Source organism: Oncorhynchus kisutch, unplaced genomic scaffold (assembly GCF_002021735.2).
Source record: "Oncorhynchus kisutch isolate 150728-3 unplaced genomic scaffold, Okis_V2 scaffold3444, whole genome shotgun sequence".
Classification (NCBI taxonomy): Eukaryota; Metazoa; Chordata; class Actinopteri; order Salmoniformes; family Salmonidae; genus Oncorhynchus; species Oncorhynchus kisutch.
In genome coordinates this window covers 228,294-300,382 of record NW_022265389.1, presented here as the reverse complement: position 1 = coordinate 300,382, position 72,089 = coordinate 228,294, and the positions used below count along the sequence as shown (strand labels likewise).

General features: G+C 45.3%; 2 protein-coding genes across 2 annotated transcripts; both read left to right on the top strand.

Annotated features, from left to right (window-relative positions):
* Positions 1 to 16,517: 16,517 nt before the first annotated feature.
* Positions 16,518 to 41,406, top strand: LOC116371609 (collectin-10). The gene is made up of 7 exons (XM_031820514.1): positions 16,518 to 16,692; positions 18,517 to 18,588; positions 28,240 to 28,311; positions 37,457 to 37,510; positions 39,293 to 39,388; positions 39,611 to 39,931; positions 40,412 to 41,406. Exons 1-7 carry the CDS (start codon positions 16,578 to 16,580, stop codon positions 40,498 to 40,500), a joined length of 819 nt encoding a protein of 272 aa, XP_031676374.1. The 5' UTR covers positions 16,518 to 16,577; the 3' UTR covers positions 40,501 to 41,406.
* Positions 41,407 to 41,950: 544 nt separating this feature from the next.
* Positions 41,951 to 49,149, top strand: LOC116371610 (protein MAL2). Its single transcript, XM_031820515.1, has 4 exons — positions 41,951 to 42,532; positions 43,884 to 44,054; positions 46,316 to 46,504; positions 48,579 to 49,149. Exons 1-4 carry the CDS (start codon positions 42,416 to 42,418, stop codon positions 48,648 to 48,650), a joined length of 549 nt encoding a protein of 182 aa, XP_031676375.1. The 5' UTR covers positions 41,951 to 42,415; the 3' UTR covers positions 48,651 to 49,149.
* Positions 49,150 to 72,089: the final 22,940 nt, after the last annotated feature.

Genomic DNA, 72,089 nt, shown 5'->3' with positions numbered 1-72,089 from the left:
CTGCTGAGAGGAGAACGGCTCATAATAACACCCGGAACGGAGCCACCGGAATGACATCACATGACGCTGCTGAGAGGAGAACGGCTCATAATAACACCCGGAACGGAGCCACCGGAATGACATCACATGAGGCTGCTGAGAGGAGAACGGCTCATAATAACACCCGGAACGGAGCCACCGGAATGACATCACATGACGCTGCTGAGAGGAGAACGGCTCATAATAACACCCGGAACGGAGCCACCGGAATGACATCACATGAGGCTGCTGAGAGGAGAACGGCTCATAATAACACCCGGAACGGAGCCACCGGAATGACAGCAAACACCTGGAAACCATGTGTATGATGGGTTTGATACCGTTCCACCAACTCCGCTCCAGGCAGTACCACGAGCCCGTTGTCCCCAATGAAGGTGCCACCAACCTCCTCTTCCAGTGCATTAAAGACTGTGCATCTAATTCTACTAGATGAAGAGCTGAGACGAGTGGAACATCCTGGCATTTAAACCATACTTCATTTTTTTAAAATTCACCCACTATAAAACATTCCATTTTGGCGTAATGAGAATGCGTCATGCGTGTTGCGTTGTTTCCCGCTATTCGTTGTTGTCACGCCCTGACCTGTGTAGTCTTTGTTTTCTTTATATATTTTGGTTAGGTCAGGGTGTGACGAGGGTGGTATGGGTGTTTTTGTCTCATCTAGGGTGTTTGTGCTGTCTAGGGTTTTTTGTAGATTTATGGGGTTGTTTATCATCTAGGTGTTTATGTAGGTCTATGGTTGCCTAGATTGGTTCTCAATTAGAGACCGGTGTTTATCGTTGTCTCTGATTGGGAACAATATTTAGGCAGCCATCTTCTTTGGGTATTTTGTGGGTTATTGTCTATGTTATACGTTAGCACAGTGTTCATTTAAAAAATATATATATATTATTTTTATACCTTTATTTAACTAGGCAAGTCAGTTAAGAACAAATTCTTATTTTCAATGACGGCCTAGGAACAGTGGGTTAACTGCCTGTTCAGGGGCAGAACGACAGATATGTACCTTGTCAGCTCTGGGGTTTGAACTTGCAACCTTCCGGTTACTAGTCCAACGCTCTAACCACTAGGCTACCCTACCGCCCCTCATTAGCAGTCACGTTCGGCTTATCGTTTTGTTGTTTAAGTGTTCTTCCTGAAATAAAGAAGAATGTATTCTAACCACGCTGCGCTTTGGTCTCCTCCATACGACGATCGTGACAGTTGTTTTCGGTAGCTCATCCCAATTGATCAGCTGTTGTCAAAGGTGAAATTAGTATTACATCCGGGCATTTAAAGTATCCTAGCTTTTTCAAAAATGTTGCATACTATTAAACATTTTTTCTCCCCGCATACTCAAACGGCCTACAATTTAGGACGCAAGTATGGGTATTGGGACACGGCCATTGACTGTGATGGATTTTTCTACAGAGTTAGTTTACACAAAGGTGAGTCCTGGCCATATAAAAACCCGGATGAATAACGTCTACTCATTCGTTAATGTTGCGTTCGTGCTAAATCTAACCCCCTGTTGTCAAAGGCCCTCAGTCTTAGGTTTGTGTGCCAAATGGCACCCTATTCCCAAAACCCTAGTTTACTACTTTTGACCAGAGCCATGTGGGCCTTGGTCAAATGTAGTGCACTAAATGGGAACTAGGGTGCCATTTGGGTCACAGGAGTCCTACCACTCAATACATTGATGGGCTGTGTGTGGTGGAATGTAGCAGTCACTCTCCATGGGCACAGCTTGCTACAAACAGCCCTTAACTGCCAGACAGAAACAGAGGGAAGCGGGAACTATACGGGGATAGAACTGGTGTTTCACAATGTGTTCCAAGGTAGGTGGGGATTTTTCTTTCCCAAAAAAATAGCTTAATTTGGTTTGGTCACGATGACGGATCTTCGTTAAAAAAAGACCATTACAGGTTCCCCCTCCCTGGGGAACCTCCCTGGCTTTTATTCTCAGTAAATGCCTTTGGACCACACAGACTGTATGTCCTACTGAACAAGGCGGACATGACTGCACTCTAAATGACTTGACTGGAATAGAGAATAAACTGTACAGAGCAGATACAGGGCCTTCGGAAAGAATTCAGACCCCTTGAATTTTTCTACATGTTGTTGCATTACAGCCTTATTCTAAAATTGATTAAATTGTTCCCCCCCCCCTCATCAATCTACACACGATACCCCATAATGACAAAGCGAAAACAATTGTATATTTGTATTTATTTATTTTTCTCCCCAATATCATGATTACAATCTTGTCTCATCACTGCAACTCCCCAACGGGCTCGGGAGAGGCGAAGATCGAGTCATGCGTCCTCCAATGACGTGCCGGCTTAACCCAGAAGCCAGCTGCACCAGTGTGTTGGAAGAAACACCGTTCAACTGACGACCGAAGTCAGCCTGCAGTTGCCCGGCCCGCCACAAGGAGGCGCTAGAGCGCGATGAGCCAAGTAAAACCCCCTGGCCAAACCCTCCTCTAACCCGGACGACACTGTGCCAAACCCTCCCCTAACCCGGACGACACTGGGCCAAACCCTCCCATAACCCAGACGACACTGGGCCAAACCCTCCCCTAACACGGACGACACTGGGCCAAACCCTTCCCTAACCCGGACGACACTGGGCCAAACCCTCCCATAACCCGGACGACACTGGGCCAAACCCTCCCCTAACCCGGACGACACTAGGCCAAACCCTCCCCTAACCCGGACGACACTGGGCCAAACCCTCCCATAACCCAGACGACACTGGGCCAAACCCTCCCATAACCCGGACGACACTGGGCCAAACCCTCCCCTAACCCGGACGACACTGGGCCAAACCCTCCCCTAACCCGGTCACGGCCAGTTGTGGGCCGCTTTATGGGACTCCTGGTCACGGCCAGTTGTGGGCCGCTTTATGGGACTCCCGGTCACGGCCAGTTGTGGGCCGCTCTATGGGGACTCCCGGTCACGGCCAGTTGTGGGCCATGATCGGAACCCCAGGCTGTAGTGACGCAGCAACACCGCGGTGCCTTAGACCGCTGTTCCACTCGGGAGGCCTCTCAAAAACATTATACTTTTTTTGTTTGTTGCAAATGCTCTGTTCCTTGTCAATTCCCTTGGACCACACTTACGTACACTGCTAAACCATGGCCCTAACTGCACTAAAACTAAATGGTCTGACTGGAAGGAACATAAAGGCTTTGTCAGAAAAAAACACCTTGGTTTTCGTAACCGAGACTTTTAGGTGGAGTCCTGATAAACCGAGGTAGACCAGGCCTACTCTTCAGTCTTCACCATGACGCTTGAAGAGATCTGTGCTTTTAAACACCCTCCTGAGTCATATTGCTTGGCTGTTGCTTCTGAAGTAGTTCTGCTTAATCCCACATTTCATCGACAGTGAGGAAGACACTTAATGGTGGACAAGCCTAAAATCCTAAAGCTTTTGGGAGTTTAACACTGGCACATCATCAGATAGTGTCTGTGTCAGAGGCCATTGGAAATATTACCACATTTCCAAACAAAATCATTCAAGAAGTGTCAAGTGAAATCCTTTTGAACTGTTTTTATTGCATGGCTTAATTTAGGATTTTGGCAACAACAGAAACAATTAATAACCAAGTCTTTGCATAGTGATGTAGTAAGTGCTGGCATACCAGTGTATATGGACAGTCTCTCAGTGAAACAATTGCGTGCTGCTTTGTCAAACCCTAACCCCAGTCCTCCTAACACAGGACTAAACATTAAAACAAACACTTCATTGCACCTCAGCTACCAAGCAAACGACTGCACAGCTTCTGAGTGAAAGGCTTGTGCATGTCTCAGTCAAAGCCTTTTTAGTGTTGCTGTTGTCAAAGATCTCGTCAGATGGTTGAGTGAGTCTCAGTCTGAGCTCAGTACTGCCAGGTCCTGCTGTGAAGATGGTCCAGGGAGGCCTGGGAGAGACAGACAGACTGTCTGAGTTTCCATGGAGTACTGATGCCTCCTGCCATCTTCCTCCTCGGCTCCTCCGAAGGCCATAACGTGCCGAAACGCACAGCTCTGAGTTTCCATGGAGTACTGATGCCTCCTGCCATCTTCCTCCTCGGCTCCTCCGAAGGCCATAACGTGCCGAAACGCACAGCTCTGAGTTTCCATGGAGTACTGATGCCTCCTGCCATCTTCCTCCTCGGCTCCTCCGAAGGCCATAACGTGCCGAAACGCACAGCTCTGAGTTTCCATGGAGTACTGATGCCTCCTGCCATCTTCCTCCTCGGCTCCTCCGAAGGCCATAACGTGCCGAAACGCACAGCTCTGAGTTTCCATGGAGTACTGATGCCTCCTGCCATCTTCCTCCTCGGCTCCTCCTCGGCTCCTAACGTGCGAAAAGCACAGCTCTGAGTTTCCATGGAGTACTGATGCCTCCTGCCATCTTCCTCCTCGGCTCCTCCTCGGCTCCTAACGTGCGAAAAGCACAGCTCTGAGTTTTCAGATCAACTGTCTAACTACGCATGAAATCAATGAGCTGCATAGAATATTAAGGTGAAACGAACGTGACATTAGGTCCATTTCAGTTAAATGTTAAATGTTAAATGTTAAATGTTAAATGTTAAATGTTAAATGTTAAATGTTAAATGTTAAATGTTAAATGTTTTATTTATTGTTATGACATTTATATGAATAATGACTAAATGATGTATACATTTAACTTAGAACTATAACTAAACAGAATACTACCCTGTCACTGTATGATTGTATGAATCATAACACTAAATAATGTGTTTAGTTTTAGTCAAGAATTAGAACAAGGACTTTCTGTTCCTTGTTAGAAACAAATGGAGCTATCGTCAGACCGGCTGGAATACTGTGTTCCTTACAGGACATTCTGTCCCCACCCAGGGAGGGGAGAGACCTGGGGCTTGTAGTAGATTGTTTAACAGGTGGCAGACAAGGTGAGAAGACTTGTGAACTATGTTGCCATTGTATCTGAGAGGAGGAGGGACATTTACGACGAAATGTGAGGTATATAAACCAATGTACATGGCATTATGATCAGAGCTCTCGAGAATAAACACTATTGGTTAATGTTGATGACTGGTCTCTGTCTATTTTATGTAAATAAGAACCTTACAAATTCTTATAAACGGACAGAGTGTTTTAATTGAATTGGTTAATGAACACATAAGAACTAAATGATTTAACCAGGGAAGTCAGTTAAGAACAAATTCTTATTTTCAATGGCGGCCTAGGAACAGTGGGTTAACTGCCTTGTTCAGGGGCAGAACAACAGATTTGTACCTTCAGGTCTAGTCAACTGTGATGTGTGGGGTATGTTGCTTCCTGTAAGTCTACCTCAGGTCTAGTCAACTGTGATATGTGGGGTATGTTGCTTCCTGTAAGTCTACCTCAGGTCTAGTCAACTGTGATGTGTGGGGTATGTTGCTTCCTGTAAGTCTACCTCAGGTCTAGTCAACTGTGATGTGTGGGGTATGTTGAGGTAAGTCTACCTCAGGTCTAGTCAACTGTGATGTGTGGGGTATGTTGCTTCCTGTAAGTCTACCTCAGGTCTAGTCAACTGTGATGTGTGGGGTATGTTGCTTCCTGTAAGTCTACCTCAGGTCTAGTCAACTGTGATATGTGGGGTATGTTGCTTCCTGTAAGTCTACCTCAGGTCTAGTCTACTGTGATGTGTGGGGTATGTTGCTTCCTGTAAGTCTACCTCAGGTCTAGTCAACTGTGATGTGTTGCTATATGTTGCTCCTTTTCCTCCAGATTTTCATATGGTGGCATTTGATCAAAATCTACATTGGACAGTTTTGTTTGCCTCCAGTGACCTTCCATTGATATGCCCTGAAGGACCAACGTGTAAACAGAATGCTGTAAACTGAATGTAAACTGAATGTAAACTGAATGTAAACTGAATGTAAACTGAATGTAAACTGAATGTAAACTGAATGCTGAAATATTTTGATACATAACCAAACATCCCTCAAAAAGGCCCTTCTTGTCTCCCCTGACAGCATAGCCTAGTGGTTAGAGCGTTGGACTAATAACCACAAAGGTTGCAAGTTCAAATCCCCGAGCTGACTAGACCTGATGTAGCCACACATCACAGTTGACTAGACCTGAGCTAGACTTACAGGAAACAACATGCAGTGGGGCAAAAAAGTATTTAGTCAGCCACCAATTGTGCAAGTTTTCCTACTTAAAAAGATGAGAGAGGCCTGCAATTTTCATCATAGGTACACTTCAACTATGACAGACAAAATGAGAAAAAAAATCCAGAAAATCACATTGTAGGATTTTTTATGAATTTATTTGCAAATTATGGTGGAAAATAAGTATTTGGTCACCTACAAACAAGCAACATTTCTGGCTCTCACAGACCTGTAACTTCTTCTTTAAGAGGCTCCTCTGTCCTCCACTCGATACCTGTATTAATGGCACCTGTTTGAACTTGTTATCAGTATAAAAGACACCTGTCCACAACCTCAAACAGTCACACTCCAAACTCCACTATGGCCAAGACCAAAGAGCTGTCAAGGGACACCAGAAACAAAATTGTAGACCTGCAGCAGGCTGGGAAGACTGAATCTGCAATAGGTAAGCAGCTTGGTTTGAAGAAATCAACTGTGGGAGCAATTATTAGGAAATGGAAGACATACAAGACCACTGATAATCTCCCTCGATCTGGGGCTCCACGCAAGATCTCACCCCGTGGGGTCAAAATGATCACAAGAACGGTGAGCAAAAATCCCAGAACCACACGGGGGGACCTAGTGAATGACCTGCAGAGGGCTGGGACCAAAGTAACAAAGCCTACCATCGGGAACACACTACGCCGCCAGGGACTCAAATCCTGCAGTGCCAGACGTGTCCCCCTGCTTAAGCCAGTACATTTCCAGGCCCGTCTGAAGTTTGCTAGAGAGCATTTGGATGATCCAGAAGAAGATTGGGAGAATGTCATATGGTCAGATGAAACCGAAATATAACTTTTTGGTAAAAACTCAACTCGTCGTGTTTGGAGGACAAAGAATGCTGAGTTGCATCCAAAGAACACCATACCTACTGTGAAGCAAGGGGGTGGAAACATCATGCTTTGGGGCTGTTTTTCTGCAAAGGGACCAGGACGACTGATCCGTGTAAAGGAAAGAATGAATGGGGCCATGTATTGTGGGATTTTGAGTGAAAACCACCTTCCATCAGCAAGGGCATTGAAGATGAAAAGTGGCTGGGTCTTTCATCATGACAATGATCCCAAACACACCGCCCGGGCAACGAAGGAGTGGCTTCGTAAGAAGCATTTCAAGTTCCTGGAGTGGCCTAGCCAGTCTCCAGATCTCAACCCCATACATCTTTGGAGGGAGTTGAAAGTCCGTGTTGCCCAGCAACAGCCCCAAAACATCACTGCTCTAGAAGAGATCTGCATGGAGGAATGGGCCAAAATACCAGCAACAGTGTGTGAAAACCTTGTGAAGACTTACAGAAAACGTTTGACCTCTGTCATTGCCAACAAAGGGTATATAACAAAGTATTGAGATAAACTTTTTGTTTAATGACCAAATACTTATTTTCCACCATAATTTGCAAATAAATTCATTCAAAATCCTACAATGTGATTTTCTGGATTTTTTTCCTATAATTTTGTCTGTCATAGTTGAAGTGTACCTATGATGAACATTACAGGCCTCTCTCATCTTTTTAAGTGGGAGAACTTGCACAATTGGTGGCTGACTAAATACTTTTTTGCCCCACTGTACCCCACAGTTGACTAGACCTGAGGTAGACTTACAGGAAACAACATATTTTTTTAAACCTTTATTTAACCAGGCAAGTCAGTTAAGAACACATTCTTATTTTCAATGACGGCCTGGGAACAGTGGGTTAACTGCCTGTTCAGGGGCAGAACGACAGATTTGTACCTTGTCAGCTCAGGGGTTTGAACTCACAACCTTCCAGTTACTAGTCCAACGCTCTAACCACTAGGCTACCCTGCCGCCCCGACATCACAGTTGACTAGACCTGAGATAGACTTACAGGAAGCAACATACCCCACACATCACAGTTGACTAGACCTGAGATAGACTTACAGGAAGCAACATACCCCACACATCACAGTTGGTATAAACTGTTCCCCAGAATATGAGTTTCTGGTGGAGACTGGAAAAAGACAGTTGTGTTTCAGCAGTGATGTCATCAACACCAACGTCCAGAGAGGTGATGGATCAGATTATAACCAAATTGTGACAGGAAGTCCTATATTTAGACACACAGCAAGGCTGCATCCCAAATGGCACCCTATTCCCTATAAAGTAAAGTTGACCAGGACCCACAGGGCTCTTGTTCAAAAGTAGTGCCTCTATATAGGTCAAATGGAGTGCTGTATGCTCCAAACTGACTGACACAACTGAGGACAGCTACAATGCTGGTCTAACAATCAGGGCAAAGACAACACACAGAATCCCTCTTGATTCATATCATTGGTCGCCCAAAACAAGCCCTGCTGGAAAAGCAGGCAAGTCATCGTAGCTCCAACAGTACACGTCACATGGTACAGCGTGTCATAATGGTGTCCAAGTAGCTCAACTGTTCTAAACTTGACACCAGCTGTTATGACTGTCTGGGATCTATTGTGTCATGCTTATGAAAAGATTTATAATACATGGTTAATGGACATAGTAGAGTAGGACCATGTAACCACCACCCATTGACAACACAGCCACAAAGACATGTTAATGGACATAGTAGAGTAGGACCATGTAACCACCACCCATTGACAACACAGCCACAAAGACATGTTAATGGACATAGTAGAGTAGGACCATGTAACCACCACCCATTGACAACACAGCCACAAAGACATGTTAATGGACATAGTAGACATAGTAGAGTAGGACCATGTAACCACCACCCATTGACAACACAGCCACAAAGACATGTTAATGGACATAGTAGAGTAGGACCATGTAACCACCACCCATTGACAACACAGCCACAAAGACATGTTAATGGACATAGTAGAGTAGGACCATGTAACCACCACCCATTGACAACACAGCCACAAAGACATGTTAATGGACATAGTAGACATAGTAGAGTAGGACCATGTAACCACCACCCATTGACAACACAGCCACAAAGACATGTTAATGGACATAGTAGACATAGTAGAGTAGGACCATGTAACCACCACCCATTGACAACACAGCCACAAAGACATGTTAATGGACATAGTAGACATAGTAGAGTAGGACCATGTAACCACCACCCATTGACAACACAGCCACAAAGACATGTTAATGGACATAGTAGACATAGTAGAGTAGGACCATGTAACCACCACCCATTGACAACACAGCCACAAAGACATGTTAATGGACATAGTAGAGTAGGACCATGTAACCACCACCCATTGACAACACAGCCACAAAGACATGTTAATGGACATAGTAGACATAGTAGAGTAGGACCATGTAACCACCACCCATTGACAACACAGCCACAAAGACATGTTATCTCTGCTCATTTGAATAGCTGGTTACTATTTTATGATATTGACATTTAGCTCACCGGAACATCTGAATAAAAAACAAAGAGGGTAACATTTGTTTACAAGGACTCACGGAATGGATTTGGAGCTGCCGAGTGGCGCAGCGGTCTAAGGCACTGCATCTCAGTGCTAGAGGCGTCACTACAGACCCTGGTTCGATTCCAGGCTGTATCACAACCGGATGTATTTGGGGGTCCTATAGGGCAGCGCACAATTGGCCCAGTGTCGTCCTGGATAGGGTTTGGCCGGGGGTAGGCCGTCATTTGTAAATAAGAATTTGTTCTGAACTGACTTGCCTAGTTAAATAAAGGTTAAATGAATCCCATGTAATAATTTGGAATATGACGGCATTGAGATGCTATATTCCACACACACACACACACACACACACACTAGCAAGAAGTCTGACCACAATATTACATGTTTCTCTAATATCCAAACTCTTCTTGACAGAGAGACATTTCTCTGAAAGTGAAATCCTAAAACCAGACGACCAATAACAGTGTGAATGTGGTCATCGTCATGCTGCAGGCCTCTCAGCTCTCCAATAGCTGAGAGATCAGTTGCATGGATTTCCCAAAACAGTCATTATGAAAACCAACCTTGCAAAGCAGTCGGTCGGTCATTGTTCCTGTGAATAATCTGTGGTACAGCATTGCTCACCAACAACGTAAACCTCGTTGGTCCAGAAGTGTGAATCACACTAAATAAAGGGGCTCCATTGACCCACATGTCAACAATGAGCCCTTATAGTAATATGCCTGTCAGTACTATTTATGCTGATGTAGCAGGATGGATGATGGGTGAAGAGGAGGGAAGAGGCACTTTCTCAGACCCCGGAGAGGAAATCTTTTAAGAGAGCGAGACAGAGAAAGAATCCATATACAGTATGCCAGTAAAGGGCCTTTGAATTTCATTTATTTGAGAGAGAGCAAGAGAGGGAGAGAGGGAGGGAGAGAGAGCAGAGAGGGAGAGAGGGAGGGAGAGAGAGAGGGAGAGAGAGCAGAGAGCAAGAGAGGGAGGGAGGGAGGGAGAGAGAGCAAGAGAGGGAGAGAGGTAGAGAGAGAGAGCAAGAGAGGGAGAGACGGAGGGAGAGAGGGAGAGAGAGAGAGAGCTAGAGAGGGAGAGAGGGAGAGAGGGAGGGAGAGAGAGCAGAGAGGGAGAGAGGGAGGGAGAGAGAGAGAGCAGAGAGCAAGAGAGGGAGGGAGGGAGGGAGGGAGGGAGGGAGGGAGGGAGGGAGGGAGGGAGGGAGGGAGGGAGGGAGGGAGGGAGGGAGGGAGGGAGGGAGGGAGGGAGGGAGGGAGGGAGGGCAAGAGATGGAGAGAGGGAGGGAGAGAGAGCAAGAGAGGGAGAGACGGAGGGAGAGAGAGAGAGAGGGTGAGAGCTAGAGAGGGAGAGAGGGAGAGAGAGAGAGCAAGAGAGGGAGAGAGGGAGGGAGAGAGGGAGAGAGAGCAAGAGAGGGAGAGAGAGAGGGAGAGAGGGAGGGAGAGAGAGCAAGAGAGGGAGAGAGGGAGAGAGGGAGGGAGAGCAAGAGATGGAGAGAGGGAGGGAGAGAGAGCAAGAGAGGGAGAGACGGAGGGAGAGAGAGAGAGAGGGTGAGAGCTAGAGAGGGAGAGAGGGAGAGAGAGAGAGCAAGAGAGGGAGAGAGGGAGGGAGAGAGGGAGAGAGAGCAAGAGAGGGAGAGAGAGAGGGAGAGAGGGAGGGAGAGAGAGCAAGAGAGGGAGAGAGGGAGAGAGGGAGGCAGAGAGAGCAGAGAGCAAGAGAAGGAGGGAGAGAGGGAGAGAGAGCAAGAGAGGGAGAGAGGGAGGGAGAGAGAGCAAGAGAGGGAGAGAGGGAGGGAGAGAGGGAGAGAGAGCAAGAGAGGGAGAGGAGGGAGGGGGAGAGGGAGAGAGAGCAAGAGAGGGAGATAGAGAGGGAGAGAGGAAGGGAGAGAGAGCAAGAGAGGGAGAGAGGGAGGGAGAGAGGGAGAGAGAGCAAGAGAGGGAGAGAGGGAGGGAGAGAGGGAGAGAGAGCAAGAGAGGGAGATAGAGAGGGAGAGAGGAAGGGAGAGAGAGCAAGAGAGGGAGAGCGGGAGAGAAGGATTTGCTTTGGCAATGTAAACACATGTTTCCCATGCCAATAAAGCCCTTAAATTGAAATTGAAATTGAAAATTGAATTGAGAGGGAGAGAGTGGAGTGAGAGAGGGTGAGACAGAGAGAGAGAGGAAGAGAGGGTGAGATGGCGAGAGAGAGTGAGAGACGGAGAGAGGGAGAGGGAGAGAGGAAGGGAGAGAGGAAGGGAGAGAGTGAAGGAGGGAGAGAGGGTGAGACGGGAGAGAGAGAAAGAAAAGTGTAAGGAAGAGAGAACAAGAGTGTCACACCTTGATTAGGGTTTCATCAAATCAAATTGTACTGATCACAATCAAATATTTAGCAGATGTTATTGTGAAATGCTTGTGTTCCTAGTTCAAACAGTGTCTCTCTACATTATGTCTTTCTTCAGATTAGAGGCTCTTGGAAAGAAAATATGCTCCCTCCCTCTTCCCCTTTAAAGATTAGATGTCCCTGGCTTCTCTCCTCCCCTTTAAAGATGAAAGGCCCCTGGAAAGAAAAGAGGCTCCCTCGCCCTTCCCCTTTAAAGATTTTGAGGCCCATGGAAAGAAAAGATGCTCCCTCCCTCCGCCCCTTTAAAAATGAGATGCCCCTGGCCTCTCTCCTCCCCTTTAAAGATTAGATGCCCCTGGCCTCTCTCCTCCCCTTGAAAGTTTAGAGGCCCCTGACCTCTCTCCTCCCCTTTAAAGATTAGATGCCCCTGGCCTCTCTCCTCCCCTTTAAAGATTAGATACCCCTGGCCTCTCTCCTCCCCTTTAAAGATTAGACGCCCCTGGCCTCTCTCCTCCCCTTTAAATATTAGAGGCCCCTGGCCTCTCTCCTTCCCTTTAAATATTAGAGGCCCCTGGCCTCCCTCCTCCCCTCTAAAATTAGAGGCCCCTGGCCTCTCTCCTTCCCTTTAAAGTTTAGAGGCCTCTGTCCTCTCTCCTCGCCTTTAAAGATTAGAGGCCCCTGGGTCTCTCTCCTCCCCTTTAAAGATTAGAGGCCCCTGGACTCTCTCCTCCCCTTTAAAGGTTAGAGGCCCCTGTCCTCTCTCCTCCCCTCTAAAGATTAGAGGCCCCTGGCCTCTCTCCTCCCCTTTAAAGGTTAGAGGCCCCTGGCCTCTCTCCTCCCCTTTAAAGATTAGGAGGGGCAACTCCACAACTGGTTTGATATTGATGAAGAGCTAAAAGTACTGGAGGAAACACAAATCTACGAGGAAACGGCTCTAGCCAAGACATGTGGTTCAGTGCAGACAGCTTTCCTCTCAGAGGGAATTCCATTCCTCCAAACCCCACTGTAATCTATGCATTTTTCATCACATGGTGTCAAATGAGGTGGGCGCAATTATGAGAGAATGTCTCGAGGGGAAACAGGGTTTGTGGTTGATCATTGAGAGGGAGGGAGCACCCTATTCCCTATGTGGCCTGGTCAAAAGCAGTGCACTAGAATGTAATAGGGGGGCATCTGGGACGCAGCCTTCTCGCCGGTCACGCCTGCAGGGATGAGCTGCTGGAACCAGGCTGGAACACACAGACACACCAATCCTCCTCCCACTCCAACTGCCGTGTCTGACTCTGTGGTCAACAGGGTGGAGAGGAAGAAGAGAGAGGGAGAGGAGAAGAGAGGAGAGGAGAAGAGAGGAGAAGAGAGGAGAGGAGAGGAGAGGAGAGGAGAGGAGAGGAGAGGAGAGGAGAGGAGAGGAGAGGAGAGGAGAGGAGAGGAGAGGAGAGGAGAGGAGAGGAGAGGAGAGGAGAGGAGAGGAGAGGAGAGGAGAGGAGAGGAGAGGAGAGGAGAGGAGAGGAGAGGAGAGGAGAGGAGAGGGAGAGGGAAGAGAAGAGGGGAAGTATTCCCTTGGTATTGATAAGACTGTCACACCCTCTGATTCAAGCAGTGTTGATACCATACTGACTAGAACGTTGTAACATTTCCATCTGTAGGCCAAGACCTGATGATTAAATCAAATCAAATGTATTTATATGGCCCTTCTTACATCAGCTGATGTCTCAAAGTGCTGTACAGAAACCCAGCCTAAAACCCTAAAACAGCAAGCAATGCAGGTATAGAAGCACGGTGGCTGGGAAAAACTCCCTAGAAAGGCCAGAACCTAGCAAGAAACCTAGAGAGGAACCAGGCTATGAGGGGTGGCCAGTCCTCTTCTGGCTGTGCCGCGTGGAGAACAGAACATGGCCAAGATGTTAAAATGTTCATAAATGACCAGCATGGTCAAATAATAATCACAGTAGTTGTCGATGGTGCAGCAAGTCAGCACCTCAGGAGTAAATGTCAGTTGACTTTTCATAGCCGATCATTAAGAGTATCTCTACCGCTCCTGCTGTCTCTAGAGAGTTGAAAACCGCAGGTCTGGGACAGGTAGCACGTCCGGTGAACAGGTCTGGGTTCCATAGCCGCAGGCAGAACAGTTGATGACCCGTAGATTGAACTGGTATGTAGACCAGATGTTTTATGGACCTAATGATGACCTGTAGATTGAACTGGTATGTAGACCAGATGTATTATGGACCTAATGATGACCTGTAGATTTAACTGGTATGTAGACCAGATGTATTATGGACCTAATGATGACCTGTAGATTTCACTGGCAGGTAGACCAGATGTTTTATGGAGCATCATTTTGTCAGTTCAGTAACAACTCTCTCATTCCACTTAAGATGCTTCTACTGCCCCTATACCTGGACACACAACCTCATACTGTCAGAGCCACTCCTAATGGACACTACATAAACGACATAGTGTCAGAGACACTCCTAATGGACACTACATAGACTACATACTGTCAGAGACACTACTAATGGACACTACATAGACTACATACTGTCAGAGACACTACATAAACTACATACTGTCAAAGACACTCCTAATGGACACTACATAACTACATACTGTCAGAGACACTCCTAATGGACACTACATAAACTACATACTGTCAGAGACACTCCTAATGGACACTACATAACTACATACTGTCAGAGACACTACATAGACTACATACTGTCAGAGACACTACATAACTACATACTGTCAGAGACACTACATAACTACATACTGTCAGAGACACTCCTAATGGACACTACATAACTACATACTGTCAGAGACACTCCTAATGGACACTACATAACTACATACTGTCAGAGACACTCCTAATGGACACTACATAACTACATACTGTCAGAGACACTCCTAATGGACACTACATAACTACATACTGTCAGAGACACTCCTAATGGACACTACATAAACTACATACTGTCAGAGACACTCCTAATGGACACTACATAAACTACATACTGTCAGAGACACTCCTAATGGACACTACATAAACTAAAACACAAGCAATAACAGTAGTAATATATAATATATAACAGTAGTAATATATAATATATAACAGTAGTAATATATAATATATAACAGTAGTAATATATAACAGTAGTAATATATAATATATAACAGTAGTAATATATAATATATAACAGTAGTAATATATAATATATAACAGTAGTAATATATAATATATAACAGTAGTAATATATAATATATAACAGTAGTAATATATAATATATAACAGTAGTAATATATAACAGTAGTAATATATAATATATAACAGTAGTAATATATAACAGTAGTAATATATATTATATAACAGTAGTAATATATAACAGTAGTAATATATAATATATAACAGTAGTAATATATAATATATAACAGTAGTAATATATAATATATAACAGTAGTAATATATAATATATAACAGTAGTAATATATAACAGTAGTAATATATAATATATAACAGTAGTAATATATATTATATAACAGTAGTAATATATAATATATAACAGTAGTAATATATAATATATAACAGTAGTAATATATAACAGTAGTAATATATAATATATAACAGTAGTAATATATAACAGTAGTAATATATAATATATAACAGTAGTAATATATAATATATAACAGTAGTAATATATAATATATAACAGTAGTAATATATAACAGTAGTAATATATATTATATAACAGTAGTAATATATAATATATAACAGTAGTAATATATAATATATAACAGTAGTAATATATAATATATAACAGTAGTAATATGTAATATATAACAGTAGTAATATATAATATATAACCGTAGTAATAATATAACAGTAGTAATATATAATATATAACAGTAGTAATATATAATATATAACAGTAGTAATATATAATATATAACAGTAGTAATATATAACAGTAGTAATATAATATATAACAGTAGTAATATATAACAGTAGTAATATATAATATATAACAGTAGTAATATATAATATATAACAGTAGTAATATATATTATATAACAGTAGTAATATATAATATATAACAGTAGTAATATATAACATATAACAGTAGTAATATATAACAGTAGTAATATATAATATATAACAGTAGTAATATATAATATATAACAGTAGTAATATATAATATATAACAGTAGTAATATATAATATATAACAGTAGTAATATATAATATATAACAGTAGTAATATATAATATATAACAGTAGTAATATATAATATATAACAGTAGTAATATATAATATATAACAGTAGTAATATATAATATATAACAGTAGTAATATATAATATATAACAGTAGTAATATATAATATATAACAGTAGTAATATAATATATAACAGTAGTAATAATACATTGATATAACATATTCCTGGTGCAAATACAACATTACAAAGATAGTCACATTCCAGATACAAGAGTGAGTAAACATGTATCCCCTAACCTACCCTGGCTAATGACCTAGCCTGGCTAATGACCTAGCCTGGATACTGTTGTCTGACAGCATGACAGAGAAGTGATAACGTTTGGTAAACAAAGATAGACCCCAGCTCTGCGTCTAAAACATGCTGTATGGTCCTTGTGCTGTATTGAATCCTCATACTAAAGGACATGAAACATCACGACTTCAGCAGGAGGCTACTGGTGCTCTCTGTCCTTTCAACCATCTTTGATTCTCTTAATGCGGTCGAAGTCTGTTCCAACACTATTCTGCCAGGATCTAAAGGTGATGTTTTTCAACCTTCCATCTGCAAGCTCTCTAAAGGATTCTAGAACTATCTGGTGTGTCTCCACAGTAGTGCAATCTGTCTGATGCTATGTAAGAGCTTGGGGATTGTCAGGGCTCGAAAAAATATGAATTTGTAAATCTCATCGTAGATATTGACATTTGCCGTTTAATAGATATGTTATGCAAATTCAAATCCTTTTAAATGTTAAGCAAACAAATTATGATCTAAATCCTGTCTGCACTGTGTTAAACCAGATGGTTATAATGGAGATAGCATGATCTGTCTGCACCGTGTTAAACCAGGTGGTTATAATGGAGATAGCATGATCTGTCTGCACCGTGTTAAACCAGGTGGTTATAATGGAGATAGCATGATCTGTCTGCACTGTGTTAAACCAGGCGGTTATAATGGAGATAGCATGATCTGTCTGCACCGTGTTAAACCAGACGGTTATAATGGAGATAGCATGATCTGTCTGCACCGTGTTAAACCATGTGGTTATAATGGAGATAGCATGATCTGTCTGCACCGTGTTAAACCAGGTGGTTATAATGGAGATAGCATGATCTGTCTGCACCGTGTTAAACCAGGTGGTTATAATGGAGATAGCATGATCTGTCTGCACTGTGTTAAACCAGGCGGTTATAATGGAGATAGCATGATCTGTCTGCACCGTGTTAAACCAGACGGTTATAATGGAGATAGCATGATCTGTCTGCACCGTGTTAAACCATGTGGTTATAATGGAGATAGCATGATCTGTCTGCACCGTGTTAAACCAGGCGGTTATAATGGAGATAGCATGATCTGTCTGCACTGTGTTAAACCAGGCGGTTATAATGGAGATAGCATGATCTGTCTGCACTGTGTTAAACCAGGCGGTTATAATGGAGATAGCATGATCTGTCTGCACCGTGTTAAACCATGTGGTTATAATGGAGATAGCATGATCTGTCTGCACCGTGTTAAACCAGGTGGTTATAATGGAGATAACATGATCTGCCTCGGTTGCTGTTTTGTTGTTTCACTACAACAGTAGCTTGTTTCCTACAGAGACCCTGCTGGTATTAAACAATAACCATGTGTTGAAATAGTAGCGTCACTTCCATCTCCTTTATTGGGGCAACAGCCTTAAGACATGGTTGGTATGAGAGGCTGCTACTGTTGTAGTGTTGTGCAGTATTAACACGGTGTTGGCTGTGTAGGTTGGACTATAACTAACACCCTTAGACAGTAGAGGTAATACTTATTTGGGGATTTTAGGAGGCGTATATACTGTATGTCATGAGTAATTTATACACAAGGAAATGTTTCATTTTGTTTTGCGTGCTATTGCTAGCGCCAGAGAAGTGGCCACTATGACTGTCTGGCTGACTGTCTGTATTGAAACAGCTGCTTCACAATAGAGGGGTTTATTTAGATAAGACCCATCCCAAACAGCAGTGTCTATATGGACTGAGAAAGAACGTCTACGGTTTGTCTTGAAGTCAGTGAACCTGTAAACCAGACACAGAAAAGCCAAGGAGACCTACTGAGTCAGGCTTCCTCAGGTCAAATGGGAGCCTTTCAGTCCACTGAACAAACCTCTGTCTCTATCTCTTTTTCTTCTCCTCGTTGTGATTGGTCCCTGAGTTCATAGGAGGCCATTTTGAAATGTATAAAAGCATCAACGTTATTTTATTAGAATTTTTTCTTTTTAACCTTGAAGGCCAAAAGCCTTGGTTTTACGTGCAACAATAAAGAAGCATTTTTAAAGTGACTTCCGTTGGCCTCCCAAGAGTTGCTGAATCTCATCTTAACGTTTCTTCCTCTCCTAACAGGAGACCTGGGTGAAGGGGGAGGCGAGGGAGACCAGGGACGGCTGGGAAAGACCGGCCCACCAGGACTACTAGGTTCCTCCTTTATATATCTTTTATTGGTTTAATATTCAAATACATGAATCATTGAGGAATTAAAAGGAAGTGGTATAAAAGCCAGAGAGTTGATTCAACTTTCCGGAATGTTCTACTGATCCTTTTTTAAATTGTTTTTAAATTGTTGTCTTGACGGTTTTAAACAGAGTATCCAAACAGAGTTTGTTAAGTGTCTAAGTGAGCTGAGGTGTTTTGTATACTCCCACGCGTAGTGGTTTAAAGTACTGAAGTAAAAATACTTTAAAGTACTACTTATGTTGTTTTGGGGGGTATCTGTACTTTACTATTTATAATTTTGACAACTTTAACTTTTATTTCACTCACTTCCTGAAGAAAATTTAACTCCATACATTTTCCCTGACACCCAAAAGTACTCGTTACATTTTTTATGCTTAGCAGGACAGGAAAATGGTCCAATTCACACACTTATCAAGAAAATATCCGTAGTCATTCCCACTTCCTCTGATCTGGCAGACTCACTAAAGACAAATGCTTTGTTTTTCTATTAAGGTATCTTTACTTTTACTCAAGTATGACACATTTTCCACCACTGCCCACCGCAGAGTAAGTCCTCAGAGTTCAAGGTATGTAAAACCTCCTCAGTTGAAGGTACATGGCTATATAAGCACTCAATACTCTAGACTCAAAAGCAGAACAGACTAGCTAATCCCCCCAGTCTTTCTAGATTCAGAAGCAGCACGGTGTCTGACTCTGCGGTGAGTGAGGTCTGATTGGCACCGGCAGTGAGCTGAGTTACAATGGAGTAGCCTGGGCCAGACCAGCCAGCCTCCGTGAGCCTGACTCTCTGCTTTTCCTTGAAGGAAGTCACATCAGAGCAGACGTGTTAATTGCTGCTGCAGTATGGCGGCCAGCGGTCGGCGGGAGCACCATATATGTTCTGTGGGAGGTGGACGTAGGAGACAGGGAGGCAGGCACAGGCGCTAAATGAACTTCTGGCTGGCCTCTTTCACAAACACACACCTCTATCATCGGACCAACAGACAGAGACAAATGCCAGCCAGGACCGTTGGGAGTCATTTCCCCCCCACAAAGAAAGAACACATCAAACTTGTTGACTTGTTTTTTCAACTTCACCCCACAGTGGATAACAAAACTAACAATGTTGGTTTCCTGTATAGGTTTGTTGTTCGGTTGGATTTGATGTATGTTCACCATAACGTAATGATTTATAAATCCATTACATGACATTACAGTAAATACCCAGCTTGATCAAAGTTTCCTTTACAGGTAATTTACTAAGAGATGTTAGAGTAACTTTAACATGTAAATGGGGCTTAAAGAGGGTTACTAACCATCAAAGTGAGTTTAAAATATCCACTGCACATACTACTGTCGTTGATTAAGCTAAGACTGACTGAAGCCAAATTTGTAATTGCCTTTAATTTGACATTGCATGAAAGGGTCACTAAACTAAAATGCATCACAAGTGGTGCCACATTTTCCATAAATAATACAGTACTTTTGACCAGGACCCATAAGGCTCTGGTCAACAGCAGTGCACTGTGTAGGTATTTGGGAATAGGGTGTCATTTGTGCCACTAAACTAAAGTTTTCTCTGAACCTTTCCTGAGCATCAGCTGCTGGTGCCTTCAGCACCTGGGAGAAGGAGAGTCATTAGACACCGGTTGGCCTTTGAAAAGGGGGAAGTGAAATGAGAGAATGACATCTTGAACTTCTGACTGCTGGTTAAACTTAGCAATATCAGTGAGAAAATGTCAATAATCAGACCTGTATCGGTAGTGGATAATTAATCAATAATCAGACCTGTATCGGTAGTGGATAATTAATCAATAATCAGACCTGTATCGGTAGTGGATAATTAATCAATAATCAGACCTGTATCGGTAGTGGATAATTAATCAATAATCAGACCTGTATCGGTAGTGGATAATTAATCAATAATCAGACCTGTATCGGTAGTGGATAATTAATCAATAAGATGCAAGAGGCAGTGCAATATGACGACTACAGTCACAGTAGGTAAATGGTATTGTTCGGCTCGATGCGATAAACCACTGCCTTGTGTGCCTTATTGCTTTTAGACAATTCTTACCAACATATTTAAAATAACAATGGTTACATATTTTCATTAAAAAACGTTATTTGGATAAGTCATTACATAGAATTGAATGATTCCACCAGAATAATCTGGGTGTTAGTTATTTTGGTCATGTTGCTACAGACGTGACCCAGTTGTAAATTATTTTTGCATAGTTGCTATGCAACAGGACTGGTCATCCGTTCTCGTTACTTGCTCTAGATAGCTAACCAACTTCAGCTAACTCAGTCACGTCAAAACATTGAACCTTTAATAACAGTACACAAACTGCATTTTCGTTTGTTTGAGCTTCTTTTTTTTCTATTGGCATTTACTTGGATATGTCCATGATACTGACGTTGATGTGTGATTTCGACTGTCTCAGAAAAAGTTGTCTGGTCTCGTCTGGGCACCGTTCACCGTATGGTACTAAATTCAAAAGTTTAACACTGTTTCCCGAGGTCTTACAGGCAGACAGCTAGGCTTATATTATCCCCCGCTGTACCAAACTAAATGCTAGGCTGGAAGCAAGGGGAAATCATGTGCGAGTTGGGATAAATACAAGAAATGATTCGGCCAGCAACACGATCATCATAGTCTTATGGAGGCGCAGGGATACTTTTCAGAGGGAAGCGTTATCAGGCATAGGTGTGTCTGTGACCGCCAATACAAGACGGCTCGTCCAATCAGCATCCAGGATCCAAACAACCAGTTTTATAATGACCGTTCCTGACTAAATCAAACAATCTCTTCACGTTCAGCCTATCATTTGAAATGTCCCACCTGCTAGAATATGAAAGTAGACACCATAATGATGATGTTCCATGTTGAGAAATGTTTCCGTGTGTTAGGAAATTGTCCTTTAAAACATTCAGTCAGCTGAAATTATGCTAAAATGTGATGATGACTAAAATACTTGAGCTGTACATATGCTAGGTTGAACAAAACCCCAAAGTAGGTCTAATTTGGAAAAACACCATGAGATCTCACAATCTGGAGAAAAAAAACAACGCTTTATACAATCTGTGAAGATACTAAATAATTACAATTCAATCCAACTGGACATGGCTGAAATACATTGTGAAAAACAATATTGACTGGTGCTAGACGGTTCATGTGTGGTACAGGCTTTTGGGAAGGGGGTCCTGCATCAGTTATTATTTCAACTACTGAGTATTTCCTGAGGAAATACTCATTTTGATCCTGGCAGAGCGGCTCTGGCATAAAAAGCAGATGTCCCAATCCGTCTCTCTCAATTCAATTCAAGGGCTTTTATTGGCACGGGACAAATATGTTAACATTGCCAAAGCAAGTGAAGTAGAATATAAAGTGAAATAAACAATCAAAATGAACAGTAAACATTACACATACAAAAGTTCCAAAAGAATAAAGACATTTCAAATGTCATATTATGTCTATATACAGTGTTGTAATGATGTGCAAATAGTTAGTACAAAAGTGAAAATAAATAAACATAAATATGGGTTGTATTTACCATGGTGTTTGTTCTTCACTGGTTGCCCTTTTCTTGTGGCAACAGGTCACAAATCTTGCTGCTGTGATGGCACACTGTGGTATTTCACCCAGTAGATATGGGAGTTTATCAAAATTGGGTTTGTTTTTCAAATTCTTTGTGGATCTGTGTAATCTGAGGGAAATATGTGTCTCTAAAATGGTTATACATTTGGCAGGAGGTTAGGAAGTGCAGCTCAGTTTCTACCTCATTTTGTGGGCAGTGAGCACATAGCCTGTCTTCTCTTGAGAGCCAGGTCTGTCTACGGCGGCCTGTTTCAATAGCAAGGCTATGCTCACTGAGTCTGTACATAGTCAAAGCTTTCCTTAAATTTGGGTCAGTCACGGTGGTCAAGTATTCTGCCACTGTGAACTCTCTGTTTAGGGCCAAATAGCATTCTAGTCTCTCTCTCTAGTTTGCACTGTTTATTTCCATGTGTCAAGTAATTATCTTTTTGTTTTCTCACAATTTTGTTGGGTCTAATTTGGTTGGGTCTCTCTCTCCCCCTAGCTCTCTCTCTCTCTCCCCCCTCTTCCTCTCCCCCTCTTTCTCTTTCTCCACCCTCTCACTCTCCCCTCACTCCCCCTTTCTCCCCCCTCTCAGTCCCCCCCTCTCTCTCTCCACCTTCTCTATCTCTCCTCCCATTTTTCTCCACCCTCTCTCCTTCCCCCCTCCCTCTCCCCCCTCTCACTCTCCCCCTCCTTCTCTCTCCCCCTCTCCCTCCCCTCTCTCTCTCTCTCTGGCCTTTAGTTTCTCTCTCCCTCTTTCTCTCTCCCCCTCTCTCCCCCTCTCCCTCCCCTCCCTCTCGCTCTCTGGCCTTTAGTTTCTCTCTCCCCCTCTCCCTCCCCTCTCTCTCTCTCTGGCCTTTAGTTTCTCTCTCCCCCTTTCTCTCTCCCCCTCTCCCTCCCCTCTCTCTCTCTCTTTCTGGCCTTTAGTTTCTCTCTCCCCTTTCTCTCTCCCCCTCCCTCCCCTCCATCTCTGGCCTTTAGTTTCTCTCTCCCCCTCTCCCTCCCCCCTCTCTCTCTCTCTGGCCTTTAGTTTCTCTCTCCCCCTTTCTCTCTCCCTCTCCCTCTCTCTCTGGCCTTTAGTTTCTCTCTCCCCCTTTCTCTCTCCCTCTCCCTCCCCTCTCTCTCTCTCTGGCCTTTAGTTTCTCTCTCCCCCTTTCTCTCTCCCCCTCTCCCTCCCCTCTCTCTCTCTCTCTGGCCTTTAGTTTCTCTCTCCCCCTTTCTCTCTCCCCCTCTCCCTCCCCTCTCTCTCTCTCTCTCTGGCCTTTAGTTTCTCTCTCCCCCTCTCCCTCCCCTCTCTCTCCCCTCTCTCTCTCTCTCTCTGGCCTTTAGTTTCTCTCTCCCTCTCTCTCTGGCCTTTAGTTTCTCTCTCCCCCTTTCTCTTTCCCCCTCTCTGCCCCTCTCCCTCCCCTCTCTCTCTCTGGCCTTTAGTTTCTCTCTCCCCTTTCTCTCCTCCCCCTCTCCCTCCCCTCTCTCTCTCTCTCTCTCTCTGGCCTTTAGTTTCTCTCTCCCCCTCTCCCCTCCCTCTCTCTCTCTCTCTCTCTGGCCTTTAGTTTCTCTCTCCCCTCTCTCCCTCCCCTCTCTCTCTCTCTCTCTCTGGCCTTTAGTTTCTCTCTCCCCTTTCTCTCTCCCCCTCTCCCTCCCCTCTCTCTCTCTCTCTCTGGCCTTTAGTTTCTCTCTCCCCCTCTCCCTCCCCTCTCTCTCTCTCTCTGTCCTTTAGTTTCTCTCTCCCCCTTTCTCTCTCCCCCTCTCCCTCCCCACTCTCTTCTCTCTGGCCTTTAGTTTCCCTCTCCCCCTTTCTCTCTCCCCCTCTCCCTCCCCTCTCTCTCTCTCTCTCTGGCCTTTAGTTTCTCTCTCCCCCTCTCCCTCCCCTCTCTCTCTCTCTCTCTGGCCTTTAGTTTTCTCTCCCTCTTTCTCTCTCCCCCTCTCTGCCCCTCTCCCTCCCCTCTCTCTCTCTCTCTCTGGCCTTTAGTTTCTCTCTCCCCCTCTCCCTCCCCCCCCTCTCTCTCTCTCTCTCTCTCTCTCTCTGGCCTTTAGTTTCTCTCTCCCCCTCTCTGCCCCTCTCCCTCCCCCCTCTCTCTCTCTCTCTGGCCTTTAGTTTCTCTCTCCCCCTCTCCCTCCCCCCTCTCTCTCTCTCTGGCCTTTAGTTTCTCTCTCCCCCTCTCTGCCCCTCTCCCTCCCCCCTCTCTCTCTCTCTGGCCTTTAGTTTCTCTCTTGAAATTCCATCAGTAGTCTAACTGCCATACAAACCATAAGAAAACAGCAATAAAGAAACAGACCTAAAAAAATAAACTCTCTCTATTTACACCAGTCTTCTCCTACCCTCTGTCTCAGGTCTGGCAGTTCACCAGTCTTCTCCTACCCTCTGTCTCAGGTCTGGCAGTTCACCAGTCTTCTCCTACCCTCTGTCTCAGGTCTGGCAGTTCACCAGTCTTCTCCTACCCTCTGTCTCAGGTCTGGCAGTTCACCAGTCTTCTCCTACCCTCTGTCTCAGGTCTGGCAGTTCACCAGTCTTCTCCTACCCTCTGTCTCAGGTCTGGCAGTTCACCAGTCTTCTCCTACCCTCTGTCTCAGGTCTGGCAGTTCACCAGTCTTCTCCTACCCTCTGTCTCAGGTCTGGCAGTTCACCAGTCTTCTCCTACCCTCTGTCTCAGGTCTGGCAGTTCACCAGTCTTCTCCTACCCTCTGTCTCAGGTCTGGCAGTTCACCAGTCTTCTCCTACCCTCTGTCTCAGGTCTGGCAGTTCACCAGTCTTCTCCTACCCTCTGTCTCAGGTCTGGCAGTTCACCAGTCTTCTCCTACCCTCTGTCTCAGGTCTGGCAGTTCACCAGTCTTCTCCTACCCTCTGTCTCAGGTCTGGCAGTTCACCAGTCTTCTCCTACCCCCTGTCTCAGGTCTGGCAGTTCACCAGTCTTCTCCTACCCTCTGTCTCAGGTCTGGCAGTTCACCAGTCTTCTCCTACCCTCTGTCTCAGGTCTGGCAGTTCACCAGTCTTCTCCTACCCTCTGTCTCAGGTCTGGCAGTTCACCAGTCTTCTCCTACCCTCTGTCTCAGGTCTGGCAGTTCACCAGTCTTCTCCTACCCTCTGTCTCAGGTCTGGCAGTTCACCAGTCTTCTCCTACCCTCTGTCTCAGGTCTGGCAGTTCACCAGTCTTCTCCTACCCTCTGTCTCAGGTCTGGCAGTTCACCAGTCTTCTCCTACCCTCTGTCTCAGGTCTGGCAGTTCACCAGTCTTCTCCTACCCTCTGTCTCAGGTCTGGCAGTTCACCAGTCTTCTCCTACCCTCTGTCTCAGGTCTGGCAGTTCACCAGTCTTCTCCTACCCTCTGTCTCAGGTCTGGCAGTTCACCAGTCTTCTCCTACCCTCTGTCTCAGGTCTGACAGTTCACCAGTCTTCTCCTACCCTCTGTCTCAGGTCTGGCAGTTCACCAGTCTTCTCCTACCCTCTGTCTCAGGTCTGGCAGTTCACCAGTCTTCTCCTACCCTCTGTCTCAGGTCTGGCAGTTCACCAGTCTTCTCCTACCCTCTGTCTCAGGTCTGGCAGTTCACCAGTCTTCTCCTACCCTCTGTCTCAGGTCTGGCAGTTCACCAGTCTTCTCCTACCCTCTGTCTCAGGTCTGGCAGTTCACCAGTCTTCTCCTACCCTCTGTCTCAGGTCTGGCAGTTCACCAGTCTTCTCCTACCCTCTGTCTCAGGTCTGGCAGTTCACCAGTCTTCTCCTACCCTCTGTCTCAGGTCTGGCAGTTCACCAGTCTTCTCCTACCCTCTGTCTCAGGTCTGGCAGTTCACCAGTCTTCTCCTACCCTCTGTCTCAGGTCTGGCAGTTCACCAGTCTTCTCCTACCCTCTGTCTCAGGTCTGGCAGTTCACCAGTCTTCTCCTACCCTCTGTCTCAGGTCTGGCAGTTCACCAGTCTTCTCCTACCCTCTGTCTCAGGTCTGGCAGTTCACCAGTCTTCTCCTACCCTCTGTCTCAGGTCTGGCAGTTCACCAGTCTTCTCCTACCCTCTGTCTCAGGTCTGACAGTTCACCAGTCTTCTCCTACCCTCTGTCTCAGGTCTGGCAGTTCACCAGTCTTCTCCTACCCTCTGTCTCAGGTCTGTCAGTTCACCAGTCTTCTCCTACCCTCTGTCTCAGGTCTGACAGTTCACCAGTCTTCTCCTACCCTCTGTCTCAGGTCTGGCAGTTCACCAGTCTTCTCCTACCCTCTGTCTCAGGTCTGGCAGTTCACCAGTCTTCTCCTACCCTCTGTCTCAGGTCTGACAGTTCACCAGTCTTCTCCTACCCTCTGTCTCAGGTCTGACAGTTCACCATTCTTCTCCTACCCTCTGTCTCAGGTCTGGCAGTTCACCAGTCTTCTCCTACCCTCTGTCTCAGGTCTGGCAGTTCACCAGTCTTCTCCTACCCTCTGTCTCAGGTCTGACAGTTCACCAGTCTTCTCCTACCCTCTGTCTCAGGTCTGGCAGTTCACCAGTCTTCTCCTACCCTCTGTCTCAGGTCTGTCAGTTCACCAGTCTTCTCCTACCCTCTGTCTCAGGTCTGACAGTTCACCAGTCTTCTCCTACCCTCTGTCTCAGGTCTGGCAGTTCACCAGTCTTCTCCTACCCTCTTCTCAGGTCTGGCAGTTCACCAGTCTTCTCCTACCCTCTGTCTCAGGTCTGGCAGTTCACCAGTCTTCTCCTACCCTCTGTCTCAGGTCTGGCAGTTCACCAGTCTTCTCCTACCCTCTGTCTCAGGTCTGGCAGTTCACCAGTCTTCTCCTACCCTCTGTCTCAGGTCTGGCAGTTCACCAGTCTTCTCCTACCCTCTGTCTCAGGTCTGGCAGTTCACCAGTCTTCTCCTACCCTCTGTCTCAGGTCTGTCAGTTCACCAGTCTTCTCCTACCCTCTGTCTCAGGTCTGGCAGTTCACCAGTCTTCTCCTACCCTCTGTCTCAGGTCTGGCAGTTCACCAGTCTTCTCCTACCCTCTGTCTCAGGTCTGGCAGTTCACCAGTCTTCTCCTACCCTCTGTCTCAGGTCTGGCAGTTCACCAGTCTTCTCCTACCCTCTGTCTCAGGTCTGGCAGTTCACCAGTCTTCTCCTACCCTCTGTCTCAGGTCTGGCAGTTCACCAGTCTTCTCCTACCCTCTGTCTCAGGTCTGGCAGTTCACCAGTCTTCTCCTACCCTCTGTCTCAGGTCTGGCAGTTCACCAGTCTTCTCCTACCCTCTGTCTCAGGTCTGGCAGTTCACCAGTCTTCTCCTACCCTCTGTCTCAGGTCTGGCAGTTCACCAGTCTTCTCCTACCCTCTGTCTCAGGTCTGTCAGTTCACCAGTCTTCTCCTACCCTCTGTCTCAGGTCTGGCAGTTCACCAGTCTTCTCCTACCCTCTGTCTCAGGTCTGGCAGTTCACCAGTCTTCTCCTACCCTCTGTCTCAGGTCTGGCAGTTCACCAGTCTTCTCCTACCCTCTGTCTCAGGTCTGGCAGTTCACCAGTCTTCTCCTACCCTCTGTCTCAGGTCTGGCAGTTCACCAGTCTTCTCCTACCCTCTGTCTCAGGTCTGGCAGTTCACCAGTCTTCTCCTACCCTCTGTCTCAGGTCTGGCAGTTCACCAGTCTTCTCCTACCCTCTGTCTCAGGTCTGGCAGTTCACCAGTCTTCTCCTACCCTCTGTCTCAGGTCTGGCAGTTCACCAGTCTTCTCCTACCCTCTGTCTCAGGTCTGGCAGTTCACCAGTCTTCTCCTACCCTCTGTCTCAGGTCTGGCAGTTCACCAGTCTTCTCCTACCCTCTGTCTCAGGTCTGGCAGTTCACCAGTCTTCTCCTACCCTCTGTCTCAGGTCTGGCAGTTCACCAGTCTTCTCCTACCCTCTGTCTCAGGTCTGGCAGTTCACCAGTCTTCTCCTACCCTCTGTCTCAGGTCTGACAGTTCACCAGTCTTCTCCTACCCTCTGTCTCAGGTCTGGCAGTTCACCAGTCTTCTCCTACCCTCTGTCTCAGGTCTGGCAGTTCACCAGTCTTCGCCTACCCTCTGTCTCAGGTCTGGCAGTTCACCAGTCTTCTCCTACCCTCTGTCTCAGGTCTGACAGGGGAGCTCGGAGATAAAGGAGAGCAGGGCCGGACGGGGAAGATGGGTCCTGCTGGAGACCAAGGTAATCATTTAGTAATCAGACTGGGAAATATTCTGCTTACGGAGAAGAAAACTGTTCTGGCTGCATCTCAGGCCAATGATACAGAGGCTGTGTCTCTACTGACACCCTATTCAGCCATAGGACTGGTTAAAAGTAGTGCACTACTACCCATAGTTCTGGTCGAAAGTAGTGCACTACTACCCATAGGGCTGGTCGAAAGTAGTGCACTACTACCCATAGTTCTGGTCGAAAGTAGTGCACTACTACCCATAGGGCTGGTCGAAAGTAGTGCACTACTACCCATAGTTCTGGTCGAAAGTAGTGCACTACTACCCATAGTTCTGGTTGAAAGTAGTGCACTACTACCCATAGGGCTGGTCGAAAGTAGTGCACTACTACCCATAGGACTGGTTAAAAGTAGTGCACTACTACCCATAGAACTGGTTAAAAGTAGTGCACTACTACCCATAGGACTGGTCGAAAGTAGTTGCACTACTACCCATAGGGCTGGTCGAAAGTAGTGCACTACTACCCATAGGGCTGGTCGAAAGTAGTGCACTACTACCCATAGGGCTGGTCGAAAGTAGTGCACTACTACCCATAGGGCTGGTCGAAAGTAGTGCACTACTACCCATAGGGCTGGTCGAAAGTAGTGCACTACTACCCATAGGGCTGGTCGAAAGTAGTGCACTACTACCCATAGGGCTGGTCGAAAGTAGTGCACTACTACCCATAGGGCTGGTCGAAAGTAGTGCACTACTACCCATAGGGCTGGTCGAAAGTAGTGCACTACTACCCACAGGACTTGTTAAAAGTAGTGCACTACTACCCATAGGGCTGGTCGAAAGTAGTGCACTACTACCCATAGGGCTGGTTAAAAGTAGTGCACTACTACCCATAGGACTGGTTAAAAGTAGTGCACTACTACCCATAGGGCTGGTCGAAAGTAGTGCACTACTACCCATAGTTCTGGTCGAAAGTAGTGCACTACTACCCATAGTTCTGGTCGAAAGTAGTGCACTACTACCCATAGTTCTGGTCGAAAGTAGTGCACTACTACCTATAGGGCTGGTTGAAAGTAGTGCACTACTACCCATAGGGCTGGTTAAAAGTAGTGCACTACTACCCATGGGGCTGGTAAAAAGTAGTGCACTACTACCCATAGGGCTGGTTGAAAGTAGTGCACTACTACCCATAAGGCTGGTCGAAAGTAGTGCACTACTACCCATGGGGCTGGTTAAAAGTAGTGCACTACTACCCATAGTTCTGGTTGAAAGTAGCGCACTACTACCCATAGGGCTGGTTAAAAGTAGTGCACTACTACCCATAGGGCTGGTCGAAAGTAGTGCACTACTACCCATAGGGCTGGTCGAAAGTAGTGCACTACTACCCATGGGGCTGGTTAAAAGTAGTGCACTACTACCCATAGGGCTGGTCGAAAGTAGTGCACTACTACCCATGGGGCTGGTTAAAAGTAGTGCACTACTACCCATAGGGCTGGTTAAAAGTAGTGCACTACTACCCATAGGGCTGGTTGAAAGTAGTGCACTACTACCCATAGGGCTGGTTAAAAGTAGTGCACTACTACCCATGGGGCTGGTTAAAAGTAGTGCACTGCTACCCATAGGGCTGGTCGAAAGTAGTGCACTACTACCCATAGGGCTGGTTAAAAGTAGTGCACTACTACCCATAGGGCTGGTTGAAAGTAGTGCACTACTACCCATAAGGCTGGTTAAAAGTAGTGCACTACTACCCATAGGGCTGGTTAAAAGTAGTGCACTACTACCCATAGGGCTGGTTAAAAGTAGTGCACTACTACCCATAAGGCTGGTTGAAAGTAGTGCACTACTACCCATAGGGCTGGTTAAAAGTAGTGCACTACTACCCATGGGGCTGGTTAAAAGTAGTGCACTGCTACCCATAGGGCTGGTCGAAAGTAGTGCACTACTACCCATAGGGCTGGTTAAAAGTAGTGCACTACTACCCATAGGACTGGTTAAAAGTAATGCACTACTACCCATAGGGCTGGTCGAAAGTAGTGCACTACTACCCATAGGGCTGGTTAAAAGTAGTGCACTACTACCCATAGGACTGGTTAAAAGTAATGCACTACTACCCATAGGACTGGTTGAAAGTAGTGCACTACTACCCATAGGGCTGGTTGAAAGTAGTGCACTATACAGGGAATAGGGTGCCATTAGGGCTTGGCCACAGAGACACACTGCCAGACCCAAACTACCTGGGAGACCTTCATCAAGCTTGTTTTACATAAACAGCTTTTTATCCAATGGATTCAGCCTCTCTTCCCATTGAACCCTTCAACTCGGGTTGTAGATGCATCTGTTAGACAGACCTGGGTTCAAATACTATTTGAAATCTTTCCATTCTTTGATCATTTGCTCTAGCCTGGCCTGCCTGTAGTATCAGACAGACAGGGGTTACAGTGCTATAGCCTGGCCTGCCTGTAGTATCAGACAGACAGGGGTTACAGTGCTATAGCCTGGCCTGCCTGTAGTATCAGACAGACAGGGGATACAGTGCTCTAGCCTGGCCTGCCTGTAGTATCAGACAGACAGGGGTTACAGTGCTCTAGCCTGGCCTGTAGTATCAGACAGACAGGGGTTACAGTGCTCTAGCCTGGCCTGTAGTATCAGACAGACAGGGGTTACAGTGCTCTAGCCTGGCCTGTAGTATCAGACAGACAGGGGTTACAGTGCTCTAGCCTGGCCTGTAGTATCAGACAGACAGGGGTTACAGTGCTCTAGCCTGGCCTGTAGTATCAGACAGACAGGGGTTACAGTGCTCTAGCCTGGCCTGTAGTATCAGACAGACAGGGGATACAGTGCTCTAGCCTGGCCTGTAGTATCAGACAGATAGGGGTTACAGTGCTCTAGCCTGGCCTGTAGTATCAGACAGACAGGGTTACAGTGCTCTAGCCTGCCTGTAGTATCAGACAGACAGGGTTACAGTGCTCTAGCCTGGCCTGTAGTATCAGACAGACAGGGGATACAGTGCTCTAGCCTGGCCTGTAGTATCAGACAGATAGGGGTTACAGTGCTCTAGCCTGGCCTGTAGTATCAGACAGACAGGGTTACAGTGCTCTAGCCTGCCTGTAGTATCAGACAGACAGGGTTACAGTGCTCTAGCCTGCCTGTAGTATCAGACAGACAGGGTTACAGTGCTCTAGCCTGGCCTGTAGTATCAGACAGACAGGGGATACAGTGCTCTAGCCTGGCCTGTAGTATCAGACAGATAGGGGTTACAGTGCTCTAGCCTGGCCTGTAGTATCAGACAGACAGGGTTACAGTGCTCTAGCCTGCCTGTAGTATCAGACAGACAGGGTTACAGTGCTCTAGCCTGGCCTGTAGTATCAGACAGACAGGGGTTACAGTGCTCTAGCCTGGCCTGTAGTATCAGACAGATAGGGGTTACAGTGCTCTAGCCTGCCTGTAGTATCAGACAGACAGGGGTACAGTGCTCTAGCCTGCCTGTAGTATCAGACAGACAGGGTTACAGTGCTCTAGCCTGGCCTGTAGTATCAGACAGACAGGGGTTACAGTGCTCTAGCCTGGCCTGCCTGTAGTATCAGACAGACAGGGGTTACAGTGCTCTAGCCTGCCTGTAGTATCAGACAGATAGGGGTTACAGTGCTCTAGCCTGGCCTGCCTGTAGTATCAGACAGACAGGGTTACAGTGCTCTAGCCTGCCTGTAGTATCAGACAGACAGGGTTACAGTGCTCTAGCCTGGCCTGTAGTATCAGACAGACAGGGTTACAGTGCTCTAGCCTGCCTGTAGTATCAGACAGACAGGGTTACAGTGCTCTAGCCTGGCCTGTAGTATCAGACAGACAGGGTTACAGTGCTCTAGCCTGACCTGTAGTATCAGACAGACAGGGGATACAGTGCTCTAGCCTGGCCTGTAGTATCAGACAGATAGGGTTACAGTGCTCTAGCCTGCCTGTAGTATCAGACAGTGTTGGGACTATTCTATCAATCAAGCACAGATAAAGGATTTGCCTAGCTGCCTTTGTGCCCTTGAGCAAAGCACTTAACCCCCCACAACAGTTCCCCAGGTGCCCAGTGTGGCACCCCCCACCCCTTCTCAAAAAAAAACGGTATGTGTGTGTGTGTGTGTGTGTCTTTCTGAGGGGTTAAATCAGAGGTCAAAATTCCGTTGGACCTCGTGTGCAATTGACCAATAAAGTAATGTTACTCTTAATAGTATTTGTCACGGCCGTTGAATGAAGAGGACCAAGGTGTAGCGTGGTGAGCGTACATATTATTTTTATTAGAAAAGACACTGAACAAAACAATAAACACTACCAAGACGCTACCATGACGCTAAAGGCTATGTGCCATAAACAAAGTCAACTTCCCACCAAGACAGGTGGGAAAAAGGGCTGCCTAAGTATGGTTCTCAATCAGAGACAACAATAGACAGCTGTCCCTGATTGAGAACCCTACCCAGCCAAAACATAGAAATACAACGATAGACAGCTGTCCCTGATTGAGAACCCTACCCAGCCAAAACATAGAAATACAACAATAGACAGCTGTCCCTGATTGAGAACCCTACCCAGCCAAAACATAGAAATACAACGATAGACAGCTGTCCCTGATTGAGAACCCTACCCAGCCAAAACATAGAAATACAACGATAGACAGCTGTCCCTGATTGAGAACCCTACCCAGCCAAAACATAGAAATACAAATCATAGAACACAGAATACCCACCCCAAATCACACCCTGACCAAACCAAAATAGATACATAAACAGGATCTCTAAGGTCAGGGCGTGACAGTATTAGTATCAAATAGTATGTGAACTCAGGTCCGCTAGTAGAGAATTATTTTCCACGGTCGTCAATGGGATCAGCTTGGAAGGGACTCATATTTAGGTGTCAGGAACATGTTTACTGAGAGCTAAACCATTATGTCCTGTGTGAAACCCTGTGTACATCCCAAATGCCGTCTATTCCCTATATAGTGCACTACTTTCTACCAGAGCCTGGTTAACAGTAGTGCACTACTTTCTATCAGAGCCTGGTTAACAGTAGTGCACTACTTTCTACCAGAGCCTGGTTAACAGTAGTGCACTACTTTCTACCAGAGCCTGGTTAACAGTAGTGCACTACTTTCTATCAGAGCCTGGTTAACACTAGTGCACTACTTTCTACTAGAGCCTGGTTAACAGTAGTGCACTACTTTCTACCAGAGCCTGGTTAACAGTAGTGCACTACTTTCTACCAGAGCCTGGTTAACACTAGTGCACTACTTTCTACCAGAGCCTGGTTAACAGTAGTGCACTACTTTCTACCAGAGCCTGGTTAACAGTAGTGCACTACTTTCTACCAGAGCCTGGTTAACAGTAGTGCACTACTTTCTATCAGAGCCTGGTTAACACTAGTGCACTACTTTCTATCAGAGCCTGGTTAACACTAGTGCACTACTTTCTATCAGAGCCTGGTTAACAGTAGTGCACTACTTTCTATCAGAGCCTGGTTAACAGTAGTGCACTACTTTCTATCAGAGCCTGGTTAACACTAGTGCACTATACAGGGAATAAGTTGTCATTTGTGATGCAGCCCCTCTCTGAAGTAACATGTATGTAAACCTCAAGGCCTCATCAAGAGTCTGGTCAATCCTGTCTGTAATGCTCTGACAGACCTACAGAAAGAGTCTGGTCAATCCTGTCTGTAATGCTCTGACAGACCTACAGAAAGAGTCTGGTCAATCCTGTCTGAAATGCTCTGACAGACCTACAGAAAGAGTCTGGTCAATCCTGTCTGAAATACTTTGACAGAGCTACAGAAAGAGTCTGGTCAATCCTGTCTGAAATGCTTTGACAGAGCTACAGAAAGAGTCTGGTCAATCCTGTCTGAAATGCTTTGACAGACCTACAGAAAGAGTCTGGTCAATCCTGTCTGAAATACTTTGACAGAGCTACAGAAAGAGTCTGGTCAATCCTGTCTGAAATGCTTTGACAGAGCTACAGAAAGAGTCTGGTCAATCCTGTCTGAAATGCTTTGACAGAGCTACAGAAAGAGTCTGGTCAATCCTGTCTGAAATACTTTGACAGACCTACAGAAAGAGTCTGGTCAATCCTGTCTGAAATACTTTGACAGAGCTACAGAAAGAGTCTGGTCAATCCTGTCTGAAATACTTTGACAGACCTACAGAAAGAGTCTGGTCAATCCTGTCTGAAATACTTTGACAGAGCTACAGAAAGAGTCTGGTCAATCCTGTCTGAAATACTTTGACAGACCTACAGAAAGAGTCTGGTCAATCCTGTCTGAAATACTTTGACAGACCTACAGAAAGAGTCTGGTCAATCCTGTCTGAAATACTTTGACAGACCTACAGAAAGAGTCTGGTCAATCCTGTCTGAAATACTTTGACAGAGCTACAGAAAGAGTCTGGTCAATCCTGTCTGTAATGCTCTGACAGACCTACAGAAAGAGTCTGGTCAATCCTGTCTGTAATGCTTTGACAGACCTACAGAAAGAGTCTGGTCAATCCTGTCTGTAATGCTTTGACAGACCTACAGAAAGAGTCTGGTCAATCCTGTCTGTAATGCTTTGACAGAGCTACAGACAGAGTCTGGTCAATCCTGTCTGTAATGCTCTGACAGAGCTACAGACAGAGTCTGGTCAATCCTGTCTGAAATGCTTTGACAGAGCTACAGAAAGAGTCTGGTCAATCCTGTCTGAAATGCTTTGACAGAGCTACAGAAAGAGTCTGGTCAATCCTGTCTGTAATGCTCTGACAGACCTACAGAAAGAGTCTGGTCAATCCTGTCTGTAATGCTTTGACAGACCTACAGAAAGAGTCTGGTCAATCCTGTCTGTAATGCTCTGACAGACCTACAGAAAGAGTCTGGTCAATCCTGTCTGTAATGCTTTGACAGACCTACAGAAAGAGTCTGGTCAATCCTGTCTGAAATACTTTGACAGACCTACAGAAAGAGTCTGGTCAATCCTGTCTGAAATACTTTGACAGAGCTACAGAAAGAGTCTGGTCAATCCTGTCTGTAATGCTCTGACAGACCTACAGAAAGAGTCTGGTCAATCCTGTCTGTAATGCTTTGACAGACCTACAGAAAGAGTCTGGTCAATCCTGTCTGTAATGCTTTGACAGAGCTACAGAAAGAGTCTGGTCAATCCTGTCTGTAATGCTTTGACAGAGCTACAGAAAGAGTCTGGTCAATCCTGTCTGTAATACTTTGACAGCTCTACAGAAATCCAGACCTCACTTAGCAGACACATAATGACACTATCAATTTAGTAGGTTAAGCCTTAACAATAATCAAACCATATCCATATTTGTGTTATATAAAAACACTATGCAGGTACTATTGTCCCAGGTAACTGTGGGAAAATAAAGGGTATTTCATGAAGCTGTATCAAGTCAAGAGAAAAGCCTTCAAATCAATCTCAGTGAAAATCTCAGATCCTTCAGCTATTTTGTGACACGATAACGTTACGCCTACACATTATTGCCCCCCGGTTCCAACTGTCATAAAAACAACCTGTGTTGTGTTGGTAATCTACTTACTTCCCCTAATTTATAAACTGCCAGTTAGGGGGTAAAACACCTAGTGTAGAGAGGGGTTGATTCACCTTCCTGTCAGTTAGGAGGTAAAACACCTAGTGTAGAGAGAGGTTGATTCTCCTTCCTGTCAGTTAGGATGTAAAACACCTAGTGTAGAGAGAGGTTGATTCTCCTTCCTGTCAGTTAGGAGGTTAAACACCTAGTGTAGAGAGAGGTTGATTCTCCTTCCTGTCAGTTAGGAGGTAAAACACCTAGTGTAGAGAGAGGTTGATTCTCCTTCCTGTCAGTTAGGAGATAAAACACCTAGTGTAGAGAGAGATGGATTCACCTTCCTGTCAGTTAGGAGATAAAACACCTAGTGTAGAGAGAGATGGATTCTCCTTCCTGTCAGTTAGGAGGTAAAACACCTAGTGTAGAGAGAGATGGATTCACCTTCCTGTCAGGTAGGAGATAAAACACCTAGTGTAGAGAGAGATGGATTCACCTTCCTGTCAGTTAGGAGGTAAAACACCTAGTGTAGAGAGAGATGGAATCACCTTCCTGTCAGTTAGGAGATAAAACACCTAGTGTAGAGAGAGGTTGATTCACCTTCCTGTCAGTTAGGAGGTAAAACACCTAGTGTAGAGAGAGATGGATTCACCTTCCTGTCAGTTAGGAGGTAAAACACCTAGTGTAGAGAAAGATGGATTCACCTTCCTGTCAGTTAGGAGATAAAACACCTAGTGTAGAGAGAGGTTGATTCTCCTTCCTGTCAGTTAGGAGGTAAAACACCTAGTGTAGAGAGAGGTTGATTCTCCTTCCTGTCAGTTAGGAGATAAAACACCTAGTGTAGAGAGAGATGGATTCACCTTCCTGTCAGTTAGGAGGTAAAACACCTAGTGTAGAGAGAGATGGATTCACCTTCCTGTCAGTTAGGAGATAAAACACCTAGTGTAGAGAGAGGTTGATTCACCTTCCTGTCAGTTAGGAGGTAAAACACCTAGTGTAGAGAGAGATGGATTCACCTTCCTGTCAGTTAGGAGATAAAACACCTAGTGTAGAGAGAGATGGATTCTCCTTCCTGTCAGTTAGGAGGTAAAACACCTAGTGTAGAGAGAGGTTGATTCACCTTCCTGTTAGTTAGGAGGTAAAACACCTAGTGTAGAGAGAGGTTGATTCTCCTTCCTGTCAGTTAGGAGGTAAAACACCTAGTGTAGAGAGAGATGGATTCACCTTCCTGTCAGTTAGGAGATAAAACACCTAGTGTAGAGAGAGATGGATTCTCCTTCCTGTCAGTTAGGAGGTAAAACACCTAGTGTAGAGAGAGGTTGATTCACCTTCCTGTCAGTTAGGAGGTAAAACACCTAGTGTAGAGAGAGGTTGATTCTCCTTCCTGTCAGTTAGGGGGTAAAACACCTAGTGTAGAGAGAGGTTGATTCCCTCTCCTGCCACATCTCTGCTCTATGAAGTGAAGCACTGTGGAGTGCTGCTGTCTAGTGGTGATATCTCACCAGTGCAAATAGTTTTCCTCCTGAAGCAGACGTCTACTCCACAAAATGTATATGTCTGGTCTCTCTCCTCCCTGGACTATGCTGCTGTCCCATATGTGCAGTGTAACTGTACATGTTGTTTCCAGGAGACGCAGGAGATGCAGGAGTCGATGGACCCTCTGGACTGAAAGGGAAAGCAGGTGAGCTAGTTCATTATTTAGCCTCGTTCTTTGTTCATGTATGTTTCCATACCACTGGATATGTGGGAACTCCTTCATGACTGTTGGAAGAAGCATTCCAGGTGAAGCTGGTTGAGAGAATGCCAAGAGTGTGCAAAGCTGTCATCAGGCAAAGGGTTTCTACCTTGAATAATCTAAAATCTATCTTGATTTGTTAAACACTTTTTGGGGTTACTACATGATTCCATATGTGTTATTTCACAGTTTTGATGTCTTATTCTACAATGTAGAAAATAGTAAAAACAAAGAAAAGCCCTTGAATGAGCAGGTTTGTCCTGACTTTTGACTGGTACTGTATGTTTCCAAACCACTGGAGACAGTACCTCCAAGTCACTGGAGATAGTACCTCCAAACCACTGGAGACAGTACCTCCAAACCACTGGAGACAGTACCTCCAAACCACTGGAGATAGTACCTCCAAACCACTGGAGACAGTACCTCCAAACCACTGGAGACAGTACCTCCAAGTCACTGGAGACAGTACCTCCAAACCACTGGAGACAGTACCTCCAAGCCACTGGAGACAGTACCTCCAAACCACTGGAGATAGTACCTCCAAACCACTGGAGACAGTACCTCCAAACCACTGGAGATAGTACCTCCAAACCACTGGAGACAGTACCTCCAAACCACTGGAGACAGTACCTCCAAACCACTGGAGACAGTACCTCCAAACCACTGGAGATAGTACCTCCAAACCAAAGGAGACAGTACCTCCAAACCACTGGAGACAGTACCTCCAAACCACTGGAGACAGTACCTCCAAACCACTGGAGACAGTACCTCCAAGTCATTGGAGATAGTACCTCCAAGTCACTGGAGACAGTACCTCCAAACCACTGGAGATAGTACCTTCAAACCACTGGAGACAGTACCTCCAAACCACTGGAGACAGTACCTCCAAACCACTGGAGACAGTACCTCCAAACCACTGGAGATAGTACCTCCAAACCACTGGAGATAGTACCTCCAAACCACTGGAGACAGTACCTCCAAACCACTGGAGATAGTACCTCCAAACCACTGGAGATAGTACCTCCAAACCCCTGGAGACAGTACCTCCAAACCACTGGAGACAGTACCTCCAAGTCACTGGAGATAGTACCTCCAAGTCACTGGAGACAGTACCTCCAAACCACTGGAGATAGTACCTCCAAACCACTGGAGACAGTACCTCCAAACCACTGGAGACAGTACCTCCAAACCACTGGAGACAGTACCTCCAAACCACTGGAGACAGTACCTCCAAACCACTGGAGACAGTACCTCCAAACCACTGGAGATAGTACCTCCAAACCACTGGAGACAGTACCTCCAAACCACTGGAGACAGTACCTCCAAACCACTGGAGACAGTACCTCCAAACCACTGGAGACAGTACCTCCAAACCACTGGAGACAGTACCTCCAAACCACTGGAAACAGTACCTCCAAACCACTGGAGACAGTACCTCCAAACCACTGGAGACAGTACCTCCAAACCACTGGAGACAGTACCTCCAAACCACTGGAGACAGTACCTCCAAACCACTGGAGATAGTACCTCCAAACCACTGGAGATAGTACCTCCAAACCACTGGAGACAGTACCTCCAAACCACTGGAGACAGTACCTCCAAGTCACTATCATACAATGTTGTGTCTTCACATTCTGGACTGGCCTAGTTACAAAAAGAGATTTCCTGAAAGAGAATGATGTTTATTGTAAGACACATGCCGTACCTGACTACAAGCATGTCTGACAGGGGCAACATGTGACTGTGGGAGGTACAGGAAGGTGGTTGGACAGATGGACATCAATGTCAGAAAGCTGAAGAATGCAGTCAAGTTTGTGAAAAATGGTAAGTCATTGTATTCTGCTTAAATCATCATTTCAGGTCAGATCATTAGAAAACAATTGAACTAAAACAAGAAAATCTCAGCCAACGTAAATCAAACTGGCATCCTACAACACAAATAAATATCGTTTTGACTTGGATTGAATAAGGAGTTTTTACTTATATTGAATTGAATGAATAAGGAGTTTAGACTCCAACTTATTACATCTCATATGTCATATTCAGTCATTTTAGGCATTAAGGAAACGGAGGAGAAATTTTACCTGATTGTGAAAGAGGCCAGAAAGTACCGAGAGGCTCTGATAAACTGTAAGCTGAGGGGCGGTATGCTCGCCATGCCCAAAACAACAGACACCAACACCCTGATTGCAGACTACGTCACCCAGGCCGGCCTTACCCAGGTCTTCATCGGGCTGCAGGCTGGGCAGAAGGGGGGAGGGCCTGTTTACGCAGACTTGACCCCAGTGAGGAACTATACAGCCTGGGGCCTAGAGGAGCCATCAGGGGCCCCTTCCAACACCAGCTGTGTGAAGATGGTCAGCACAGGTATGGCAAGGACATTTTAACATGTACTCACTACAATTGACTAGTCCTACAATCTAATTCTAGATATCAATGAGCAACACTGAAATGGCACTCTATTCTCTGCCCTATAGAGTGCACTACTCTGGTCAAACGTAGTGCATAAAACTAGGGAATAGGGTGCCACTTTAGACACAGCCAATAAATACATTTGGACTTAGTACCATTTCAGAGTCAAGATATCGGCTGTGTTCCCCTTGCTCAGACGTTGCACGTATCAGCCAATGGTTGCGTGCCACGTCATCGACCGTGCCGTCTTGGTACCAGATTGCTATGACACAATGAATGTAGTCAGCCCGATACTTCAAAAAATACCTATCCAGGTGTGGTGAGACCTGGAATGAGTCGGCAACGTCTGAGCAAAGGGAGGGGAGGGGGGGGGGGGGGGGCGCCGCCATCAACACTTCCATTTGGACTAGTCCTCCTGATTGTAATCAACCACAGGCACCTGGAACCAGGTGGAGTGTGACATCACCATGTACTACGTGTGCGAGTTCAAGAAGAGCAGGAGAGGTCTCGCCGCCGTGCTGTGATGTCATCAAGTCGGTGGAAGGTTGACGTGGACATTAGACCTTTATAGTAAGACAGAAACCAGTAGTACTTTAACCTATAGTTAAACATGTAGCCTTATAGTAACTAGACAAAGGTCATTGATATAACCTAGCCTATTGATATTAATGAGAGATAAGTGTTGGTATTCATGGGGGCCTCCCGAGTGGCGCAGCGGTCTAAGAGGTGTCACTACAGACCCGGGTTTGATCCCGGGCTGTATCACAACCAGCCGTGACCGGGAGTCCCATAGGGCGGTGCACAATTGGCCCAGTGTCGTCCGGGTTAGAGGAGGGTTTGGCCAGGGGGCTATACTTGGCATCGTCAGTCTCTAGCGCCTCCTTGTGGCGGGCCCGGGCGCCTGTAGACTGACCTCGGGTTGTCAGTTGAACGGTGTTTCCTGCGACACATTGGTGCGGCTGACTTCTGGGTTAAGAGGGCGGGTGTTAAGAAGAAGGGCGGTTTGGCGGGTCATGTTTCAGAGGACACATGACTCGACCTTCGCCTCCCGAGCCCGTTGGAGAGTTGCAGCGATGAGATGAGATTCAAATTGGGGAGAAAATGTTTTTTGTTGTTGTGTTTTTAAAGTTGGTTTCCCTTTTGACACTTAAGCCTGTTGTTTTTTAAAGTTGGTTTCCCTTTTGACACTTAAGCCTGTTGTGTTTTTAAAGTTGGTTTCCCTTTTGACACTTAAGCCTGTTGTGTTTTTAAAGTTGGTTTCCCTTTTGACACTTAAGCCTGTTGTTTTTTAAAAGTTGGTATCCCTTTTGACACTTAAGCCTGTTGTTTTTTTAAAGTTGGTATCCCTTTTGACACTTAAGCCTGTTGTTTTTTGGGGGATAGCACATAAAAACCTTTCCCTTTCTGTAATAAAACACCATACAAATCAACCACCTCATTTTCATCGTCCATTTATTCAGATCAGATCAGGTAAGATTATGTTTCTAGTGAGCAGTGGCACAGCGGCAAGGAAAAAGTCCCTAGAAGAAAGGAAGAAACCTGCAGAGGAACCAAAAAGCTAAACATTCACTGCACCAGTAACTTTAGGAATACAGTACAGCCAGTGAAAATAGATCAGTCCTTAATTGGACCGACTCTGTCTAACCTTGTTAACAGTATGTGCAGCTTGGGGTTATGTCAACAGGAGCTGAGTTTATCCACATATTCCAGGTAAACATTAACCTGGTGGGGCTTTTCTAGCCTGTTACTGCCCCTGTATGAAATAACAATCACTCTCTCATAATACCGTTCTCACTCTCTCTGACAATATAGATAAGTGGCAGACAGGACTCTTGCAGTCATCTATTCAATTCAGAGGCTTGCAGGTGTAGGCTATGGCTACGCCCCAAATGGCACCTTAAACGTAGTGCACTACGTAGGGCGTGAGGTGCTATTTGGTGACGTTTCTCTGTGGGTGATGGTTATTGAGTAAACAACTTAAGTTGTGTAATTATTTACCTAAACCATGAAGCTGTTTCAGCTTGCAGATAAATCACAGCTCTGCTTTCCGTTTCTCAGACTCCTCTCACCTTGGCATTTTCTCCCCCTGCAGGTAGACTAATATTGACTTTAGAGTGTCCTATCAACATCTGTGGAAGTTAATCGGCATCACTGCATCTAGTCTGTATCGTATTTTTTTCTCGAAAGGGATTCTATAGTAGAGCCTATCTCTCATTTTCTCAGGCACGTTCAATTCGTAGCAGATTCATCTTTAGCGAGTCGCGACGGTGAGATCGGGGTGAGGTATTGCGGTAACTGCGACTGCCTCCACTCTGCGGGTGAGTTGAGGTGGATAAAGTGAAAGGAGGAGCCGTGCACCTGTTAGACCAGTTAGGGACACATGACTGCTGAAGAATTTGCCTGAGTTGGTGTCCTTTGTCGAGATACAAGACGGGAAGGATGTCGGAGCCAGCGACGAATCCTGCGGTGACAGCATTCCCAGCGCCGACGATATCTTTGCCATTGGGACTACAAATATTGAGGACGTACTCCGGTGCTCTGATCTGCTTGGAAATTGTGAGTGTCGCATCTCTATTTCTACGAGTTTTGTGAGCAAATACATCACCGGTGGTCAGATTCTGGTTACACCCTTGTTTGAAGAAGGCCTACTTGGGGAAACTGCAGTCTAATCGATAGTCTTTATTAATTCTGCTTAATTCATTTAGTTCATTTGAGCTTTAGGATGAGCTTTTTCCATCGCAGAGGTAGTTATGTATAACACTATCAGAGGAGCCAGGCAGGTAGCGTCATAGTAATGGAAGTCAGTCATTACAGTACTTCGGCTGTGTTTTACTAACGGCATATGGGCGACTCCCTATTGTACAATCTGATAGTGTAGGATTGATAGGAGCAGAACATACTGCACATTTTGTCATTGTGAAGTGAACGACAAAATAGATACAACTGTTCTCCAGCTAAATAGTATAGTAGTGTGTTACTAGGCCTATAAATAATCTGTATTCAATAACAGCCTGCTCCTTTTAGGCCTATAAATGATCTGTATTCAGTTCAATAACAGCCTGCTCCTTTTAGGCCTATAAATAATCTCTATTCAATAACAGCCGGCTCCTTTTAGGCCTATAAATGATCTGTATTCAGTTCAATAACAGACTGCTCCTTCTAGGCCTATAAATGATCTGTATTCAGTTCAATAACAGCCTGCTCCTTTTAGGCCTATAAATAATCTGTATTCAATAACAGCCGGCTCCTTTTAGGCCTATAAATGATCTGTATTCAGTTCAATAACAGCCTGCTCCTTCTCGGCCTATAAATGATCTGTGTTCAGTTCAATAACAGACTGCTCCTTCTAGGCCTATAAATAATCTGTGTTCAGTTCAATAACAGCCTGCTCCTTTTAGGCCTATAAATAATCTGTATTCAATAACAGCCGGCTCCTTTTAGGCCTATAAATAATCTGTGTTCAGTTCAATAACAGACTGCTCCTTCTAGGCCTATAAATAATCTGTATTCAATAACAGCCGGCTCCTTTTAGGCCTATAAATGATCTGTGTTCAGTTCAATAACAGACTGCTCCTTCTCGGCCTATAAATAATCTGTGTTCAGTTTAATAACAGCCTGCTCCTTCTAGGCCTATAAATAGTCTGTGTTCAGTTCAATAACAGCCTGCTCCTTCTAGGCCTATAAATAATCTGTATTCAATAACAGCCTGCTCCTTTTCACAAATGGAAATCGTACCCTGTTGTCAGGCCTAGGATGCATTTTAAATAAACGGACATTCATGTCATGATCAGATCTCACAGTCTGGTCAAACAGTCTATATTCCTAAAGCATTTATTATGTCAAATATCAAATCAGTCTTGACGTATGATGACTTGTCTAACAAATCTTCTCTATTCTGTTCTTCCAGATATTTGGAGGGCTAGTATGGATCCTGGTGGCCTCCTCCAACGTGCCCGTGCCCCTGCTACAGGGCTGGGTGATGTTTGTCTCTGTCAGCACGTTCTTCTGTTCCAGCGTGTACCTCCTCCTCTTCCTCCTGGGATTGGCTGACAGGATCAACACCGACTGGAACCTGATGGTGAGTCTGATAGTGACGAGGCTTTACCCAAGGAACAGGTCACATAAAACAACTCATTCTTGGGAAACAGGTTGGGAGCACTGAAAAACCAGCAGAGGTACAGATCTTCTTACCGACAGATATACACAGGTATACTGATGTCACATGACATCATCAGAGGTAGAGTCTTCCTGGTCTGTTTGGTTTGTCACTTCAGGGCTGTCCAACTCCAGTCTTCCTGGTCTGTTTGGTTTGTCACTTCAGGGCTGTCCAACTTCAGTCTTCCTGGTCTCGTTGGTTTGTCACTTCAGGGCTGTCCATCTTCAGTCTTCCTGGTCTCGTTGGTTTGTCACTTCAGGGCTGTCCAACTCCAGTCCAGGAGAGCTACTGGTTGGTGCAGGGTTTAGTTCCACCTCTGCACTAAACACAATTCAAATGATAAACAAATAGTAGTCTTCAGTCTTAACATTTGCTATTTGAATCCGATGAATTTGGAGATCACCCTGCAAATCAAACACAATATCTTTAGAATAGTCAGGAGACATGTTCTTCAGGAGCCTCATTCAAATGCTGCCGACTCCATAGCATGATGTAGAACAATCCTGCTCTTAGATAGTCCTAATTACAGTACAGAGGATGTCTTTCCCAGACGTGTGTGTGTGTGTGTGTGTGTGTGTGTGTGTGTGTGTGTGTGTGTGTGTAATGACACACCGAGTGAAACACTGCACCACACCTACTGAGTATGATCTCATCACAACTTTAGTCATGAGGGTGCCTCTACACATGCTGGTATCAAAACTGACCAGAAACACTGAAACATGACAGAGAGCTTGATCTACTAGTCTGTCAAGAAACTTAAAGCCATGTAACAGGGCCGAGTGCACATTATAATGGCAAGAACACACTGCATGTGCTGGGTGAGACATAATGTAAAAGCGTCTGTCATTTAATTTGTTGAAAAACAACGGTCCCTAGGCAGGCAGACCCAGTCAGTGTTGTGCCAATCAGTCCTCACACTGGCCCTGATCCCAGCTCTGCTGCTGCTGGCCCTGATCCCAGCTCTGCTGCTACTGGCCCTGATCCCAGCTCTGCTGCTACTAGCCCTGATCCCAGCTCTGCTGCTATTAACACTTCCATATTTTAATTATATTTCTGCCATTTAGCAGACGCTTTTATCCAAAATGACTTTGCCACACTTACACATAATAACTAACATGAAGTACTAATGACTGACTGCACTAGAGGTTGACTTGAAGGGTACTGCCTACACTACTAGCTACAGTACTGTACTGACACAGACTACGTCCCAAATGACCCTGGTCATTAGTAGTGCACTATATAGGGAATAGAGTACCATTTGGGACCTATCCACAGACAGCCCTCAGACCCACCAGGCTCCAGTTTTTCTCTTAAATGTGTGTGTGTGTGTGTGTGTTGTCATCTCATAGACAATGAGAAAACAAAGCTTGTGACACAGCTACTGAGAGAATAGTGAGCTCACACCAGACAATGGCCAGTCTGTGGGCCCTGAGTCCCCATTGTCAACAGTCTGTGGCTACCTACGAAATTGCACCCTTATTCATAAGGCTCAGGTCAAACGTAGGTCAAAGATGGTGCACTATATAGGTAGTAGGGTGCCATTTGGGAGGCGGCCGGTCTCTTACTGTGGCCCCCTATCTCTCTGGGAGGCGGCCGGTCTCTTACTGTGACCCCCTATCTCTCTGGGAGGAGGCCGGTCTCTTACTGTAATCCCCTATCTCTCTGGGAGGAGGCCGGTCACTGACTGTAACCCCCTATCTCTCTGGGAGGCGGCCGGTCTCTTACTGTAATCCCCTATCTCTCTGGGAGGCGGCCGGTCTCTGACTGTGACCCCCTATCTCTCTGGGAGGCGGCCGGTCTCTGACTGTAACCCCCTATCTCTCTGGGAGGCGGCCGGTCTCTTACTGTGACCCCCTATCTCTCTGGGAGGCGGCCGGTCTCTTACTGTGACCCCCTATCTCTCTGGGAGGCGGCCGGTCTCTTACTGTGACCCCCTATCTCTCTGGGAGGCGGCCGGTCTCTTACTGTGACCCCCTATCTCTCTGGGAGGCGGCCGGTCTCTTACTGTGACCCCCTATCTCTCTGGGAGGCGGCCGGTCTCTTACTGTGACCCCCTATCTCTCTGGGAGGCGGCCGGTCTCTTACTGTAACCTCCTATCACACGTGATTTCTCTCAATACATTCAATGAGACCTGACTACTCTCAATCCATATTATAAAACCGTCTTTCCATCTTCATTGCAGGATGTGCTGTACCACTTCACAGCACTGCTGTTCTACTTCAGTGCCTTGGTGCTGGAGGCTGCTGTTACGGCTGCCAGAGGGGTCATCAGGAGTACCAACAGCTCCATACCAGGATGTGTAACAGCCCCTAGTGGAAATATACTCACCTTCCTGGACAACAGACAATACAGTATTAACGTGGCAGCTACGGTCAGTGTACACTAACACACAACGTCAAGGCTATCTGTAATGCAAATGGTGGTTCACTGATCAGATCAGGCTTTTAATTCAAATTCTTCATACTGTACGTGCCTGTTTAAGTTTGCCTGGGTTGATAAACCAATTGAAAATTCCCAGAACTGCAAACCCTGCCCATCTGGTTGTCACTAGTTACCAAAGTCAAAGTTGTTGATATCGTAAAAATACAAGAAAAGAAAATGTATCTTTTTGATCTTAATTTAAGGTTTAAATCAGATTTTAAGAAGATAAACTGTAGAAATCGGTGTGGTTTATCCATAATTATGACTTTGTGGTAACTAATGACAAACTACTGGATCTGGCACTCCAGGCAGACAAGCAAACGATCAGTTATTGGAATCGATTCTTCCAGTGTTATAAACCCAGAAGTCTGTTACTACTATAACATGTTATTATAAACCTAGAGGTCTGTTACTACTATAACATGTGATTATAAACCCAGAGGTCTGTTACTACTATAACATGGTATTATAAACCCAGAGGTCTGTTACTACTATAACATGGTATTATAAACCCAGAGGTCTGTTACTACTATAACATGGTATTATTGTAGTATTATAAACCCAGAGGTCTGTTACTACTATAACATGCTATTATAAACCCAGAGGTCTGTTACTACTATAACATGGTATTATAAACCCAGAGGTCTGTTACTACTATAACATGGTATTATAAACCCAGAGGTCTGTTACTACTATAACATGGTATTATAAACCCAGAAGTCTGTTATTACTATAACATGGTATTATAAACCCAGAGGTCTGTTACTACTATAACATGTGATTATAAACCCAGAGGTCTGTTACTACTATAACATGGTATTATTGTAGTATTATAAACCCAGAGGTCTGTTACTACTATAACATGGTATTATAAACCCAGAGGTCTGTTACTACTATAACATGGTATTATAAACCCAGAGGTCTGTTACTACTATAACATGGTATTATTGTAGTATTATAAACCCTGAGGTCTGTTACTACTATAACACAGGGATGTTTTTAGAGTCTTGGTGAGGTCGTATCTCAGTGTTCTGCTGTTGACAGTAAACAGATGTTGTGCTTCGTCCTGACTGCCGTGTCCATTTCTGTATTGGTAGCTCCTGTACTGATGTTGTGCTTCGTCCTGACTGCCGTGTCCATTTCTGTATTGGTAGCTCCTGTACTGATGTTGTGCTTCGTCCTGACAGCCGTGTCCATATCTGTATTGGTAGCTCCTGTACTGATGTTGTGCTTTGTCCTGACAGCCGTGTCCATATCTGTATTGGTAGCTCCCTGTACTGATGTTGTGCTTCGTCCTGACTGCCGTGTCCATATCTGTATTGGTAGCTCCTGTACTGATGTTGTGCTTCGTCCTGACTGCCGTGTCCATTTCTGTATTGGTAGCTCCTGTACTGATGTTGTGCTTCGTCCTGACAGCCGTGTCCATATCTGTATTGGTAGCTCCCTGTACTGATGTTGTGCTTCGTCCTGACTGCCGTGTCCATTTCTGTATTGGTAGCTCCTGTACTGATGTTGTGCTTCGTCCTGACTGCCGTGTCCATATCTGTATTGGTAGCTCCCTGTACTGATGTTGTGCTTCGTCCTGACAGCCGTGTCCATTTCTGTATTGGTAGCTCCCTGTACTGATGTTGTGCTTCGTCCTGACTGCCGTGTCCATATCTGTATTGGTAGCTCCTGTACTGATGTTGTGCTTCGTCCTGACAGCCGTGTCCATTTCTGTATTGGTAGCTCCTGTACTGCACACAGCTATTTTCACACCGTTTCATTACCAAGGAGACCAAACACAACAGCTCTGTAGTAAACTCCTCATCTAAGTCGATGTTATTCAGTACATTGAGCTGTAGGCCTTTCCATTCCATGAGTTAATGTTTGACCGTTGTTCTATCGACTCTATACTAGGTAGTTTGTTCAGTGATGGTGCTGTACTCTATAGCTGCTGCTATTACACTAGGTGTCATTGCTCAAGGCTTTCTGTGAGTTAGCCTAAACTTTTTGTTGTTGTTGTTGTCCTGGTTCTCCTCTAGATATTTGCCTTTGTGGTGACACTCTGCTACGCCTGCAGCATGTTCATGGGCTTCAGGAGGTGGCAGATGTGACACGGAAGAAAGAAAACGCACCATCTACAGTTCAAACTCCTACTGTGCCGTCAAGACGTTGTCTGTTTATTACATGTGTATAACATTATTATTTTTTTAAAGAGTATTTGTTGCTATGAGATCAAGACAGAACACTTTGTTGTATCTGTCATGTAATAACAGCACACCAGGCGTTATGGCTAAAGCTACCAGATGTGTTTAGTTGTGTGATCAATAGTGTAGATTTTATTTATTAGTGTTTGATTCCCTGTAAAATGAATTCAACTCTGGATCAGAAGAGACCTATAACTGATTTAAATAACAATAATGGGACAGTTATATTTTCCCCTTGTAGAATGTCTTTAACTTTCTTAGAGCAACATGGAAAACTGTGTTAAACATACTACATAGGACAATTATCATCATAATCACTTAATGACATTGTGTGAATACCTACTGGAATATATTCTGTGATTTCTGAAATGCATTTTTACAAATAAATAACTTTTCTTATCTTGTTGATACAAGATGTATTTGTATATGTGGCTAGTTTAGCAGGGCTTCACCAGAAGGGGGAACTATTCTCACAAAGACTGTTTTTAGCGGGGAGAGTTATTGGCTCATCAGCCCTGCTGGTTATTCAGGAGCCAGTTCAAGTGTCCCAGAGGTTAAATAGGCTACTGGAGGTGGTTGGACCAGATGCCTTTGTTGTCAGTTGAAGGGAAAGGAACGTTGCTGCTACCTCTCTCTTCAACCAAGGTGAATGAACTGAGGAGGAGTCTGAAGGGAAGAGGAGATTCCTCTTGGAGGACAGTGTCGGTTGATGAAAGTGCTTCGGGCCTTTAGACCTCATCAGGGTTTTTGGTGTCAGTTGAAAGTGCTTCGGGCCTTTAGACCTCATCAGGGTTTTTGGTGTCAGTTGATGAATATCTTCATACACGACCGGTCAAACGTTTTAGAACACCTACTCATTCAAAGGGTTTTAGAACACCTACTCATTCAAAGGGTTTTAGAACACCTACTCATTCAAAGGGTTTTAGAACACCTACTCATTCAAAGGTTTTAGAACACCTACTCATTCAAACGTTTTAGAACACCTACTCATTCAAAGGGTTTAGAACACCTACTCATTCAAAGGGTTTAGAACACCTACTCATTCAAAGGGTTTAGAACACCTACTCATTCAAAGGGTTTAGAACACCTACTCATTCAAAGGGTTTTATTTTGTTTTTACTATTTTCAACATTGTAGAATAATAGTGACGACATCAAAACTATGAAATAACACATATGGAATCATTTAGTAAACAAAAAAGTGTTAAACAAATCAAAATGTGTTTTATATTTGAGATTCTTCAAATAGCCACCCTTTGCCTTGATGACAAGCTTTGCACACTCTTGGCATTCTCTCAACCAGCTTCACCTGGAATGCTTTTCCAACATATGCTGAGCACTTGTTGACTGCTTTTCCTTCGCTGTGTGGTCCGACTCATCCCAAAGCATCTCAATTTGGTTGAGGTAGGGGGATTGTGGAGGCCAGGTCATCTGATGCAGCACTCCATCACTCTCCTTCTTGATAAAATAGACCTTACACAGTCTGGAGTTGTGTTGGGTCATTGTCCTGTTGAAAAACAAATGATAGTCCCACTAAGCTCAAACTAGATGGGATGGCATATTGCTGTGGTAGCCATGCTGGTTAAGTGTGCCTTGAATTCTAAATAAATCACAGACAGTATCACCAACAAAGCACCCCCACACCATAACACCACCTCCTCCATGCTTCACGTGGGAAATACACATGTGGAGAACATCCGTTCACCCACACTGAGTCTCACAAAGACACAGCGGTTGGAACCAAAAATCTCCAATTTGGACAAATTTCTAATGTCCATTTCTCATGTTTCTTGGCCCAAGCAAGTCTCTTCTTATTATTGGTGTCCTTTAGTAGTGGATTCTTTGCAGCAATTTGACCATGAAGGCCTGATTCACACAGTCTCTGAACAGCTGATGTTGAGATGTGTCTGTTACTTGAACTCTGTGAAGCATTTATTTGGGCTGCAATGTCTAAGGCTGGTAACTCTAATGAACTTAATCTTCAGCAGCAGAGGTAACTCTGGGTCTTCCATTCCTGTGGCGGTCCTCACGAGAGCCAGTTTCATCATAGCGCTTGATGGTTTTTGCGACTGCACTTGAAGAAACTTTCAAAATTCTTGAGATTGTCTGTATTGACTGACTTTAATTTCTTAAAGTAATGATGGACTGTTGTTTCTCTTTGCTTATTTGAGCTGTTCTTGCCATAATATGGACTTGGTCTTTTACCAAATATGGCTATCTTCTGTATACCACCCCTACCTTGTCACAACACAACTGATTGGCTCAAACACATTAAGAAGCAAAGTAATTCCACACATTAACTTTAAACAAGACATACAGTGCCTTGCGAAAGTATTCGGCCCCCTTGAACTTTGTGACCTTTTGCCACATTTCAGGCTTCAAACATAAAGATATAAAACTGTATTTTTTTGTGAAGAATCAACAACAAGTGGGACACAATCATGAAGTGGAACGACATTTATTGGATATTTCAAACTTTTTTAACAAATCAAAAACTGAAAAATTGGGCGTGCAAAAATATTATGCCCCTTTACTTTCAGTGCAGCAAACTCTCTCCAGAAGTTCAGTGAGGATCTCTGAATGATCCAATGTTGACCTAAATGACTAATGATGATAAATACAATCCACCTGTTCGTAATCAAGTCTCCGTATAAATGCACCTGCACTGTGATAGTCTCAGAGGTCCGTTAAAAGCGCAGAGAGCATCATGAAGAACAAGGAACACACCAGGCAGGTGTGAGATACTGTTGTGAAGAAGTTTAAAGCCGGATTTGGATACAAAAAGGTAGTGTCAGATTCAATTATAATGATGTTTTTTTATTTTTTTATTGAACCTTTATTTAACTAGGCAAGTCAGTTAAGAACAAATTGTTCTTGATGGCCTACCCCGGCCAAACCCTAGCCCTATGGGACTCCCAATCATGGCCCGGATGTGATACAGCCTGGATTGGAACCAGGGACTTGTGGACCAGTAACGCCTCTTACACTGAGATGCAATGCCTTAGACCGCTGCACCACTCGGGAGCGAGAGATTAACTCCATTAATTACAGTGCAGTCAGCAGTCCAGTCAGTTATTCCTACCACAGAGGGAAATACTATCAATCAGTGGTTATGTGGTGAGCCTAGAGGACGGTGAACACATTAAATACCCTATTTCAGCTGCCTACAGTGAAATTCCTGGGCTCCATATCAGACAAATTAGCGCATAATCTTGAACCCGTAAGGAGGAAGAAGATGTATGTGTCTACACGTGGGGAAATATCTCAGTGTTCGTCCCAAATTACACCCTATACAGTGCACTACTTTTGACCTGAGCCCTGGTTGGTAGAGCATGGCACTTGCAGCGCTAGGGTTGTGGGTTGGATTCCCAAGGGGGGCTAGTATGAAAATGTAGGCACCCACAACTGTAAATCGCTCCGGATATGAGCGTCCATCTGTAGGGAGTAATACAGTACCATCTGTAGGGAGTAATACAGTACCATATGTAGGGAGTCATACAGTACCATCTGTAGGGAGTAATACAGTACAATCTGTAGGGAGTAATACGGTACCATCTAGGGAGTAATACAGGGAGTAATACGGTACCATCTGTAGGGAGTAATACAGGACCATCTGTAGGGAGTAATACAGTACCATCTGTAGGGAGTAATACGGTACCATCTGCAGGGAGTAATACGTTTCCATCTGTAGGGAGTAATACAGTACCATCTGTAGGGAGTAATACAGGACCATCTGTAGGGAGTAATACAGGACCATCTGTAGGGAGTAATACGGTACCATCTGTAGGGAGTAATACGGTACCATCTGTAGGGAGTAATACGGTACCACCTGTAGGGAGTAATACAGTACCACCTGTAGGGAGTAATACAGTATCATCTGTAGGGAGTAATACGGTACCATCTGTTGGGAGTAATACAGTACCACCTGTAGGGAGTAATACGGTACCACCTGTAGGGAGTAATACAGTACCACCTGTAGGGAGTAATACGGTACCATCTGTAGGGAGTAATACAGGGAGTAATACAGTACCACCTGTAGGGAGTAATACGGTACCACCTGTAGGGAGTAATACGGTACCATCTGTAGGGAGTAATACGGTACCATCTGTAGGGAGTAATACAGTACCATCTGTAGGGAGTAATACGTTACCATCTGTAGGGAGTAATACAGTACCACCTGTAGGGAGTAATACAGTACCATCTGTAGGGTGTAATACGGTACCATCTGTAGGGAGTAATACAGTACCACCTGTAGGGAGTAATACAGTACCACCTGTAGGGAGTAATACGGTACCATCTGTAGGGAGTAATACGGTACCATCTGTAGGGAGTAATACAGTACCATCTGTAGGGAGTAATACGGTACCACCTGTAGGGAGTAATACAGCACCATCTGTAGGGAGTAATACGGTATCATCTGTAGGGAGTAATACGGTACCATCTGTAGGGAGTAATACGGTACCATCTGTAGGGAGTAATACGGTACCATCTGTAGGGAGTAATACGGTACCATCTGTAGGGAGTAATACGGTACCATCTGTAGGGAGTAATACGGTACCATCTGTAGGGAGTAATACGGTACCATCTGTAGGGAGTAATACGGTACCATCTGTAGGGAGTAATACGGTACCATCTGTAGGGAGTAATACAGTACCATCTGTAGGGAGTAATACAGGGAGTAATAGGATAGCATTTGGGACAGAGCCCCATACTTTGGGGGGAAACTTAGGAACCTCTCAGGTATGTGCAACCTATGGCTTTGACAGTGTGTTGTCAATTTTAACACACCTCCAACCTTTATGACCTCTGTGGCTCCGCTGACCCACATTAGATGCAAGCAAAACCCTATAGTCTGTCTTCTGAACCGTTCTAAGTTTGTTCTGGCAGTTTAGGCCTGAAGTGGAAGTAGTGGTTCTGATTTGTCTATTGGCAAAATAGACTTACTACGTAGCTGTACAATAATACCGTGGAAAGCCCTGATGATACACTACATCACCAAAAGTATGTGGACACCTGGTCGTCGAACATCTCATTCCAAAATCATGGGCATTAATATGGAGTTGGTCCCCCCTTTGCTGCTATAACAGCCTCCACTCATCTGGGAAGGCTTTCCACTAGATGTTGGAACATTGCTGCGGGGACTTGCTTCCATTCAGCCCCAAGAGCATTAGTGAGGTCGGGCACTGATTTTGGGTGATTAAGCCTGGCTCGCAGTCTGCGTCCAATTCATCCCAAAGGTGATCGATAGGGTTAAGGTCAGGGCTCTGTGCAGGCCAGTCAAGTTCTTCCACGCCGATCTCAACAAACCATTTCTGTATGGACCTTGCTTTATGCACGGGGGGGATTGTCATGCTGAAACAGGAAAGGCCCTTCCCCAAACTGTTGCCACAAAGTTGGAAGCACAGAATCGTCTAGAATGTCATTGTATGCTGTAGTGTTAACATTTCACTTCACTGGCATTGAATATATAGTGTACACATTGAATATATAGTGCACACATTGAATATATAGTGTACACATTGAATATATAGTGTACACATTGAATATATAGTGTACACATTGAATATATAGTGTACACATTGAATATATAGTGTACACATTGAATATTGAATGATCTGCAATACATCTTGAGTGAAGGACTGAAGGATTTGAAATGTAAAACGTGAGCTTAAATTTCAAGAGAAACATCGATAGAACTTGTTTGTTTGAATAAAAAACTATGGTTATAGTTCCTGCCATTCCATTGGAGGAGGGAGGCAATGAATGCAGTGATCTGCTTTTTAACAGCAGCTCAGCGCCCCTGAACGTCTATATGTATCCAGGTTGAGGCGAGGGGGCCTGCTGTTAGGAACAGAAAACTACATGAATCCCAAATGGCACCCTCGTCCCTATCTAGTGCACTACTTTTGACTAGGGCCTATAGGGGCGTCATATATGGGCCCTGGTCAAAAGTAGTGCACTACATAAGGAATAGTGTGCCACTTAGGACACGACCGGTGTGTTACTGTAGACACACTCAACTGTCTGTCTGTGTCGTGCCTTAAAAACCCTGCCGCCTCATGGACAGCAGGAAGGGGACACATAGCTGGCCACTGACCCATCACATCACTCGTTCCTTCAAGTCTTACGTTGTCCATTCCCTCTGTTTACGTCTCAAATGGCAACCTAGTCCCCATCTAGTGCATTATTTTTGACCGGGCAGAAACCCTCTGGGGTAGGTAGTGAATAGAATGTCGTTTGGGACGCAGCCTCTGTCTTCCCCTCAGTCAGTCAGCCTTGACTTGACATGATCACTTGTGCTCCAGAATGATCCTGAACATTGGTTTTGGCGAGGGCAGCCTCCCCATTCCAGCACACGACACCACAGCAAAGACTAGACCATTGTTAGACTTTATGTTAAGACTAGACCACTATTAGACAGGCTTTATGTTAAGACTAGACCACTGTTAGACCACTGTTAGACAGGCTTTATGTTAAGACTAGACCACTGTTAGACAGGCTCTGTGTTAAGACTAGACCACTGTTAGACAGGCTCTGTGTTAAGACTAGACCACTGTTAGACAGGCTCCGTGTTAAGACTAGACCACTGTTAGACAGGCTCCGTGTTAAGACTAGACCACTGTTAGACAGACTTTATGTTAAGACTAGACCACTGTTAGACAGACTCTGTGTTAAGACTAGACCACTGTTAGACCACTGTTAGACAGGCTTTATGTTAAGACTAGACCACTGTTAGACCACTGTTAGACTTTATGTTAAGACTAGACCAGTGTTAGACAGGCTCCGTGTTAAGACTAGACCACTGTTAGACAGGCTCTGTGTTAAGACTAGACCACTGTTAGACAGGCTCTGTGTTAAGACTAGACCACTGTTAGACAGGCTCTGTGTTAAGACTAGACCACTGTTAGACAGGCTCTGTGTTAAGACTAGACCACTGTTAGACAGGCTCTGTGTTAAGACTAGACCACTGTTAGACAGGCTCTGTGTATGTTTCCTTCCGGAACCACTGCAAGGCCAAAAACATCCGTGGCAGTTCTCTGCCTACGTCCCAAATGACTCCCTATTCCCTATATATAGTGCACTACTTTTGACCAGGGCCCTATGACAGCCCTATGCACTACACAGGGAATAGGGTGCTATTCTTGACGCCACCCTGTATTGGGGTAATTTATAGAGGCAGTGGCACCAGACTCTTCCCGGCGCAGACAACAGACCAATAAATCCTCTCTTTCCCCCCACCTCCATTCTTCCCTGCTGCCATAACTTAATGGATGCTGAGTAAACAACAAATAACGGTAGTGGCTGTAAATTATAGCCCCAGAAATACCCATTTCTGCTTGGTGGGATATGTTATCGTCCTTCTCATAGGAGAGCCCAGCATTCCCAAAGAGTCAACGTACAGCCATTAGCCAAAGAGTAGAATTTAGTTCACAGTACCTGTAGGCTAACGTCAATTGAAAAGATACCACATTCTATAGACTCTTCCATTGTAAAGATACCACATTCTATAGACTCTTCCATTGTAAAGATACCACATTCTATAGACTCTTCCATTGTAAAGATACCACATTCTATAGACTCTTCCATTGTAAAGATACCACATTCTATAGACTCTTCCACTGTAAAGATACCACATTCTATAGACTCTTCCATTGTAAAGATACCACATTCTATAGACTCTTCCATTGTAAAGATACCACATTCTATAGACTCTTCCATTGTAAAGATACCACATTCTATAGACTCTTCCATTGTAAAGATACCACATTCTATAGACTCTTCCATTGTAAAGATACCACATTCTATAGACTCTTCCATTGTAAAGATACCACATTCTATAGACTCTTCCACTGTAAAGATACCACATTCTATAGACTCTTCCATTGTAAAGATACCACATTCGAGTGACTCTTCCATTGTAAAGATACCACATTCGAGTGACTCTTCCATTGTAAAGATACCACATTCTATAGACTCTTCCATTGTAAAGATACCACATTCTATAGACTCTTCCATTGTAAAGATACCACATTCTATAGACTCTTCCACTGTAAAGATACCACATTCTATAGACTCTTCCATTGTAAAGATACCACATTCTATAGACTCTTCCATTGTAAAGATACCACATTCTATAGACTCTTCCACTGTAGAGATACCACATTCTATAGACTCTTCCACTGTAAAGATACCACATTCTATAGACTCTTCCACTGTAGAGATACCACATTCTATAGACTCTTCCATTGTAAAGATACCACATTCTATAGACTCTTCCATTGTAAAGATACCACATTCTATAGACTCTTCCATTGTAAAGATACCACATTCTATAGACCTCTTCCATTGTAAAGATACCACATTCTATAGACTCTTCCATTGTAAAGATACCACATTCTATAGACTCTTCCATTGTAAAGATACCACATTCTATAGACTCTTCCATTGTAAATATACCACATTCTATAGACTCTTCCACTGTAAAGATACCACATTCTATAGACTCTTCCACTGTAAAGATACCACATTCTATAGACTCTTCCATTGTAAAGATACCACATTCTATAGACTCTTCCATTGTAAAGATACCACATTCTATAGACTCTTCCATTGTAAATATACCACATTCTATAGACTCTTCCATTGTAAAGATACCACATTCTATAGACTCTTCCATTGTAAAGATACCACATTCTATAGACTCTTCCATTGTAAAGATACCACATTCTATAGACTCTTCCACTGTAAAGATACCACATTCTATAGACTCTTCCACTGTAAAGATACCACATTCTATAGACTCTTCCATTGTAAAGATACCACATTCTATAGACTCTTCCATTGTAAAGATACCACATTCTATAGACTCTTCCATTGTAAAGATACCACATTCTATAGACTCTTCCATTGTAAAGATACCACATTCTATAGACTCTTCCATTGTAAAGATACCACATTCTATAGACCTCTTCCATTGTAAAGATACCACATTCTATAGACTCTTCCACTGTAAAGATACCACATTCTATAGACTCTTCCATTGTAAAGATACCACATTCTATAGACTCTTCCATTGTAAAGATACCACATTCTATAGACTCTTCCATTGTAAAGATACCACATTCTATAGACTCTTCAATTGTAAAGATACCACATTCTATAGACTCTTCCATTGTAAAGATACCACATTCTATAGACTCTTCCATTGTAAAGATACCACATTCTATAGACTCTTCCATTGTAAAGATACCACATTCTATAGACTCTTCCATTGTAAAGATACCACATTCTATAGACTCTTCCATTGTAAAGATACCACATTCTATAGACTCTTCCATTGTAAAGATACCACATTCTATAGACTCTTCCATTGTAAAGATACCACATTCTATAGACTCTTCCATTGTAAAGATACCACATTCTATAGATCCTTCCATTATTACACAAAAATTGACAAAAAGGAAAAAAATAGACCAGTCTTTGAGGATTGGTTTCTTAGAAGGTCCCAGTTTTAGAATTTTAGGATGGGTGACGTCACGTAGAAACGTCAACTAGAAATAGTCCCACATTACATTATGGAAAGGGTTATACGAACCACACAGGCTCTTAAGACACTGCTTTAGAACAATGTCCTCTGAGTAGTTTGAAAATACTAGACCTGTAACCTTCCAGCTTCACTGGAGACTTCAGAGGGAATGTCATGGAAGAGTAAGTTAGCAATTTAGCATTACATGTCAAAGTTCATTTACAAAGGTGCGTTGGAAAACTCGTGTTTTACAGTCATCTTTTTTCCACCCTGACTTCCAGTACATGGAACAATGATAGGAATGATCTGCTGTTTCTCCAGGCAGCTGAAAACATATCATAAATCAAACACAGTGATCCAGACGCTTCTCCAGCATCAGCAGGTTGGATTCAATAACACATAGTAAAACATCTACTCGTTTAGTTTGAGGTGGTTATTGTTATAGGTCTCATTATCGATCTGCATCAATCAATCAATCTGCATCAATCAATCAATCAATATATCTATCTGCATCAATCAATCAATCAATCAATCAATCAATCAATCAATCAATATATCTATCTGCATCAATCAATCAATCAATCAATCAATCAATATATCTATCTGCATCAATCAATATATCTATCTGCATCAATCCATCAATCCATCAATCAATCAATCTGCATCAATCAATCAATCAATCAATATATCTATCTGCATCAATCAATCAATCAATCAATCAATATATCTATCTGCATCAATCCATCAATCCATCAATCAATCAATCTGCATCAATCAATCAATCAATCTATCTGCATCAATCTATCTATCTATCTGCATATCAATCAATCAATCAATCTGCATCAATCAATCAATCAGATTTGCAACTCATCTCAGCAACTGCTGATTCCTTTGTTTCCCCCTCCCATCCTACACCAGTTTCTAGACCTTTCTAAAAAGGAGACAAAAACCATCATAAACAGTACCATAAACACTACCATAAACAGTACCATAAACACAACAATCCACATGGAGGTCCTATCATTTAAAAAAAGTGTTCCATGTAGTTTAACGACACCCCCCCTCTGAGCTAACCTAGATGAGGTGGTCTGATGGAAGCCTATCATCAATACGGATAGAGCAGACACCTGTAGAGAAGACAACTCAGGGCCTTGGCTCTCTGTCTCCACACAGAGTATAGCGTCCCAACTGGCAATGCACCCTATTCCCTATGTAGTGCACTACTTTTGACCAGATACCTATGGGCCCTGGTGCGATTTGGGGCGCAGGGAGTCTTCTCCTCAAGGAGTCAAATCACCTCACAGTGCCAGGAAACTGCCTGTCTGACTCATTGGAACCAGGAGATTGTTGTGTTTCCTGAGAAGAACAGGGTGATATATTCTCTCTCTCTCTCCCCTCCCTCCCTCCCTCCCTCCCTCCCTCCCTCCCTCCCTCCCTCCCTCCCTCCCTCCCTTCCTCCCCTCCTCCCTCCCTCGCCCCACTCCCTAACAGACCCAGCTGAGAGCTGGCTGCTCTGGATGGGGAGAGGATGCAGCCTGACTCCCTAACAGACCCAGCTGAGAGCTGGCTGCTCTGGTAGGGGAGAAAATGCAGCCCCACTCCCTAACAGACCCAGCTGAGAGCTGACTGCTCTGGTAGGGGAGAGGACGCAGGCTGACTCCCTAACAGACCCAGCTGAGAGCTGGCTAATCTGGTAGGGGAGAGGACGCAGGCTGACTCCCTAACATACCCAGCTGAGAGCTGGCTAATCTGGTAGGGGAGAGGACACAGGCTGACTCCCTAACAGACTCAGCTGAGAGCTGGCTGCTCTGGTAGAGGAGAAGATGCAGCCCCACTCCCTAACAGACCCAGCTGAGAGCTGGCTGCTCTGGTAGGGGAGAGGATGCAGGCTGACCCCCTAACAGAACCTGCTGAGAGCTGGCTGCTCTGGTAGGGGAAAGAATGCAGGCTGACTCCCTAACAGACCCAGCTGAGAGCTGGCTGCTCTGGTAGGGGTGAGGATGCAGGCTGACTCCCTAACAGACCCAGCTGAGAGCTGGCTGCTCTGGTAGGGGCGAGGATGCAGGCTGACTCCCTAACAGACTCAGCTGAGAGCTGGCTGCTCTGGTAGGGGAGAGGATGCAGGCTGACCCCCTAACAGACCCAGCTGAGAGCTGGCTGCTCTGGTAGGGGAGAGGACGCAGGCTGACTCCCTAACAGACCCAGCTGAGAGCTGGCTGCTTTGGTAGGGGAGAGGATGCAGCCCCACTCCCTAACAGACCCAGTTGAGAGCTGGCTGCTCTGGTAGGGGAGAGGATGCAGGCTGACTCCCTAACAGACCCAGCTGAGAGCTGGTTGCTCTGGTAGGGGAGAGGATGCAGGCTGACTCCCTAACAGACCCAGCTGAGAGCTGGCTGCTCTGGTAGGGGAGAGGATGCAGCCCCACTCCCTAACAGACCCAGTTGAGAGCTGGCTGCTCTGGTAGGGGAGAGGATGCAGGCTGACCCCCTAACAGACCCAGCTGAGAGCTGGCTGCTCTGGTAGGGGAGAGGATGCAGGCTGACTCCCTAACAGACCCAGCTGAGAGCTGGCTGCTCTGGTAGGGTAGAGGATGCAGGCTGACTCCCTAACAGACCCAGCTGAGAGCTGGCTGCTCTGGTAGGGGAGAGGATGCAGGCTGACCCCCTAACAGACCCAGCTGAGAGCTGGCTTGCTCTGGTAGGGGAGAGGACGCAGGCTGACTCCCTAACAGACCCAGCTGAGAGCTGGCTGCTCTGGTAGGGGAGAGGATGCAGGCTGACCCCCTAACAGACCCAGCTGAGAGCTGGCTGCTCTGGTAGGGGAGAGGATGCAGGCTGACTCCCTAACAGACCCAGCTGAGAGCTGGCTGCTCTGGTAGGGGAGAGGATGCAGCCCCACTCCCTAACAGACCCAGTTGAGAGCTGGCTGCTCTGGTAGGGGAGAGGATGCAGGCTGACTCCCTAACAGACCCAGCTGAGAGCTGGCTGCTCTGGTAGGGGAGAGGATGCAGGCTGACTCCCTAACAGACCCAGCTGAGAGCTGGCTGCTCTGGTAGGGGAGAGGATGCAGCCCCACTCCCTAACAGACCCAGTTGAGAGCTGGCTGCTCTGGTAGGGGAGAGGATGCAGGCTGACCCCCTAACAGACCCAGCTGAGAGCTGGCTGCTCTGGTAGGGGAGAGGATGCAGGCTGACTCCCTAACAGACCCAGCTGAGAGCTGGCTGCTCTGGTAGGGGAGAGGATGCAGGCTGACTCCCTAACAGACCCAGCTGAGAGCTGGCTGCTCTGGTAGGGGCGAGGATGCAGGCCGACTCCCTAACAGACCCAGCTGAGAGCTGGCTGCTCTGGTAGGGGAGAGGATGCAGGCTGACTCCCTAACAGACCCAGCTGAGAGCTGGCTGCTCTGGTAGGGGAGAGGATGCAGCCCCACTCCCTAACAGACCCAGTTGAGAGCTGGCTGCTCTGGTAGGGGAGAGGATGCAGGCTGACCCCCTAACAGACCCAGCTGAGAGCTGGCTGCTCTGGTAGGGTAGAGGATGCAGGCTGACCCCCTAACAGACCCAGCTGAGAGCTGGCTTGCTCTGGTAGGGGAGAGGACGCAGGCTGACTCCCTAACAGACCCAGCTGAGAGCTGGCTGCTCTGGTAGGGGAGAGGATGCAGGCTGACCCCCTAACAGACCCAGCTGAGAGCTGGCTGCTCTGGTAGGGGAGAGGATGCAGGCTGACTCCCTAACAGACCCAGCTGAGAGCTGGCTGCTCTGGTAGGGGAGAGGATGCAGGCTGACTCCCTAACAGACCCAGCTGAGAGCTGGCTGCTCTGGTAGGGGAGAGGATGCAGCCCCACTCCCTAACAGACCCAGTTGAGAGCTGGCTGCTCTGGTAGGGGAGAGGATGCAGGCTGACCCCCTAACAGACCCAGCTGAGAGCTGGCTGCTCTGGTAGGGTAGAGGATGCAGGCTGACTCCCTAACAGACCCAGCTGAGAGCTGGCTGCTCTGGTAGGGGAGAGGATGCAGGCTGATTCCCTAACAGACCCAGCTGAGAGCTGGCTGCTCTGGTAGGGGAGAGGATGCAGGCTGATTCCCTAACAGACCCAGCTGAGAGCTGGCTTGCTCTTTGATTCCTCTTTTCTGGAAGAATTATTTGTCTGCTCTCCTTTTTTTCTGTCCATTCTATTCCTCCTTCCTTCCTCCGTCTGTTCTGTTTGTTTTAAAACTCAGGCAAATGGCTAAAAATAATCATCTGTAAATCTTAAAATCCTAAATTATCTTGGTTTTGTTATCATGGAAAATCTCAGGCAATTGCAAGCCATCCATGTGTTAAATACCACACAACACCACAGGCCCTACTAAAAACAAAACTTCAATGCATGACAGCCTGTCCCATGGTCCATAAACCTGTCACACGCTGAGAGAAAACAGCATGGTGTTCGGAGTGCCAAATGGTACCCTGTTACCTATATAGTGGAGCTAAAGCTCTGGTCAAAAGTAGTGCACTACATAGGGAATAGGGTCCCCATAGGGCTCTGGTCTAAAGTAGTGCACTACATAGAGAATAGGGTCCCCATATGGCTCTGGTCAAAAGTAGTGCACTACATAGGGAATAGGGTCCCCATAGGGCTCTGGTCAAAAGTTGTGCACTACATAGAGAATAGGGTCCCCATATGGCTCTGGTCAAAAGTAGTGCACTACATAGGGAATAGGGTCCCCATAGGGCTCTGGTCAAAAGTAGTGCACTATTTAGGGAATAGTGTCCCCATAGGGCTCTGGTCAAAAGTAGTGCACTACATAGGGAACAGACCAGGGGCCATTTGGTACGTCCCCATGGAGTCCAACCATTCAAATAAGTCTGTTACCAAGTCATGCTGAAGGATTTTGTTTTGTTCAGACAAGCTAAAAAAATGGGAAGATTTCTGAGTGAAACAATGATTATTCCAATTATTCGTAGCCTACAGCCTGGTTAGATAGCCAACCAATTACATAGGCCTTTGATCAATTCTGTTGATCTCTCTGTCCTTCTCAGATCAGAGAAATATAGCCTCTTATACCAACCGGATGCTGCTAGCTTATAGATCCAGTCCACTGAGATGTTTCTCTACTTGTTCAAAGTATGAAGAAGTATGAATCAAATCAAATCCATTTATAAAACCCTTCGTACATCAGCTGATATCTCAAAGTGCTGTACAGAAACCCAGCCTAAAACCCCCAAACAGCAAGCAATGCAGGTGTAGAAGCACGGTGGCTAGGAAAAACTCCCTAGAAAGGCCAAAACCTATGAGTGAGGCAGTAGCATCCACCACAAGGTGCTCTTTTCTATGACCTTTGAACTCCATGTGAACCCAACGGTTGCCTGAAATGAATTCGCAAAAGTAGAAAACTTGATTACTAAAAACTAAAGGATTCACCCACACACACACACCCACACCCCCACACACACACACACACACACACACACACACACACACACACACACACACCCACACACACCCACACCCACACACACACACACACACACACACACTACACACGCACGCGCACGCGCACGCGCACACTTACACGCACACGCACAGGCACAGTCACACACAGGCACAGTCACACACACACACACACACACAGGCACAGTCACACACACACGCACACGCACACGCACACGCACACACACGCACAGGCACAGTCACACACACACACAGGCACAGTCACACACACACACACACACACACACACACACACACACACACACACACACACACACACCCACCCACCCACCCACCCACCCACACCCACACACACAGACACCCATACACACACACATACACACACCCATACACACACACACCCACACACACCCACACACACACACCCACACACACACACACACACACACCCACACACACACGCAGACACAGAACACACGCACGCATACACAGAGTACAGAAACTCAGTGGTCCCCCGGGCGATATAGGGGGGCATCAGCCTGGACCACATGGAACTATTTTCTGGGACCTTTAAACTTCATGTGAACCCAGCCCATCGCCTGACATGAACTGGACAGGGAACTGTCCAAAATATCCGTGCCCTATTGAAACATCTGCTATACTTTAGCTGGCCCATAAAAGCTGAGATGTGTCTATTGTGTATCTTGCAGAAAGGGTTCAACAGTGATTAAAATTCCTTACTGGACACATAATGGAAACCAATAGCATGTCCCAAATAGCACCCTATTCCCTATTTAGTGCACTGCTTTTGACCAGAGTCTATATGGGCCCTGGTCAAAAGTAGTGCTCAATTATAGGGAATATGGTGCGATTTGGGACGCAAGCAACGTAACAGGGATAAGTGCCATTGGGGTTATATCAAAAGTCTAGAAGCTGAGTTGTTAGTTAAACATCAGAAATAACTGATATGTTCACCAAGAGAAACAGTTCCACCATAATAAACCTATTCATTCCAATTATTCAAGTGATTCAACTGGACTTACTTCCTTTGACAGGCACCATCAGCTGCTATTCCAAGTGGTTTTCTTACAAATGGTTCCCATGAAAACAGCAGACAGCTTGACCCTTCACAAACCGATAACATGAGAAATGGAATAACTTCGTTTCTGGTTATCATTTGAGTAAGGATGGGGGGGGGGGGAATATATATATTAAAGTATCTATGACTTGGGTGGCTGGAGTCTTTGAAAAATGCTCAGGCCTTCCTCCGACGCCGCCTGGTATATAGGTCCGGGATGGCAGGGAGCTCGGCCTTCCTCTGACACCGCCTGGTATAGAGGTCCTGGATGGCAGGGAGCTCAGCCTTCCTCCGACACCGCCTGGTATATAGGTCCGGGATGGCAGGGAGCTCGGCCTTCCTCTGACACCGCCTGGTATAGAGGTCCTGGATGGCAGGGAGCTCAGCCTTCCTCCGACACCGCCTGGTATATAGGTCTGGGATGGCAGGGAGATCGGCCTACCTCCGACACCGCCTGGTATATAGGTCCGGGATGGCAGGGAGCTCCTCCTTCCTCTGACACCGCCTGGTATAGAGGTCCTGGATGGCAGGGAGCTCGGAGCTCTGTCAAAGTAACCATCGGGTTCTTGGTCATCTCCCTGACCAAGGCCCCTCTCCCCCCATTGCTCAGTTTGGCCAGGCAGGACAGCTCTAGGAAGAGTCTTGATGGTTCCAATCTTCCTCCATTTAAGAAAGATGGAGGCCACTGTGTTCTTGGGGACCTTCAACGGTGCATTTAAATAAATAAAAAACGTTTTTCCTTTGTCATTATGGGGTATTGTGATGTCATTATGGGGTATTGTGCTGTCATTATGGGGTATTGTGATGTCATTATGGGGTATTGTGATGTCATTATGGGGTATTGTGATGTCATTATGGGGTATTGTGATGTCATTATGGGGTGTTGTGATGTCATTATGGGGTATTGGGATGTCATTATGGGGTATTGTGCTGTCATTATGGGGTATTGGGATGTCATTATGGGGTATTGTGATGTCATTATGGGGTATTGTGCTGTCATTATGGGGTATTGTGATGTCATTATGGGGTATTGTGCTGTCATTATGGGGTATTGTGTGTAGATTGATGAGAAATGTGTTTTTATTGAATCCATTTCAGGCTGTAACGTAACAAGATGTGTAAAAAGTTAAGGGGTCTGAATAGTTTCCGAACACACTGTATTTGTCATCATTATATTCTGCGAATCACACGACTGCAAGGCATAGCTCCAGATTGAGGCAGGACACGTATCGAAGACAATAACCGGGGAGGGTTAGGGGGAAGGTGTTGTTGGAAATGATTGGTAGATTAAGCCAATGCACAGGTTTCTCGTGGTCTTTCTATTTGCTAACGAAGGCGTTGATCCTCCAGACTCTTTGCGCATTTGGGCAGAAGTGCCTGGGAACCAGATGACTACTCTGATGATAGAATAGAGGCTGTACAGGCCCTGTTTTAAGATTGAGAAGACACATTATAGTGTCCTTGTACAACACCAGCACGTACATCAAGAGGTTGGACTGACATACAGAAGGTTATGGGTTTACGTCCCTTGACAGGTAGCGGTCTGAGATGAAAGATTGATTAGTGGCAATGGGAAGTATTGAAGCCCCTCAGAACCTCAAAAACATTGTTTGATGGAAAACTTCAATGATCTGAGTGTTTCCTTTCAAACTTGTCTCTTGGATTATTCCTCCAACTACATCTGTTCTGTGTTGGAGAAACCAGTGGAGCTCCACTTTATCCCATGTAGGGAGTAGCAGGTATCAACTGGTTCCTCTCCAGAACCCATTCAGGTTTGGGGAAACACTGTCAATGGAACACAAGGAAATTGAGGCTGAATGAAGCAAAGCAGTTTTAATAACAGCACTGTTGACCTTTTTATCCTTATTAAACTGCCATTAGAATTCAAACCATTGCGTTTGGCAATGAGGCTGCTCTGAGCTTCAGAAGTTGTATTGACCTCAGCCTCGCAGGCCAATAAGTGAGCAGGCCCAAATGTCACAGAGACCGTGGCCAGTGTTCTGTCAAACCCATGTCATTAAGCACTATAATGTTATCCCAGTTATGACTAACTCTGAAACGCATGTTTTCAGATCGCATCATACAGGCTGTGAAATAGGTTAGGAGTCTGTTCAGCTCGCAGACATTGGTTGGTGGCAGGAAGTGAACACACACACACACGGACACACACACACAAAGTTTAATTTTACACACAGTGACACTATGTAGGAAATAGGGTGCCATTTGAGATGAAGCGCTAGTGTACGGCCTGGATGGCCATTAATCACAGTACTCTGCCCTGTCTGCCCTGTCCGTCTGCTGGGCCTTCAGAGGTGCATAGTGGACGGCCTGGATGGCCATTAGTCACAGTACTCTTCCCTGTCTGCCTTGTCTGCCCTGTCTGTCCTGTCCGTCTGCTGGGCCTTCAGAGGTGCATAGTGGACGGCCTGGATGGCCATTAGTCACAGTACTCTGCCCTGTCTGTCTGATGGGCCTTCAGAGGTGCATAGTGGACGTCCTGGATGGCCATTAGTCACAGTACTCTGCCCTGTCTGCCCTGTCTGTCCTGTCCGTCTGCTGGGCCTTCAGAGGTGCATAGTGGACGGCCTGGATGGCCATTAGTCACAGTACTCTGCCCTGTCTGCCCTGTCTGCCCTGTCTTCCCTGTCCGCTGCTGGGCCTTCAGAGGTGCATAGTGGACGGCCTGGATGGCCATTAGTCACAGTACTCTGCCCTGTCTGTCCTGTCCGTCTGCTGGGCCTTCAGAGGTGCATAGTGGACGGCCTGGATGGCCATTAGTCACAGTACTCTGCCCTGTCTGTCCTGTCCGTCTGCTGGGCCTTCAGAGGTGCATAGTGGACGGCCTGGATGGCCATTAGTCACAGTACTCTGCCCTGTCTGTCCTGTCCGTCTGCTGGGCCTTCAGAGGTGCATAGTGGACGGCCTGGATGGCCATTAGTCACAGTACTCTGCCCTGTCTGCCCTGTCCGTCTGCTGGGCCTTCAGAGGTGCATAGCGGACGACGGAAATATTTCACATGTTACGCTATGTGCGTAGGTTAGACTTCCTATCACACTCTCTTGAATTATGCTCTGAATTCGGATGCATACTCTTTATTTTCTTGCCTGAGTGCGATTGGGGAGACTCCCATTCAAAAAGGGAGTTGATTGGAAGGGCTGTCACTGAGTTTAGATTTCTAGAGACCACAGGATATAATGTTGTATGTGACTGATACACAAATCCACTAGATTTGATAATAATGAGAGCAAACTGATTTGGCTCTGGGTTTTTCCTGGTACTGTAATTGTAGCTTATTACAGTAGGAAATACAGTAGATCACCTAAAACCATAGGCCTGAGATAGAGAGCCTGAACAAATCATCATCTATTTCATTAGGCTATTTTGATTTTGTTAATAATTCAAGGTTAATTATCCAAGTCAAGGAGTACACATAAAACACTCTCTGTTGTTTTGCTAATACATTTTTCTGTGTTACATCATAGAAAATACAGAAAGGCCAAGGCATCGACATACAGAAGGACTAGTTCAGGGCATCAACATACAGAAGGACTAGTTCAGGGCATCAACATACAGAAGGACTAGTTCAGGGCATCAAGATACAGAACGATCAGGGCATCAAGATACAGAAGGACTAGTTCAGGGCATCAAGATACAGAACGATCAGGGCATCAAGATACAGAACGATCAGGGCATCAAGATACAGAAGGACTAGTTCAGGGCATCAAGATACAGAAGGACTAGTTCAGGGCATCAACATACAGAGGACTAGTTCAGGGCATCAACATACAGAAGGACTAGTTCAGGGCATCAACATACAGAAGGACTAGTTCAGGGCATCAACATACAGAAGGACTAGTTCAGGGCATCAACATACAGAAGGACTAGAACATGTATTTTCTATTCTATTTACATTCTCAATTACAATACAATAATATTTTACATTTCTCCAAGTTTCTCTCCCGGTGTGGATGGCTTTGACGTAGAGTTTTCATGGTCTCGCTCCAGAGGAATGCACCAGACCCAGTCAGCAAACACACAACTGTGAAGTCTGACATTTTTCAACTTCCAGAGAGAACACTATTTGACCAGCAGTGAATCAAGTCACTGACAGCAGCAGCAGAGAGAGCTGCTCTGAATCTCAGGTCACATTAATAAGATGCTTTTCCAGCAGCTTCTCTTTCTGGCGGGAGCATGAATAGGGAGATATGTGTCCCAAAATTACACCCTATTCCATATATATATGTGCACTGTGTAGGGAATATGGTGCCGTTTGGGACGTAGCCTAGGGGTAGAAGGAATTGGAAGCAGCATTGTTTTAGGTGTAGGGGTGATAGCCGAGATATTTCATTAATTATTATGACTGGTGATAAATGAAGAATGGAAACAGTGTTTCATGGAAAGAATGGGAGGAATGCAGAGCTGGACTCCAAAATAGGAATTGAATCAAACCTTAGTGTTATCTGCAGCTGCTGTGAATCAGCCAATCAAATCTAGCCCTGTATGAAAGGGTCAAAACGGACACGTGGAAAATCAACAGTTGACATATCCACATATCTGAATGATGAATACAAAGCACTGGAGCCCGAATGATATGTGTCGTTTCATCTAAATGATCGTCTGTGTAGATCAATATATATCAATAATTCCAGCGATAACCGATGTATTCGACACACGTGACAAATACATTTTGATTTGATTTGATTTGGTTCAATAAATTCAATGAGAAAAGGGAATCTCATGGTGGTCTGAACACGGGGTCATTCTCATGATGTGTTCTTGTTATTATTGTTATTATTGTTATTATTATTGTTGTTATTATTATTATTATTGTTATTATTGTTATTATTATTGCTGTTATTATTATTATTATTATTGTTATTATTGTTATTGTTATTGTTATTACTGTTATTATTGTTATTGTTATTATTGTTATTATTGTTATTATTATTATTATTGTTATTGTTATTATTATTGTTGTTATTATTATTATTATTGTTATTATTGTTACTGTTATTATTGTTATTGTTATTATTGTTGTTATTATTGTTATTATTGTTATTATTATTGCTGTTATTATTATTGTTATTGTTATTATTGTTATTGTTATTATTGTTATTACTGTTATTATTGTTATTATTGTTATTATTATTATTGTTATTATTGTTATTACTGTTATTATTGTTATTATTATTATTGATATTACTGTTATTATTGTTATTACTGTTATTATTGTTATTGTTATTATTGTTATTACTGTTATTATTGTTATTGTTGTTATTACTGTTATTATTGTTATTATTGCCATAAAAGAAGAAATCAACCTTTGAAACATATTTCTTGGCTCTTTTCGATAACAATTTCTGAGGACTCAGTGTGGAAAATGTTTTCACTTTTTCATTTCCCTGTAAACCGGTATGTTGGCAGAGACCTGTATATCGGTACCAGTGAGTTTAGTTCCTTCAGAGATCAGAATCGGACCTCATAAAACACATTGGTTGGTCACTACAAAGCACACTGCACAGCCACCATCCAAAGCAAGCTCATCATGCTGACTTATAGGCACACATAGTATCCCAAATGGCACCCTATTTGCTACATAGTTCACTACTTTTTGACCAAGGCCCATAGGGCCCATAGTGTCAGAAGTGGGAAAAGGGTGCCATTTGGCAAACAGACAATGCTAATGAACTCCCCGGAGTCTTACATTACACCACCAAGGTCATCAGTGATGTCCCCATCTCTGACCGGCCAAAATCCCCATCTCCGACCGGCCAAAATCCCCATCTCCGACCGGCCAAAATCCCCATCTCCGACCGGCCAAAATCCCCATCTCCGACCGGCCAAAATCCCCATCTCCGACCGGCCAAAATCCCCATCTCCGACCGGCCAAAATCCCCATCTCCGACCGGCCAAAATCCCCATCTCCGACCGGCCAAAATCCCCATCTCCGACCGGCCAAAATCCCCATCTCCGACCGGCCAAAATCCCCATCTCCGACCGGCCAAAATCCCCATCTCCGACCGGCCAAAATCCCCATCTCCGACCGGCCAAAATCCCCATCTCCGACCGGCCAAAATCCCCATCTCCGACTGTCCAAAATCCCCATCTCCGACTGTCCAAAATCCCCATCTCCAACTGTCCAAAATCCCCATCTCCGACTGTCCAAAATCCCCATCTCCAACTGTCCAAAATCCCCATCTCCAACTGTCCAAAATCCCCATCTCCAACTGTCCAAATCCCCATCTCCAACTGGCCAAAATCCCCATCTCCAACTGGCCAAAATCCCCATCTCCAACTGGCCAAATCCCCATCTCCAACTGGCCAAATCCCCAAGTCCCCATCTCCAACTGGCCAAATCCCCAAATCCCCATCTCCAACTGGACAAATCCCCATCTCCAACTGTCCAAATCCCCATCTCCAATTGGCCAAATCCCCATCTCCAATTGGCCAAATCCCCATCTCCAACTGGCCAAAATCCCCATCTCCAACTGGCCAAAATCCCCATCTCCAACTGGACAAAATCCCCATCTCCAACTGGACAAAATCCCCATCTCCAACTGGACAAATCCCCATCTCCAACTGGACAAATCCCCATCTCCAACTGGACAAATCCCCATCTCCAACTGGACAAATCCCCATCTCCAACTGGACAAATCCCCATCTCCAACTGGCCAAAATCCCCATCTCCAATTGGACAAATCCCCATCTCCAATTGGACAAATCCCCATCTCCAACTGGACAAATCCCCATCTCCAATTGGACAAATCCCCATCTCCAACTGGACAAATCCCCATCTCCAACTGGACAAATCCCCATCTCCAACTGTCCAAATCCCCATCTCCAACTGTCCAAATCCCCATCTCCAACTGTCCAAATCCCCATCTCCAACTGTCCAAATCCCCATCTCCAACTGGACAAATCCCCATCTCCAACTGGACAAATCCCCATCTCCAACTATGTGTCAGACAGAGGGGCGACTAAAGAACATGCCCAGGCTGAACAACACTGGAAGACACTGGGGTGCCGTTTGAGACTCAGAAATGGTATTTTAAAACACTGGCAAACACCGTGGTGATGTCACTCATGTGGGCTGATTCAGCCAGTTGCCTCATTTGTCCTACTTCAGGCAGAGGCACCCACCACACCATAACTCGTGAGATAAAACCCAGATGGAGTAGCCATCTAAGTTTCCCCCTAGATTTGTAATTATGCAGCCAGCAAACGTTCCAAAGAGAAACCTCTTGCCCACTGACTGCCGACTGACATCTAAGGAGCCTCCATCCAGTGTGATACCTATTCTGCAGTCAAACC

Excerpts from the sequence above, each read along its gene's own strand:
- LOC116371609 (XM_031820514.1), top strand. The coding sequence starts at position 16,578 with ATGAAACATCACGACTTCAGCAGGAGGCTACTGGTGCTCTCTGTCCTT. Across the intron at positions 16,693-18,516 it reads TATTCTGCCAGGATCTAAAG|GAGACCTGGGTGAAGGGGGA; the intron begins GTGATGTTTTTC and ends CTCTCCTAACAG. Across the intron at positions 39,389-39,610 it reads AGTCAAGTTTGTGAAAAATG|TCATTTTAGGCATTAAGGAA; the intron begins GTAAGTCATTGT and ends TGTCATATTCAG.
- LOC116371610 (XM_031820515.1), top strand. The coding sequence starts at position 42,416 with ATGTCGGAGCCAGCGACGAATCCTGCGGTGACAGCATTCCCAGCGCCG. Across the intron at positions 44,055-46,315 it reads ACACCGACTGGAACCTGATG|GATGTGCTGTACCACTTCAC; the intron begins GTGAGTCTGATA and ends TCTTCATTGCAG. Across the intron at positions 46,505-48,578 it reads GTATTAACGTGGCAGCTACG|ATATTTGCCTTTGTGGTGAC; the intron begins GTCAGTGTACAC and ends GTTCTCCTCTAG.